The 72,089-nt window shown below is 34.0% G+C and overlaps 4 protein-coding genes across 13 annotated transcripts; 2 read left to right on the plus strand and 2 right to left on the minus strand.

Moving 5' to 3' along the window:
* Nucleotides 1-583: 583 nt before the first annotated feature.
* LOC123320522 (cleavage and polyadenylation specificity factor subunit 5) lies at nucleotides 584-7,274 on the plus strand. The gene is made up of 5 exons (XM_044907873.1): nucleotides 584-881; nucleotides 937-1,201; nucleotides 1,264-1,429; nucleotides 5,184-5,298; nucleotides 7,066-7,274. Exons 1-5 carry the CDS (start codon nucleotides 703-705, stop codon nucleotides 7,085-7,087), a joined length of 747 nt encoding a protein of 248 aa, XP_044763808.1. The 5' UTR covers nucleotides 584-702; the 3' UTR covers nucleotides 7,088-7,274.
* A 5,468-nt stretch (nucleotides 7,275-12,742) lies between these two features.
* Nucleotides 12,743-54,680, plus strand: LOC123322932 (calcium/calmodulin-dependent protein kinase type II alpha chain). Of its 9 annotated transcripts, none has more exons than XM_044911145.1 (16): nucleotides 12,743-12,945; nucleotides 27,603-27,697; nucleotides 31,661-31,720; nucleotides 33,020-33,074; nucleotides 33,501-33,639; nucleotides 35,868-36,149; nucleotides 37,307-37,429; nucleotides 37,483-37,566; nucleotides 37,725-37,767; nucleotides 38,741-38,830; nucleotides 42,085-42,141; nucleotides 45,226-45,357; nucleotides 46,618-46,693; nucleotides 47,489-47,583; nucleotides 51,223-51,337; nucleotides 51,840-54,680. In XM_044911145.1, the coding sequence occupies exons 1-16, from the start codon at nucleotides 12,881-12,883 to the stop codon at nucleotides 51,967-51,969; spliced, it is 1,641 nt and encodes a 546-aa protein (XP_044767080.1). In that variant the 5' UTR covers nucleotides 12,743-12,880; the 3' UTR covers nucleotides 51,970-54,680. The 9 variants fall into 9 exon arrangements, with proteins under 9 accessions (XP_044767080.1, XP_044744105.1, XP_044744256.1 ...); XM_044888170.1 differs by lacking the exon at nucleotides 45,226-45,357 and adding an exon at nucleotides 46,150-46,212 and having other exon boundaries at nucleotides 12,744-12,945; XM_044911055.1 differs by having other exon boundaries at nucleotides 12,748-12,945; nucleotides 47,489-47,586.
* On the minus strand, nucleotides 47,878-50,362 carry LOC123306499 (facilitated trehalose transporter Tret1-like). Its single transcript, XM_044888573.1, has 2 exons — nucleotides 50,182-50,362; nucleotides 47,878-49,526 (listed from the first exon to the last, which is right to left on the minus strand). Exons 1-2 carry the CDS (start codon nucleotides 50,216-50,218, stop codon nucleotides 48,199-48,201), a joined length of 1,365 nt encoding a protein of 454 aa, XP_044744508.1. The 5' UTR covers nucleotides 50,219-50,362; the 3' UTR covers nucleotides 47,878-48,198.
* Nucleotides 54,681-55,795: 1,115 nt separating the features above from the next.
* Nucleotides 55,796-56,858, minus strand: LOC123313926 (HIG1 domain family member 1A, mitochondrial-like). 2 transcript variants are annotated; one of them, XM_044899036.1, is made up of 3 exons: nucleotides 56,721-56,858; nucleotides 56,489-56,581; nucleotides 55,796-56,194 (listed from the first exon to the last, which is right to left on the minus strand). In XM_044899036.1, the coding sequence occupies exons 1-3, from the start codon at nucleotides 56,731-56,733 to the stop codon at nucleotides 56,013-56,015; spliced, it is 288 nt and encodes a 95-aa protein (XP_044754971.1). In that variant the 5' UTR covers nucleotides 56,734-56,858; the 3' UTR covers nucleotides 55,796-56,012. The 2 variants fall into 2 exon arrangements, with proteins under 2 accessions (XP_044754971.1, XP_044754974.1); XM_044899039.1 differs by having other exon boundaries at nucleotides 56,668-56,810.
* Between the last annotated feature and the right edge of the window lie 15,231 nt (nucleotides 56,859-72,089).

Genomic DNA, 72,089 nt, shown 5'->3' on the forward strand with positions numbered 1-72,089 from the left:
TTTTGCCAACAAACCTCAGAAATGTTCATTTCTGAACCCTTTATGTTTATTGTACCCTCCATAGTTTATTGGTTAGATATTTTTATTCAGAAGAGTCTACTTCTCCAGAGGGATGACAATTTCAATTTCGTAATGAATCCATCACCTTTTTCGATATTTTCATCGCAAAAGTGTTTTTGATACACAAATTGATTAGGAGTCGATTCTTGTTGTAAGGTTCTTTCCAATTTTCTCTCAAAAATGTACTCTGAAATTTCATCTTACCTCTTTTTTCCGATGTCAAACCACTGTTACACTCAATCATGCTTTAACATTTCATCATGGTTTTTTCATCAAAAATTGAAAAATAACTGAATATTCTAATCGTCTGTCACCACCAGGAAGACAGTTTCCTAGTTTGAATCAAAGTCTCGTTCTCCTTTGATCGCCAGCGCATCCATTGGCTAAAACATGAACTACCTATTGGCATTGGTACATGATCTGTGGTTGTCTATGATCTGCAGCAAAGAGTAACAAGTTGTTACTCTTTGTCTGTAGTCTGCAAGCTGTCAGTCATAGAGAAATGTCTGCTGTCAGTTATTATTCTATGAATCGGTTGGCGTTAGTACAGTTGTCGGTTTGTTATATTTCATATTTCCAATATTTTCAAATTTCAGTAGGATTGGAATCTGCTGAAAATTACATATTTAATCAAATTCCGAAATGGCAATGACTTCGTCTCAAGTGAAAGCACAAAAAACTGTGGGCGGTCTCACTGCTGGATCAGGTTGGCCTCGGAGAGGAGGTCCTGTTGGTACAGCGACAGCCGTAGCTGCTGCGGCCCCAACATTCGAAACTAAATATCCCATTCCACAGGCTACGATATATAGGACCATCAATTTGTAAGAATAACTCTCGTCATTGTCGATCTAGAATTCTGATACTGAATTTTTAAAGGTATCCCTTGACAAACTATACTTTTGGAACCAAGGAAGCTTTATTTGAAAAAGATCCGAGTGTTCCTGCAAGATTCCAAAGGATGAGAGATGAATTTGAAAAGATTGGGATGAGACGAAGCGTAGAAGGTGTTCTGCTAGTTCACGAGCATGGGTTACCCCACGTTCTATTATTACAATTAGGGACAACATTTTTCAAATTACCTGGGGGTGAATTGAACCCCGGTGAGGATGAGGTTGAAGGTTTGAAACGATTATTGACAGAGGTAAGTTTGTGTATTTTTCTCATTCTTTCAAGTAATAAATAATTCAATTATTGCCATTGCAGACCTTGGGAAGACAAGATGGAGTAAAGCAAGACTGGGTAGTCGAGGATATTATTGGAAATTGGTGGAGACCTAACTTCGAGCCTCCGCAATATCCTTACACTCCCCCTCATATCACTAAACCTAAGGAGCATAAACGATTATTCCTTGTGCAACTCCAAGAGAAGGGTATTGTATGACATTATGAAGAATGTATAGCTTAGAATTAGCAATTAATTGTTAATTGTCATGAGAACTCAAGATCTGTATTTTCAGTACTGTGATTTGTGGCGTTTTTTGGCAGTATTTTGTTGCATTCAGAGTACATCGTGAAAAATGTGCTACATTTGTTGAAAGAATTATTTTATCAAGAGGTCAATGAGCATATTATCGCTTTGTGATAAAAGTTGGAAGAAATGGTACTTCTTTCAACTATAAGAAAAATTATAATTATTTAATCGTTTGATATGATTGAGAATATTGCTGGGTTGCGTTCATAAACTCACTCGGAGGAAGAAAATGTATGTTTGTGATCGTTTCGAGTAATTGGACCTTACTCAGAGTAAGTTTGTGAACGCAACCTTGTTGGTGTGCAAATAGGTATATACATTGAATTGAAATAATAATATATTTCCATTATTATTATTAGTGGATCTATCTCCATTTTAATATCAAATAAATGAATAATTTGTGATTTCTGGAACAATGGGAAAAACTGCTTATTTCTCAATATTTAACTTCAAAAGTTAATTAATTCAATGTTCTTATTGGTAAGTAACGATAAATTGTTGACTTAGGATGTAAGAAATGATGTGATAGTTTATGGTCACAATTTTTCAAGGACATTATTGAATTCCAAATCCCGCGGAATCTACAAGTGACCTTCAAGGCAAAGAATGAGTGGTAATTTCCGAGTTTTTTGTTGTCAGATTGTGCATTCACCATATTGGTGTAATTGATTGGAATAAAATCACTTTCGATGCATAGTTTATAGCCTTTTTTTTTCTACTGTAAATCTGAATGGAGGCATAGACATAGGTATTTTGTGAAAACTGATGGGTTACTTATCTGAAACTTTTTTATTACTCATCATTTCAAAATTTTCAATAAATTTTCAGTCTCATGTTTCTCTAAAGAATTTTTATCTTATACAGTATGGTCCAACGCAAACTTGGGCACTTTTCACTTCCGTGCTGTAATATAAGTTTTTCTGAAAACGTTCACTTACATTACTCTGAATTTCTGGGGTAATTTGTCGGCATTCATTAAAGATCCGAGCAAATCATCCAGTGACTCAGGCTGGGTATAGTAAATCTTGGATTTCTGGTGATCCCATAGAAAAGAGTCCAGTGGAGCCAGATCAGGTGATCTAAACCTTTTTCGAAGGTCGATTTTCGACATGCTTATCTCCCAGAAAAATCATCATATATCTAAATGTACATATTCCGAAAGAGCAACTCTTCTATTGATAAATCTGAGAATTTCATTCATCTCGGCGCAACCGTTCGGTCTTTACGAATTTTCAATTTCAACGATGAAAATCTAAACAAAGGGTGATAGGCTCACAAAATTGCTTGGATTGGATTCAGCGTATTCGAAAACCCTTATTTGCATACCAAACATTCAAATATCAAACACTTTTCATGAGAAAATCTCATTTTGTTTTTCCACTTTTCATTTTTGAATTCACTTTGAACGGCTCTCTGCAGTGCAATTGAAGCACGAACTGTTAGGTTTTCTGGAATCTATAAAACAACTTCCATGCACTCGATATCCTAGGACAGTAGTAGGACCTGATTTTTAGACAGAAGTGCAAATAGGTCATTTTAGAGGGGTCGAACCCTTGACCCAAAAAATCGAGAAATTCGAAATCGAGCTTTTGTGCTAGGGTGGAAGCCTCGGCAACGTTGATTATAGAACCGGAAATCCCAATTGGATCAGGAATATCACAGGAAATATCGCAGATTGAAATTCAGTTTTTGAAAAATGTCATTTCGAAGATGAAAATCCTAAAGGAAGGGTGATAGGCTCACATAATAGCTTGGAATAGATTCAGCGTATTCGGAAACCCTTATTTGCATACCAAACTTTCGGATATCTAACACTGTTCACCAAAAATCTATTTTTTTTCCACTTTTCATTTTCTGGAGTGCAATTCCGAGTGGCAGGAATTTTTTGTCACGATTGGCCGCCCTTATTAACTGGCCGCCCTAGGCTCGGGCCTACTTGGCCTCAAAGCAAATCTGTCACTGTCAAGGTCACTTGTAGATTCTGCATGTTTACCTGAACTTCTTACAGTGTTCGTTCATTGATCAGAAATAAACCAATATGACCAGTAATATCATCATACACAGAAATCTAGTTTCATGATGAAACAGCAATTCATACTTTGCGGATTCTTGTACAAATATCTTTTTGTGGGTATTAAATATGTAATCTTTTTTATGATTCGAGTTTTTAAGCTTGCCAGCCTCGCATTTCTCATTCTGATATGTATATGATACACATGTATATGCTGGTGATGGATATTAGATTTAAAAAATTATTAATAGTCCACTTTTGTACTATTTCTGTCGTATTTTCACCCAATATTTATTCAGTACTGTGTTAACTCATTGTAATTTTTTTTCATGAGAACATTCTGCACTGAACTATTCCCTGTTTATCCCAGTAGAGATATTCAGCAATTCGAAATTGAATGTCACAATGCAAATTCGATTGAAGTTGTTAATTTTATTTATTTCAGTTCACAGAAATTCTACCTTCAGGATTATAATTTTTTTGTTTTTTTTTTTCATTTATATTTCCGCAAATGCAAATAGGACATATCTTTCGTTTTGTGAAACCTCTGACAATTTCCACAACGTTTGATCTGTCAGCATGTGGTTCGCCTATAAGCAATTATACCGCTTCAAGAATTATGGACTCCGAAGCAGGCCTCACTACTGACGCAGCTTATTAATTTATCTGGTTGCAAATCACATATTTCAATGATTTTTAGCGTAATTTTTGATATGGAACATCACTGAAAAAATCCAAAACGATGACTTTTCATCAATAAGAAATTTAATCAAAATTTCACACCCTCTGTGCATACCTCCTAATATTGGTTGTTACCAACATAACTTTAATTCTCACAGCTGCCTAAGATGTCAATAGTTCCTGGAGCAATTACACAGCGTCTTTAAAAATTATTGTATATATAATCGTATTTCGTTGTTCACAGTGCTAGCTATTTCAAACTACATATCATAGAATTTCAAAAAGATGATCCATGAAGAATCATTTTTTGCCAAGACACAAATTTCTTTGTGTCTTGGAAGAGCTAAAATATACATAGAAAACTTTCTTTATATTGAGTTGGTTTAATCTCTTGAGAATTGCAAAGAGTAATCAATAATTACATACATAGTCATGGCTAGATAGTAGTATTATATTTGGCAACATTCTTTCTCAATTCCTATAAATAATAAATAGGAATAGAATATTTTTTCATTATAAGGTAAATATTTGCAGGAAATGAAAAAGTTGCCAATATACTCAAATGAAAAATCGCATTTTTGGTATTTAAAAGTTGTCCCACTTTCATTGCTGTGGAAGTTCACTCTATGTCAATAATCTGAATCAAAGAATGTACTTGAATTCCTAAATAACTTTTGACAAGCAGAGGAATTTTTTCATAATCTGTTGTGAAACGAATTTTATGCAAAATATAAATGATTGTCCAACAGATTGTTTTTCTTTTGATAAATTAGCAGATATAGCAGAGAATATTTGGAAACTATCAATTGCATGTAATAAATCAATCATTACTCATAAAATACCAGTATAATGTCAAGTTAGTTCATAACTATTTACTCTATATTATTTTTTTGTATACAAAATGTATCTCATTTAATTTTCATCTAGCACTTGTCTATTAAATTCATATCTGTTTTTCCAGCCCTTCTAGCTGTTCCAAAAAATTATAAACTAGTTGCAGCTCCATTATTTGAGTTATATGATAATTCCCAAGGCTATGGACCCATCATATCGTCACTACCTCAAGCTTTATGCAGGTAATTGAATCTTGATTTATTTTTTCTTAACTTAAGCTTTCGATATTTTATTTTATCTTCATTTTGAAAAACACAATCGAACAATGGATACAATTGTACAGGATGTTTTTGAGGGTGGTCCATTTAGTTCTCAGAACTTGTCGGAATGAAGCGTTTCACCAAAGATTACCTGTACAAAACTTTCGATATCATTGATTCAATAGATCCTGATACTGATAATTTGTTCATTTCGATACGTACTACCGAAAAATACCTGAGACACTTGTGTGAAAAAAAGTGGAATATTAGTTCGTAAACTAGGCAATTAAATTCGTCTGAATTATTCACAAAATTGTTCAAAGTTATCCACACAATCATACCCGACGTAAAAATGCGGTAGTTATAGTATCACAAGAACTTTCAATACGTAGTATTTCTTTACTCCATTTGCTGTTATAAAAGCACTCGGTTGGCCATGAAATATTTCTCTTAAGTTTTTGTAAGGAGTAAAGTTGGCACTCATGAACTATCAACGTCATAACGACGTTGCCAGGGCTCTGGAGTATGAGTCTACAGTCGTAGACCGCTGGTCGAGCTCAGTGTAAAGATATGCTTTCGGTAGTGCGTCGGATACATAAAGTGGCTGCAGAATGTAACTGCTCATACGTAACTACCACTAGTGCTACAGAATGTGACTGCTGCTTGGAAGTTGCATATGAACAGACGATGCGACAGGTGCTGCAGTCATGGATGCAACAGTCCGACGGATTACCGAAACCATACCTTTAGTCATTTAGTCATTTAGGACAGGTTGGCGACAGCATTTCAGGTGGAAATTTTCACCATTAACCTATACGCCAACAATCTGCTTGACGTGGGTTGGTCGGGCGGGTCAATAAAAACCCTAAAGGATAGTCAAGCTGCCATAAAATCTTTCGCGGCTGACAAATGCAATTCTGCACAAGTACTCGAATGCAGATCTAACCTCTCCAAATTGGGAAGTCACAACAGACTGCAACTTATTTTGGTACCTGGAAGCTCAGGCTTCAGAGGTAACGAATTCTCGGATGCTATAGCCATAGAAGGTGCAACGACAGCGTTTATTGGCCCGGAACCTACTATAGGAAGTTCTAATTCCTCAATCGTGGAACGAACCAATAGCTGGATAAGGCAGAGGGTCCTGGAATATTGGCACAACCGTTCTGGACTGCGTTATTCAGTTCATAATACCAACTGATGGCTAGGATATGTAGAACCAATCTGAGATCTATAATGTCGGTCTTTACGTGACATTGCCGGCTCAGAGCTCAATTACACAAACTCGATATCGTCAATGGATCACTCTGTAGGCTCTACTTAGAGGAGGACGAAACGATTGAGCACATCCTCTACTACTGTCCGGTGACAGACAGGGTCAAACTTGGAGTCTGGCTCTCCCAAGCTGAATCTAGAGGAACTCAAGAATCACTCCCCCTCTGACATCATCTCCTTTCTAAGTATGATGAGACTAGAGGGAGAAGTGTAGCTATCTGCTTGTGTGCTACAAGAGACCCCTTTGGTTGTGGTGGCAGGTTTGGTGGGTCCGACCAACACGCCCAACAATCTGTTATTTGTAAGATTGAATCCATCTAGATATACATAATCTTGTGCTTAAATGATTCATTGTTCATTATTATTGGAATAAAAAAAAATCTCGTGTGTTGAATTTGTGAAAGAAAGTTTTTTTTCATTTCATTTTGAATTTCAACCTAAGGATATAGTTTATTGAAATAATTTACTTCTTTTCAGGTTTCAATTCATTTACATGTGATTTGAGAGAAGGGATAACGTGCGACATCTGTAAACAACCATTCCACTATGGGAATACTTCGTTTTTAATGATTGATTTGCACTTTTCTGTAAATATGTATTGCTGTTTGTATGTAAAATAGTACGCTTCGAACTAACTTCGATAAAATGTAGACTTAAGAATATCTCTGAGAACTATTTGTGTGAAATGTGTAAGAAAGTGAAACTTTTTTTTACCCAGTTTTAAGATGCAATTCTGATAACGCAGGTTTTTTGCTCGAAAATAAACCTACCAGTAAATCGTATCTTTTATTTGATTGTATGTATAAGCAAAGAAAGGCGTACATTGATTTGATTTTTACTTTGGAAAACCATCAGTATTCCCACATGTTACCCCATGCTGGACAGTTTTTGTCAATCAGTTCATTTGTGCAGTATATTTTGCCTATCGGCTTATTAGAATCATTAAATGGTTGCAATACATGTGATTAATTCATTTTTTTGTGGGATAGAGTCGTGAATTTCTCTAGCTTGGATCATTATATTATATTCGCTGATGAGTATTTGTCCCTCGATATTGTTCATAGATTACGACGCAGAGTGAGGCAAGATAATCAAAAAGCTGGCAAAAAATTGCAATCAGTTTCAAAAAGGAGAGTGCCTGAAGGTCCCCTTCTTTACTATTGAAACATTTTCTAATATTTCTTCATATTTTTAATAACCTAGGTACGGCCAATGCAATATGCCAGGGTCTCAAATTCTTCTACATCTTTCATGTCTAGATCTGAGGAATAAAGCATGTATCAGAGGTGGAGATACGAATTGTATAGTTTCTTTGGTGACAAGATGACTAAAAAAGTAACTTTATTTTTTCCGTCGAACATTGACGATTACGAATTGTTGGTCTATTTATATTTATTCCGCGAACTTACTCACCTATTCTACCTATAGAGTAGGCTGATGGTGAATAGGTGAATATCGATCTACCTTCATTCATTCTTTGCTGTATCCCGTTACCGGGAATAAATCTACAAAAAGAAGAAAAAAAAAATTGCAAACAGACTTGTAATTTCTTAGGGCTAGTTACGACTGTGTGCCCTCCTGTGACTGAAGAGACCCAACCGTGACCTGCAGATCCTTCCACAATCAGGGCATGGATAGTCACCAACCAGATCTAGCCGCCGCTGTATCCTTCTCGATTCTCCATTATAACTGTGTACCAAAGACCTCCACTGTGATCTGTCTGACGCTAGTTGTTCCCAGTTATGATTGGCATTAACTAATTTTAGGGATTGATCTACCTAACTGATTGACCTCAAACTCAAAAATACCTGTAGTGATACCACCGATACTGACATAATAACGGAATAACTAATGCGTGAATCACCAAAATTTAGTTTCTGCTATGACGGTAAAAATGTCGTATTCCTCATATATATGAACGGTGTAATAAGTTTAATGGTTGGCAGTAATTATATAATTTTTATAATGGATGATAAAAATATCGAGTTATGTTCTCCTCATTGAAAATAATGTGTACGTATGGAATTCTGTTTAGTGAGCATAATTTTACAAGAAACAAATTTTGTTTGGGATTCTCACAGTAGAAGTAGGAAATGTCTCGAAAATGTCACTGAAAGTTGTTACAACGCTTGAAGGTGCGCTCGAGGCAGAATGAAATTGACCCTCCCAAACAAATGTGTTCTCGGTGACACTCTCTCCCTCGTAGGCTCGTTCCCCCACTATCTCCAATAAACTACTCGCCTCTAGCGCTTGGAAAAACTTTCATTGACAGTTTCACTTCCCAGATGAGAAAACTCGATATAAATGAACAAATTGTAGATATGGATCTCTACTTCCAGATGCCGTTTACAGAATTGGAATACAAGGATTTCCCATACACGAATTCTTCAAGGCCATCTCTCAAAATGTTCTTTAACATGTGCAAAATTTACACAGCTGTTAAAACTATACATGCTTGGATGCTTTTGAGGGAGAGAATCGATTAATTTTCGACCAAGTTTTATTACTCCTAAAAATTCTCCTATCAGCTTCTTTCGAGTCAGGATTTCTTAGGGGTATTTGACTAGTGAAATCCTTCGGAGGATTTAAAACCTTGAAAACATTGACGTATTCCCACCGAAACTCAGGCCACTGACCCGGCTGTTCGAAGCAAGCCTGTAAAAGAACAGCGGTGGACACTTGAATAATAGCATTTTATTTCAAACTTCAATGCACGTAATAATAATTATCTATATGTTTTTCTTTTTAAACGGGAAAATTGAATCAGGTGGAGAAAAATTATATGGAGAATGAAATGTTTTAGAATTTTAGATGAATGATTCGTAATACAACTAACTGACTTTGTCAAGACACTTATTGTCAATGTCCTGTGTGTTATAACATCTTATTCAGATTCAAGGAATAGACAGGAAAATACTGGTTTTTACGCGGGAATTGAGTAAAATATTTCCTCATTCCACTTCGGATCTGATCAACACTGGTCGACAGTTCAATGAGAATGTGGATCCTAGAATGTAAAACGTGAAAACCATTACGTCATTAGCATTTCTCTCAAGTCAGTCAATAGGAGAATGATCGATAAGTCAAGAAGACCTGATATGAACTAATGAGAGGTTTCAACCTATATGCGACTATATTATTCATATACCAGAGCGGGGGAATTTTTGAGTGGTTCTTTTGAAAAACTTTACGAACGTGTTTTTGGTTTCAATTTCAGCTGAATCAACCCTTGAATTCCATCCAGAAGAGAGCAGTGTAAGACTAATTGGCTGCCATACTTTGACAGCCAGTCTACAGCCGATGGAAGCTGGTGAAAGCCTCAAAATTGTACCTGTTTTCAGATGATTGGTCCCATTCTGTAACGTCAGATCGAATATAGAGACGGTACCTATGCTTGGAATAGAAATGTACCAGACATATTGTTCCATTTGTCTGCTACATTTATATTCGACGACTTATTCTGGAGTTACAGAATTGCCGATCACAGTGGATGCTCAGCTCAGCTACAGGAAATGATGCCGGAAGCTGCCATCAGATTCTCTCTAGTATAATCTCCAGCAAATAAAAGCACTTACCAATGAATTCCTGGAGCTATTGAGGAAACAGCATAAATGTATGTGCAGTGCTATCCAAGGGTTTCAAAGAATGTTTGGGCGCTGAACTCCAAACATGGGAAGAGTAAACAAGTACCTTGCTAAGTAGAAGAAACTGAGAATATTTCCCGAAAATACCGTCACATTTACAGTCACCCAGTGAAGATGCATTGACTATCCTTTGGCTGAATCATCTTCTGATCCTGATCACCAAGTCTGAAGCCAGGAATTGGGTTCTATGAGAAGCGAAGTTGTTGTTTGGGTCTTCCGAACATTGAATTGCACCAGATTTTTTGGCCCCATTGTCCCCAGCCCCCTTTAGGTTATCCTCTTGAGATATTCTTTGAAGGAATCGATTTGCTGGTATCTATACAACGTGTCCCAAAATTCAACGATAAGCCGGCGCCGTAGGGTGTACATGGTCGTGACTACTTCAGAAAAAATAAGAAAAAAAATCCAGCTCACTTTGTTATTTAATTACAAAATAACTTAGAAATTCTTCGAAAATTAACAACCTTCATGACATTTTAAGTTACTACGGCCACAATTTTTCAAAAATTTTTGTAAATTTTTTTGTGTCGGCAACTTGAGTAGTACTGCTGCCCACCACGATTCCTAAATCTCCTAGAATACTTATAGTTTTTACACAAAAAATAATCAAGATATGTTTTTCCCATAAAATTTTGAAAGATTTTTCCGTTCAGCCCACTTTCCCTAATTGTTTTGTTAAAAAAAGTATGGAAACTATGGCGGCAAGTTTTTCTAAAAATTTACACAACTAACCAAGATTCCAAAATAGTATAATAATCCAAGAAAAATAGTCGCAAAAAAAATATGCGTACCATTTCTTAGAAGGACTAAATTACTTAATTGTTCTCCTTCATAGTGACAATTTTTATTATGTGCCGAAATGAGATTGTGTAAAGTCATTTCTTGGAATTTCAATGGGGTACGTGTGTTGTTGATGAAATTTAGAAATTAAAGAGAAAAATATAGCGAGAGATACACCTTAGAGAAGGATAGTAGATGTTCTTTGTTTAATAACAATAGCACTGATAAAGAAGTTCCTATTCTCGGCAAAGTCAGTACCAATCTCAGAACATAGATACATGAAATGGACATTCTATGCTACGGATGAATTTTTTGTAGTTCACACATTCGATGTTCCTCTGTCTAGCACGACACTAAGGCAGTGGCGTTATATTGAAAAATTTACATACTTCCTATCTATTCGTACTGAAAATTGACGTTAATGATGTCCGAGTCAACTGTCTCAATTTTGATTGGCAACACTAAGCAACTATCTCACTCCAGTCTTTGGAATGTTTTTTTTCCATTCCATGTATCTATGTTCTGAGATTGGTACTGACTTTGCCGAGAATAGGAACTTCTTTATCAGTGCTATTGTTATTAAACAAAGAACATCTACTATCCTTCTCTAAGGTGTATCTCTCGCTATATTTTTCTCTTTAATTTCTAAATTTCATCAACAACACACGTACCCCATTGAAATTCCAAGAAATGACTTTACACAATCTCATTTCGGCACATAATAAAAATTGTCACTATGAACGAGAACAATTAAGTAATTTAGTCCTTCTAAGAAATGGTACGCATATTTTTTTTGCGACTATTTTTCTTGGATTATTATACTATTTTGGAATCTTGGTTAGTTGTGTAAATTTTTAGAAAAACTTGCCGCCATAGTTTCCATACTTTTTTCAACAAAACAATGAGGGAAAGTGGGCTGAACGGAAAAATCTTTCAAAATTTTGTGGGAAAAACATAACTTGATTATTTTTTGTGTAAAAACTATAAGTATTCTAGGAGATTTAGGAATCGTGGTGGGCAGCAGTACTACTCAAGTTGCCGACACAAAAAAATTTACAAAAATTTTTGAAAAATTGTGGCCGTAGTAACTTAAAATGTCATGAAGGTTGTTAATTTTCGAAGAATTTCTAAGTTATTTTGTAATTAAATAACAAAGTGAGCTGGATTTTTTTTCTTATTTTTTCTGAAGTAGTCACGACCATGTACACCCTACGGCGCCGGCTTATCGTTGAATTTTGGGACACGTTGTATATGGAGGCGAGAAGCAATGGTGCTTCAAAGAATTATTTGAAATACAACAGAAGCACACTTATTTCCTATACATGTCATCCACCTGAAAACAATTCAGGGATGGATGTCCCTTTTGTCTAAATACTGTACAGTATTTAGGGGCTTCAGACTTGGCGATCAGGATCAGATGAGGTGCTTCAGCCAAAGGAGTCAATTCATCTCTACTGCGTGACTCGGAAATAATAAGCTACTAAATATTCTCGACAGACTAGTTTCTTTTATATACTTTAAAAGGTCCAGATTAGAATTTTCACGGAAATCGTACGTGTGCGCAAGGGATATAACAGTGGAAATCTGCATATCTGCAACTAATTTGCGTGCATCATCCGCGGTGACAATTTCCGTGAAAAAGTCGAGTGGCATTTTGAATATTATCGCAGCAGGAATCTCCTGCTGGCGTCCCTAGTTCGAATCGCACTAAAGTTGGCAACATTGGCTAGCCAGTGCGGCAGTGTTCTGAGTTTCGGCTCGCTTGTGAAAGGATCTGCGCGGATCCAGCATTTATTAGTTCAAAGTACATGTTGTGTTGTGTAGACACTGACTCTAGACAGTAGGGTTTAGGTTGCCAGTGGTACAGTATGTCGGTGCCCGTAGCTTCTACGCGTTTCAGCGATAACTACGATCTGAAAGAAGAATTGGGGAAGTAAGTAGGCAAATTTTTAGATTTCGCATGTGAATCTAGTCCTGGAGTTAGCGGCACCCGCGAGCGTGCTCAGAGGCGGGTGTTGACATTGTTGCTCGCCGCAATCGAAAATATTTAAAATAATCCCAAATACCAAAATAAACTCGCATGCAACGCAACTATATTCGAGGCTGTTGTCTACTATATTCTCGTCATTCGACGATTTCAGAATGACCCGGTTACTGGGTTAAGATTTTCAGGCGCTGTTTGGATATCTGCATTGCCCCTGTTGGAAAATCAATATATTTGGAGGCTCTACCCTGTACGATATGACAGGTGGTTGTCTTTTCGCCGATTGGAATTGAATTTTTTATGTGAAACGTGCTGAAATATTCAAGCTGATATGCTGTGTCTTCGATTTTGGAGTCAGGTGTTTCTTGAATACCTAATTTATATATATACCTATCGACTATCAGATAAACTTTACACTGGATAATTTTTAACATTGATTATCCCCCTTCAACTTCCTCAATATTACCCGTCTCTCTTCGAATTGATCAGTGAACATAAATTTCACTCCATTATCATTTTATGTGACCCCATTAATCCCTTTGAAGCCCCAAAAATTTCAACACAAAATGGTGGATGCGCGGATAACTTGAAGATGTATCCTATATCATATCTGAGACGATGGAACGGATGGCAACTTGATTCTCAACTAGAATCGAGTGAGGTGAAGTTTCAACAATAATTTCTTCTCAAGAAAAACGTTAACCAAACAATCAAATTGGATATCTCTTAAGTTTTTTCTTGAAAATTTGAGAATTTCACGAAATCATCAATTGAAAACGCTTGACAAAATGTTCTACCTCCTTCCCCTTTTTCATCTCTTTTTGCCCTGTTTCACCAGTCTTCCTGTAATAAATTGAATTTCAAGTAAGCCAGCGGCAATGCAGGATAGAAAGTCAATATCAACGCGCTCCTAAAGCCCCTGCTATCCTTGGAGTTCGAGAGTGCTTTACTCTCACCATGTGCTTTGTCGGTGAACTGAAAATTGATGAATTTGGAGGAAATTTGGCTTGTTTTGCACTTCTGTAGTGGCTGCGTTCAAAATGCTTCGTTTGGTTTAGTGGAGGGATGGAAAACAATGGGAAAAATATTTTGTTTGGTAATTCCATAAAGAATCAAGTGGGTAAAGGTGGGTCAGACTATACCCCGTTCCTTTTATGGAATTTCATCATTTTTTAACCAGTCCTGTGAACAGGTAGCGTAGCCTACCTTTACAGGTAAATATATTTTGCAATTGTATGCTCTTGTAAATATAATTATCTGGTTTCAATAAATAAATGAATAAATGTATATGAAGACCTTAAATAAGGTTATATTTATTACATCTGAATAGTCCAAATTCTACTCGCACAAGGTTCTTATTACATCAAATTTGAAAAAAAAAAGAAAAAAAATTTTTCATAAAAGTATTCGGAAGCGTGACTGTCATACCTACTTTTGTACATAGTACTTTACTTAAAATACTCCCATTAAACAGCAAATTTCACACAATGGTTGTTTTATTGCTTATTGATGGTCTTTTCTGTATAATAGAAGGAAAATTAAAATCTCCTAGGCTTTAGAACTATTAATTATACAAAGTGAATACTGAATCATAACTATTGTGTTTAAACAGGATACAATGCAATACAAAAGAAAAATGCATATATCCCTAGATTTTCAACAACACTTCCACCCACTGCTGGAATATTAACATTTGAATTTAAAGACTATTTAGGTGGTAATAAGTATGACTGTATTTTAGGGCTTTAAATACATTTTCGAAAAAATTTCATAAATGGAATTTCATACGCGGTTTAGTACATTGAGCGTCTTCATTTGATTCAACCTACCTAAATTCTCCAATCGATTCCTTCACAGCAAGTACTGACATTGCTGTTTTTAGGGTTGCTAACACTACTCATCAAATGGAGGCATATATTTTTTTCGGGCGAAAATCTTTTATTTTGTGCTGAGCTTTTGATGAATACTTTGTACTTCTTTGATTTGAATAAAATATTCGCGCCCTCTTTAAAAGCTTAATATGCTTTGTGAGTACTAGAGGTTGACGAGGATGGTTTAAAAAGTTTTACGTGAAGGATGAAGAGAAGTGGAAGACAGAACGAGTACGGAGGCATCGGGACTGGAAATATTATTTGAGGAAAATCCATGCCACATGAGAAGTGAGCAATTTCATTTCATTATGAATCGTTGCTAGTGATTGAAAAACAAGGAAGTATGGGGTTCCATATAAATTGAACGAACGAGTCCTTTGAAATGCTGATGTTTTGCAAGGTACAAAAAAGAGTTTTTTTGCATCGCATAGTCACTTACTGGTAGGTAATGAAGAGAAAATTATGAGGACCGCCTGGTCACTCTATGAGAAAATGAAATTATTGGTCTATTCTATGATAGCGACAGCCAAACAGGATATTCATGGTAAAAAAGGTCGACCGAAACAAATAATATGGAGTATACTTCGTATACTGGAATTTACCAAGAACCAAATATAAATATATTTCGAACAATATAGTAAGATAATACGAAATTATGAGTAGTTATTACTAGTTATAAATAGCATCAAATATTGACATTGAAATGTTGCCAACCATGACCTACGAAGTGACAATTTCACCTATAACTAACCATTTGTTGTAAATCAAATACGTGTTCAGCATTACAGAGCCCTACTGAGAGCTCATTTGAACAGTCCTGAACATAGAAAGAGCACAATGAAAAGTGGAAAACCTGTTCAAATACTCTCCATTGGGGAGTGAAATAGAACGTAAATAGTAAAATTGAACATCTATGAATAGAGACGTACTGAATAAAAATGTTGATGGACTGTGAAGCACGTATAGCTATCGATTAATTACTATAAGAAGGAAAAATCTATGCTATGTATATTGTGATGAATTGAGGGGTATGAACTAAATTAGTATCATTATAATTATGTAGACCCCCTAAATCGGGTAGTGTTATCTTCGCTTTAGGAGTATGAAAAAAAAACGTGTGTTCTGTTACGCGTTATGTGTTAACATGTGTTTACTTGTCATATGGCCGGATTTGTATGAGATGTAGGAAATATTAATACAAATGATTATGTTGAGATCTCGCCAAACGCTAGTTCGGCTCTTCGTAGTGTTTATTTGTTCTAGAAATGGAAATAACATGATGAAAACCACTTTCAATCTTTAGTGTCTATGCATCATGAATATGAAAAGGAATTTCATATGAAATATGCATTTTTCATGAAGGCATCGGAGTAGGAATTGCGCCCCCATGTCAAATTTTTGTCTGTGTAAGTTAATTATCTGAAATGAATGACATCTTTCTAGAATAATATTTTTTGACTGACATCTAATAACGATTTTCTAGCATGAAACTTTGAAATTCGATATTGGCTAATTCTAATGCAACTATTGCAGGAAAAACTTATATTTTCATCACTCTTTATAGTTTCTTATCAAACTGATGAAAAAATAATGAAATTTATTTATTTTTGAATAAAGAATAGATATAGTGGTAATAATCTAATTCAGTTTCTTCAGTTTAATTATCGCTTTTCATCAAGACTTGCACTGTACGATGTAGATATAGTATCGTGCACAATTCATCTGAAATTTTGACGGCTTTGATCTCGTCAATCCTCCGTTCGGGATAAAGATTTTTTGGTGGCCGCAGAAAACTAACGAGCTTATAACTTCTGCTCAGTGGGGAGATAAAGTGAAGAGATCTCCGTAACTCTGATAAGTTTTCTTTCCAACTCGACAATCTGGATCCGCCATCAGATATCCAGCAAGCTCAACACAAACTTCGAGATTACTCAGATTGCCAAAGTATTTTTTCTGCGGATAATTAAGAAAAATTCCTCTCACCACACAGTTCGAATAGGTGAGCTTCGCCGATTTTTTTCCACTTCGTTTTCTACAGGTTTATTTGATTCTTTCGCCTCATCGACTCGTCCCAGAAGAACATTGAAAAATAGGCTGGCCTACTGCCATTGTAACGTGGCCAGATGCCATGCATCTATTATTTTGGCTGTTACTTCATTGAAAAGAATATTCGAAGACAAAACATTATTGGTGGACAAGGAATTACGAGATTATAGATTGACAACACTGATCATAAATTTTCAATGAAGCCCTAGAATATCATCTAGGTTTATTCATCTATAAATGGAAAAATTGTAAATAACATCAGAGGACCTGATCTTAGCAAGTTCGGAGGAACAACAAAATCTTTCGAACAGAATGTTATTGGAATAAATACGGCCTTGCATTGAACATCAACAAGACCAAATATATGATTATAAATAAAAGTGGGAGATTCCTTAAGTAATTTTAAGAAAAAATGTCCCATAAACATCCATTACAATATTTATGCCAAATTTCAGTTGAATATCTTGTGAAGTGTGCGAGAAAAGAACTAGAAAAAAATTCTACATTTAACACCCTGTAACTCGAAAACGAATCGCTTGCGATCCCATGATTATGAGACTTTTTAACTTAAAATTACTCAAAGCATCTCTTCTTTTAGTTTGTACCTACCTTCAGTTTAGGAACACACTGTTTTTTCACAAATTCAATGAGTGAAGGACATCTTACTTTTCTCCTAAGAATCGAATGAAAGAATCCGGCTGTGAATTTCAATTCTTCATCAACGGGTTTTCGGTCCAGAGTGGAGTAATAGGTTTATCTCAGATCTGGGTTTTTTTTGCACCAGACCTCTCTCAAGAGGTCGTCAATGTTTTTCAGAATTGTGAGGTAATTCTCATTAGATTTCTTCAGAAAAATTGAAAGGAAAGGATTACTTGCCTGTTCTCTAGGAATCGTGATTTCATATCTTACCATCCTTGAATCTTGTTTACATTCAACTATTCCTACAAATTTTCTCATATGCGCGACATAGATTATTTCAACTATATAAACATTTTGAGATAACATATCTTCTCGATGAATCACCTCATGAAGATTTTATCACAATTATAATAATTAAATATCATGATGAACTAATAACGTATTCGACCATAATCGAGTCTTAGGACCTATCATAGAAATATTATCCTATCATCCTCTTAAAAAAACAGCCCTGTATTTCTGTATAAATTCATTCATTCATTCATTGCTGTATCCCGTTGCCGGGAATGAATCTACAAAAAGACGAAAAAGGGAAAAAACGAAAAGAAAAGAAAAAGAAAGGAAAGAAAAAAAAATATGGATTTGCGAATTGACTTTTTTCGTTCTCCAAATATGGCTTGCATTTTTATAGCATATTATCTGGTTTTTCAGAATTGTCATTTAGGTACAGAGATAATAAGCTTTATTTTTGAATGAACAGAGAAATAAAAAACTGCGCTATCATGTAAATGATAACTATAAATTGATATCTTCAGAATGAATCGCATTTTATAGACAACTTGGACCTCAAGTACTTTTCTAGATTAACTTTCACCTCATTCGCCCTTTTAGTGAGGTAATAATTGAATATTCGAAACTGATAAATTCTCTTTCGAATTTTTCATTGATTCCGTTATTTTCATTATTGGATCTATGAAGATCTATGGTCTTATTTTCAGAATGCCTCAGTAATACTACTATTACTAATAGAGAATACGCAGATAGGTGGATTGGAAGGATAGGACCCAAAGATTTTCCTGCTGTATCGCCTGATCTGACACCCCTCTATTTGTATCTTTGGGGTTATTTGAAGACCAATGAAATAGACATCCTGATAAAGGAACAATTATTATTAGATCCAATAAATGTTGTTTGAGACGAAAGTCGTAGAAATCCTCACGTAATGAAACGATCAGTTATGAGCCTCATAAAGAGGGCCAAAAAGTGTATAAAAAGTGGAGGAAATCATTTTGAACATCTACTTCAGACAACTAGTTATCTACAGAAAGACTATTTATTCAGAAGATCAAGTTTCAAGATAGCGTAGTTTCTCCTTCCCTATTTGTGTATTATCAATTACTAAACATTTTAAGATTGTGAATGACCGAATATGGTATAATTGTTGAATACATTCAACAGAATTGGGGAAAAATTGCCATTCAGAATTTCTAAATCCATTTTCATGAAGTGCTCTGTTCCTTAGGGGTGTATGATCTTGAAACAATTATTTTTAAAACATGGGGCATACCAATGATTCATTTACTTTGAGACAATTATACATGCTGATAATGAAAATTTTAAAATTATGTTGAAAAACTAGAAATAAGTATGTTTTTCATGGGTTCGGAGTTAAATAAAGCTCTACTGAGTCCGGTCCTAATTTTTGTCAAATTTTATGTTCTGTTTCATTGAAACTAACAACTTCAACCTAAATATAAATTTCTAGTCGAATCAATCGAGAATTTCAGGAGTTATAGCCAAACAAAAATTTGAGAAATTTCAGAAAACCCCCTTTATAACGGAAACTGAGTACTTGTATTCACGGTTTTCATTCATCCTTTCACTCTTGAAACAGCCTGTATACAGGATTCCATTTTCGATACCCCATAAATAAGAAAGGGTGAATATTTGCCCCCGCATATTTTTTCACCTCATTTTCGTGGCATCTTCAGTTTCAGTACACACCCTTTATGACGTGAAGATACAACTCACAGAATTGAGAGTTTTGAAAATCCTATGATATATGCAATGTCAATTTTTAGATTTTTTCTTGAAAAAAACAATTCGTGCGAAATCCTGTTGCCCCCAGCTGTTCACTTGAAAATGTATAATTCTGGGGTAGAAAATCGAGGAGTGAATGATAAAAAATCATATTACCGGAAAAGTATAGAATTGGCCTACTAGCTTTTTGATCTCTTTCTTCGTCCCCATTCATTGGGGTACATAAAGCAACAGCAGAAATCTGGTATCAGATATTCCCCCCATCTCGACCGGATCCCAATAGCTGGCACATTTATTTAAACGCCCAGACATGGCACAGTATCATAATAATATGCATATCTTCCGGAAGGAAGTCATGCCCGGAATCTCAATGTGATATTCAAATTATCCTGAAACGCAAGGGACCGGGGCTTTGTTGAAAGTTTGAATCCTGAAATATTGAAAGTAGCTTCTTTGTATTCTGAGTAGATTTAAGTCGTTCGTTACGGGGTCGATGATATTTCTATAGGGGAATACAGAAATTGTATGTCTTTATCGAGTAGACGTCAACAGGTACTTCAACTAGCAAGTCAGATTTGGAAGGATCATAATAAGATCATTCAAGAAGAGCATTCCTACGTGAGGGGAATACTCATTTTTCTGATGTTCATTCATTTTAACATTTCTCCAGATATGCTCATTTTTCGGAGGTTTGAAGGTTTTATATTTTTAACCAATGTGACAATTTTTTTGGAATCATCAGACTAAATTTAGTAGGAAAGTGATAAAATCGATCATTAGTTATACTAAGGACAGTATTTATCCAAAATTATATGTTGTTTAACATTAATGCAGCCTTTTTTGGCGTTAGATACATTATAACATATTGTATAGGTGGCGGCTTTGGAATTTGAAGACCCGAGCAAAAGCCTCTTTCTCGAATTTTTTTATGAACGCTGAATGAATTCTGGGGCGGGGAAAACTATTTTGCCAAATGTATGTAGGTTGAATAAGATAATATAAGACCATATAGTTAAAATAAAGGGATTTCAGGATTTCTTTCGAAATTCAATGGATTTTATGAAAATAACAATTTTTTCTGTACCCTCTACATGCGTTGTCCCTGACGGAAAGAAATTGTACATAAATGTGCCTAAAACTATATAACAAACTACCATCCAAAATACGTCAAATTGATAACTTCAAATGTTTTCGAAAAGAGGTCTACAGCCTATTGTTACGACTAGAGCCATACACTATTAGTGAATTCCTGGAGAGTAACATTGAATGTTGATCTTCTCTGTTTTTGTTTATTTTTTTCCTGTATGACGTTTCCCATCTTCATTGTTTTGTTAACGATTATTATTGGTGAATAAAGATATTCTATTCTATTCTATTCTATTCTAAATATGTTCCAACGTTTACCCTGTACAGTTGGGTACATGGTTGGCGAAATTCGCTGACATTACATAGCACCTCTGTAACTGTCAGAGCTAGAGAAAAACACCACCCGTCATCCTTATTCAAAATCAAGGAGTTATGCTCACCCCCGTTAGTGGGTTGCAGATTTGCCACATTTTCATTTTAAAGCCGGATGGACCATACTGTATTGCAACACTCAATGAATCGTGGTCAATATACAGATCGTGCTAAATGCGACGTGTGAATCCGGAGAGGCTCATCGAAGCCAGATGCAACTATTTGTATTAATTCCATTCAGTTCTGCTTTAATCATATATGTAACAAGTATTTACTCATCATACGCTCCGATTGAGATTTTCATAGCAATGAAATAACTACGAGATTGCATTCCATAATTTCGAGCAATAAATGTTGGTATTCGGCCGAAAATTATAATTTGATAGGCTGGATGCTGTTCGAAAGGCAACGAACAATGACATACTGTAAGGAAGACGTAAATTCCTCGTATGAAAGCGAAGGTTACTGAATTGATTATTCCTTTTGATTTCGATGACTCAATCTTGGGTATTGTTTATATGTTAGTATAGAAGAATTGTGGTAGGACGTCGAAAGATGGATTGGCGTAGGAAACTCCGATACACAAAAAAAATCGAGCAAGAAAATACGATCATGGTCTATTTATAGATGTAGATGGTGGGTGCAGATATAACCTTTAACGAGCTTTGTACGAAACTCCACCAATTCGGAACTTTATTTTGCTCTTTCGTATCCGGAACTTGACATCATTGCACCAATTTTTTGTCGATTGTCTATTTCAACATTTAGCAATAAGGAATCAATAACTTTACTCCTTTGTTCGTATGAACGAGAGATAGATAGATAGATAGATATTCTGTCGAATATGACAATGGTTCTTCATTTGGTTCCATTTTCATCGAGGTGGGAGTTGTGTTGTTCTGAGAGGTCAGATAAGATCGAAACCATGGTCAGCATCTACTCTTACACGATGGAATGGTCTTTGTGTTGATAATCCTTGTGATGGTGGTGGTACTCAGAGAGCGACATGAGGTTCTTTATTGACTACCGTCAAAAGCCATCAGCCAACATCTTTCAGCCTACGATTTACAACGTTTATTGAATTTTATATCCAAAGATTTTGTATATCTGAATTAATTTTGATTATTATGTATGTACCTGCCATAATATACCTGTTACCTTCGCTTTAAGTTTAAGAACCTCGTTAAGAACGTGAATTGAGTTGGACCTCGATACCTCTTGGTCGGATAGCAGCCGATTTTGTATCAAATTTTTTGAGAAGGGCTTGAAAGTTCATTTTCAGTAATCTACACATGCCTCCAAAAGCGTAGAAATTTCAAGTAAGCTTTCCTCGTTTTATGTTTGCGTTTTTTATTGAAAAATAAACAGCAAAACCCCAGAACGTTTTACCAGTGAAGACTGGCACTCTACGTGATGGAAAAATTCAATAAAATATTTCATCTTCACTTATATCGAGAACATCAATTCTTGGAAGTATTTCCAGTAATAAATTTTCCTCCTATATTTCCACGAGACATCCTTTCGAGTGTTCAATTCAACGCTGAATACGTCCACGGGCACTCTCTCGTTGGAAATTTCAATGTCAAGTGTTTTGAATATTTTATAAGTTCCCCATCTGCATCATTATGATTTGGATCCATGTTTTATTTTGCAAACAGCCCGTAAATAAAATTATATTATTATGTGCTCACAATTTTTATGGTATCATAAATATTTTATTCGACATTTCAATGACATTTCCGTAGAAATAAAGATTTAGTGGGTTTGCCATCAATTAAAAGAATGTTTGAAATGAGACAACAGTGAAGTAAACTATTATTTAAAAAAGTCCAGCCTGCTGATTGAAAGCCGAGGCTAGAACAAGCAGGCCAGACAATATAGACAGTTTTTTGATGAGGTGTATATTACCTACATTTTTTCGTCGACCTCACATACATTCATGAGAGTAAGTTCTCACTTGTGGGCTGTAAATCCAACCTGGTCGTAGTTGACAATTCCCACATCTCTGAAGCAGTGTTTTTCATATGCATATCGTCATCATTCTGAATTCTTGATTATAATGAACACTAATAATATTCAAACCACGTTTGTAACTCACTCGTAAAATCTAGCAGATTTCGTAAAGAATTAATTTGACAAATGACAGTTATTGTCACAGGCACTTATGTTTTTATCAAATCCTGGCTCTCGAAATTGATTAATCGTATTTGTTTCTTAGCAACAAACGCAGCGGACGAAAAGTGTTCACGGACGAAAAGTATATATCTGATTTGGATGGAAAATACTCGCCATCAAAAATAGTCGACTTTTTGTTCTCGAATTAGTACGTAAATTGTTATTTTGAATTACTGTTTTTTTATGATGAGCTTTTTTAGAAGGTTAAAATTGATACAGATTGATTATCCGTAAAAATACTATTGGCTTCTCTGGTAAGGTTGATAGTTCAGCTGAATCAGGCTCTGAAGTAGGTATATCTACGATCCATCATAATTGCTAGCAGAATAAGGGGGATACCTCAACTTCCAGTGGGAAGAACAGCATATTCTAATTGCATTTCTGGCTAACAGTATATGAGATTTGATACCATAATTTCAAGACTACCCTTCCTCGTATTGCATCATTAAAATCGTTGTTTCCAATAAAATTGAGATTTCGAAGGATGCTGTCTATTCTCTTGGACGAAAGTGGGTTTAAATCCCCGTCTAATGAAATTTTTGAGTGGTCCGATCATTTCCACGACAATCCTATTATCTCATGCACGTTATGTATTTTCGATATTCAATTGGTATCATTTTATGGAGAATTGAATCGAGTAACAATAGGAATTCGAACCTATTGAATTTCATTTGAACTTGACATTTAAATTGCTCAGAATCATCTGAAATTTTTCCTGCACCCTATATCAGCAATAAATCTTATGTGATTCCAAGAAAAAAGGAGAGAAGCAAAATAATAACTATTATCGCCCAATGACGAGATTCTCGTCCAAACTTCCAATACTCACTTATGAAAATGTCATTCAATTGAAATTGATATTCAGATTTTCTTGAATTCCAAAAAAAGTGGTACTTGCCAGCATCTATATTTGACGCTTGTGAAAACTTGAGTGTCAGGTTTCCTGGGTTGAGAAAGCTCATTGTGGAAACATAGGGAGAAAAGTGTTTCTTTTGGCCTCAAGAATCTACTAATAAAATATATGTACAGTTCAGAGATGCACCCTATATACGAATAAAGACTCGCACCATAAATTATACGAGTTGTTTATGAAAATGGGATGTTATCAAGTTGTCATGTGTGCCTACATAATTGTCCGTTCTCAACAAAAAGAAGATGCTGCAGCATACGAGAGGGAATGTCCTTCCTGATGCTTACATGAATAGTTGGGAACTTTTCTTTGGTGGAACTAATCAGTATTCATCTTCATTCCTTGCATCTTCCCCATTTCTCGTCGGAGGACACAATGGATCCCTATATCATGTCCTCCGAGACTCGAATCTGAAAATGGGGCAGTCTCGGTATCGATTAGGCGGTCAGATTAATTTTGAATAAGGAAATGGCTCTCGCCGGTCGTTACTGATTTCCAAGTTCCAATTACCGTCATCGTTTCAACCGAGATTGATTTTATGCTACGTTTGAAAATCTACTGTACGTTACTAATTCATAGTTAATTGGCCGCCTGTCTCTCCGGTAACATTTCCAACGAACAAAGAAGAAATCCAATACCTGTTTCGTGTTTTACAGTGATCAAATACTCAAATTATTCGATTCGTCTCTCCGGCATCAGCCTCATTTTCTTCGCCCTCTCTCAGTATTTAGATATAATGAGTGCCTGCCGATTATGCCATCACGTTTTGTCACAAAAAACGAGTAATTTTACAGACTGACGTTTCCTTTGATGATGATGATGAAACAAAGCTTGCGATGAAAATGGGATATGGCTGTTTTTGAAATATTAAACCCTTGGTCCTTCTCCGCTTACCTACATTGACAAAATTCCAAGTTTCAACTGAAACACATCGAAAATCTTTATTTTTATTTGGACAGTGGCGGATTTGCGCTCAGGCCAAGTAGGCCCAGGCCTACTACGAATGTCAAAAACTCCCAAAAAATAGGATGAGTTAAAAATTCGTCAAGACCGATCTGCTACACTGAGCTCGATGAGATTTCTAGATTTATTACAAGAAGAGTTGCTCTTCCAGAATATCTATTGCATTCAGATCTACTATGATTAAAAGATGCAGGTTTCTGTTGACCCCAAAAATGTTCTGTTAAAATATTTCTAAGGTGAGTCTTTGACTCACCTTGTATACTGAGGGTGATACGAAGTAGAAAGTAGAAATACACAAATTAAAAATAATACGTTTTACAACGTTTTTCTCGTTATTTAATAGCCAGACCTACTTTGCATGTGTGTATTATTTCATCTTGATCAATCGATATCGAAATTTATAATGGTGATTCCGGTTTTCCCTCAACAATTAATGCTTTGGGTTTTGGGTGCGCCTCGAATAATCCCATGACAAATTGTTTAGGGAATCGATAAATCCATAGTTTTATTAGACATCAATTCCGCTATTTGTAACGCTTGTCCAGGTTGTTCAGTGTCGCGGTTTGTAATTTCCTGGATGACTATGATTTATCTTTAATCGAACACAATTGAAACCTCGAAATAACACTCATTTATGGTTGATATCCATCAGTTCCTCAAATGGATACCATAATCAGAATGCTGGTACGATAAATTTGTATACATAATATGCGGAGGTTACATAAATTAAAAATCTTCAATCTTTGCTTGCAAATGGATACAAACTAAACAAGTGTATTTTGCTGAAAATATTTTAGGGAGAAAGTTGATTGTGGAAAACCCCTACATGCAAATTTCCAATACATAATGTGATTAGTGTTCCATAAATGTCTTATAGGCCAACGCAGAGAATCGTCCTGTATATGTGGAGGTTCTTAAGGTCGTTTATAATGACGATTTTAGACCATTTTTCAGTTTATTTGACCCCTGAGGCGTTTTGTTTTTGTCTTGTGTTTGTAAAATTAAATTTTTAGTGTCTTTCAAATATGCATTGTCCAATTTTAGGGGCTAATTCACGTTGGTACATGCTAATTCACGTTGGTACATTCAGGAACGATGACTTTCAACATTCGGAAGAGATTCAGTTCAACTGTCTCTTATGTCTCTTATCAAATCAGAGATAACGTTGAACATACAATTATATCGATTCGTTTTACCCGCAACTGTTGAAATTTTCACCGTTTCGAGTTCCTAAAATATATTTTTCATTCAGTTTTATCACTACATAAAATATCAACTAAGTATTTAGTGTTACTGCTCAATTTGAGACAGTGAACTATGAAATTGTTGATTTGTTCATATTTGTGATTCCTCAGAGCATGCACGATCTGACATTAACGATTATTCTGAATGGGAATTTTCAGTATTCAGTAAAAAAACAAAATTTCTTGGACAGATTAATTTTATATTTGAGATAAGATCCTACTTTCTACTTCATTGGCAAAAGAATAAAAAATATGTGTTCTTATACTTTCTCAACGAGTATTTTTTACTTCTTTGCGTTTGATGTTGCAAGTTTGAAAACAATATCTATTAATAATAATAATCAATCTATGACTAGAAAATACTAACAAGTTGTAGGTACATCTTTATTCGAATGCAAAAATAGTTGATGAAGTTCAAAGCCTTCTGGGACATATACATCCGCAAACAAAAAAATCAGTGACCCTTGTATAATTGTTCAAGTAAAACACATCCCATACCCATTTGACCAGTCAATATGTGACAACACTTATTTCTTATATTCTACAATAAACAAATATAAGATGAGATCAATCCAGGATGCTCACACTATTATCATCACCTCAAGACTTCATAGACGTTCCATTTACTGTATTTAGAAGCTTACCTGCCATAAAATAATAATTCTTTCATCAGAAATTCTTCTGTTTATTTATTGAGAATTCAACATATCTAGATCGTGATGAGATTCTCAGCTAATGAATCACGAAACAGGTCTTCCTACTCTCATTCAATCAATTGGCTTCCTAATGCCTTCTGCCAGAGTTGAAAGTTATAAGCAGAACGGTATTTACCTAGGTCATGCTCTGCTCCTTGAATTTAATACATAGTTGAGTAAGAGTATCAATTGCAAACGTATTCGGATTTCGGCTATAATATAATATCTATTCCCCTTGCAAAGATTTTTAAATTTCCAAAAAGTGAACAATCTGGTGAGCAAAATATCACTGAAAATTGTTATGATCTGACGTATAGTTTCTGAGTTACAGAATTCTTTTTTGAGATTTCTTTATTTTCTAGTAATACGATACCTTGCACAAGTCTTGCTTAGTATCGGTGGTTTCAACTAAGTACTCACCTAGTTTCGGATTAACGGATTGGGCTCTAATACCTAAGAATATAATTTGTATAATTGGTTACGAAACAAATCAAAAAGCGAGCATCAACTTGAATATGATGAAACACTTCTATCGATATTCAACATTTTCTTTTTTTTTTTTCAGGGGTGCTTTCTCTGTAGTACGAAGATGTGTTCAGAAATCAACAGGTTTAGAGTTTGCAGCGAAAATAATAAACACCAAAAAATTATCAGCAAGAGGTGAGTTTCACTATCGTTCAACTCCATTTCCTTCATTCTAAATTGCCTGATTATTTTTTCAGTATTCCTAATGCATTCGTATTCAGACACTAAAGCGGCCATAGGAATCTGAATTCGGTATTCAAGCTGTGTTTAGTAATTTCCTCGCGAAGATTTCTTATCAATGAATTTCGTTTAGTATTCACATGCACTACACCATTGTTGTGGAAATGTACCCCTTGTTTCTTCATAAATCTAGGGGTACATTTTTTCAGTCGTTTTTCTATGCCGCTAGTGAGTTAGGAAATAAAATAACAATTTAAATGCAGATTAAAGTAGGCCAATCAATAGAGTTTTTTTCTTCTTAAATAAAGAAGCAAATAGCTTAGTCGGTTAGTTAAGGTAGGCTGATGAAAACCCTTGTTTGTGTCGACACCAGGAAATCCACTGAAATTTTTTCAACGAGAATATTGTGAAAAATGACAATGATTTTAAGTTTGAAATCTCTCAGTGCCGTACCATTTCTTTCTCCTGAAAAATTTAGATCAATACCTATGCTTGCTAACGATCAACATAAAATTTTCAATTGCTCGTCAAAAAAATCCACCAAATGTTATTTGCATATATCGACCAGTTTTAGACCAATAAATAGATAAATAAGGTCCGGTACTTTCACCTTCGAATAAATTTTATTAAATCTGAATAAGTATCTGTCAAATAATTTCCTATCTGAAGGACACATTATTTCTGTGCTTCCACATGAAGTTATTTGATGGATAAACAATTCTATAAAAACACGGTATACCACTTTTCACTGATTAATGTACAATAAGACACAGCATTGTAGAAATTGTCACATTTCCAACTAGAAAGCGAATATTTCGTGAAAATCAAACTTAGAATAACCATTCATCAAGAATCTAAAAAATTCAATCAATAATGACGTACCGATTTTCGATCTATGTTCATATTTGACAAAGAAACCCTTATTTTTTAGTTTCAATGACTGATTTATTCGATGAATAACACTATTTCAAAGTAAAAAGACAGCATCTTTACTTATCCTAGGAATAAGACTTATCTATAGAATAAATTTAGTTATTCGCAGGTGAAAGTACTGGGCCTTAATCCAGAAAAACTTGCGGACAAAAGTTACATAGCAAACTGTCATTATTCTTTCATGTAAAATCAAGCGAAGTTTGTTGCACTTATTCACTAACACCCAGTATTTCGTGATAATTTCAATATTTGCCTGGTTTTCATAAAAGTACATGAAAGTTCTCATGAACATTTGTGCAGATGGAATAAAATGAAAAATCCTGAATGATTTAAATCTGGAGCAACTTGAGAGCTGACAAATGAAATAAATTGTGGAAAGCAGTCGACAAGAGTTTCAGACGTTATTTCTTGCTATTTTCAATTTTCTTTCCCGACAAGCGTATTACTGTAGACATGCATTTCAGGGATTATAATTCAAGAAGACTTCTTTTCAATGTGAAATTTTTAGATGTAAAATGTCGACCTAACGAACATTCTTCCGCAGGACATAATTCTAATCTAATTTGCTAACCTTTCATAACACCAAGGGGATAAAGTGGAGATGTTTTTATTTCACGGAAGGCAGGAAATTTCATAAATAGGTCGAGGCGGTTGTTGAAAGTTTCTAATGGAAAGAAAATGCGTTCGAATATTGGTACGGACAAAACTGTTATCTGAAAGATAACCTCAAAATTGTTTAATGCATTCAAAAATGGTATGATGATCCAGTCGTATCTGGGAACCTGAATTGGTCTCATTTGGCGCTCCAAAAAATACGCGCTTAACAGTTAAGCCGTTTTGGACGAGACTTTTGCTACTTTCATTTGCTTGTCCCTTTTTTGAGCTTCAATTAACCAAAGCGCCATATGAAGTACCCAAACGAAACAACAAAAATGCTGACAATTCAATTGAAAATAATTTGTTAAAAATATTCTTCAATTTTCACTCATTCATACGCAGAATCGATCCTAGTCGGGTTCAAAAAAAATAAATTCGTTTTCGGTTCAATTTACGTCTGTGTTCCTCATTTGCGTAATATTATTCCATCTCCCCCTACTTCAATTGTGGTTCAGAGTGGTCTCAGTCTGTAGGAAATGACACGAACGTCAGGATCTGTTCAATGAGGAATATTCTATTCTTCCACAAAGTGAATAAGGTTAAGTGCTGGATCGATAATTTGATTAGCATCTCTGCGACATCAGATAACGTGTAGGGTCCTGGTTTCCGCATTTGGCGTAGGATGGACCAAAAATGGAACAGTGCAGACATTTTCGAGATATTCGTGAAGAATATCAATGGACTCTTGGTGGAAAAATTTGCTTTGTTGGTGGAATAATGCATTTCCGTTTTTTCCGCATTGTTTTCCTGTTTCAAAACAACCACTTGAAAACACAAAAGATTGAGGGTGTACAAAATGTGAATATTTATGAAAAGGGTCTCAGCAAGAGTTGAAAGGAGAATAATTTAAAACATCACAGTTCAGATCTCTTTAGGTAGAACTTTTCATTATGAATTTGAGAACTCTAGTTCATTATATTGTTACGGTTATAATGCATTTATAATTCCGGACACAAATTTTCAGTTTTCAGTTCTTCAGTTGGATAATTCAATAGATGAAGTCTTTTATGGACCAATGGCTGAAAAATTCACTAATTCTTCAATTAAAATGATTCATTGACGCCAAGCATGAAACTCGAAGAGATTCATTTCTATGTGTGTCCAATAAATTCTGCTCTTCGTTATGAATACCGACGAATAAACTGATGTTCCAGATTTTTCTGCCTACTTTATAATGAATTTATAATATAAATGTTTCGAATTTCGAAACAAAAAGAATTTCTGAGAATTCTCTTCGTTAGTCCTAGGATATTTGAGGAAATTCAATATCTCAATGAAAGAATTTTTTCTCTTCCTCACATAACTATGCCTACGTGGTTCAACATCGTTCATAAGGATATTTCCAGGCTAGAAAACACCATTACCTGGACCCTCCGCGTGATTTGATGTTATGTTCTATTGTGGTTGCTAAATGGCGAATGCGCGAGGTAAAATAAAAACTAAATGTTTATTTGTATGAAGCGTTGAAGTCGTGAAGTAGGCTATGCGATTTTGACAGTTGATCTTTTATGTCTGAATGTCATACTTAACTTGCACTACAAGGTTCAATTGGATAATAACGTGTGTTCTCAACTCATATACTACCAAAGATACTATTTCAAATGTTCTCAGTCGAAAACATATACAGTACGAGTCTCTAACTTTGAAGAAATGCAGTAATTGAAGGACAGCTTATTTTCTGAAAATATGCTCACACACGTCGATTAGTATTTGAAATGGCGCTATTTTTGATGTAAGAAAATAAGATATAATATGAAAAGATTTAAGAAACATCAACTGTTTCGATAATGGGAAAATCTGATTCATCTCAATGAAAAAATTCAGGCAGTTGACTCATAAAAAAAGGATTGCCATTTGAAAAAATTATCGATTAGCCATATTTTAAATTCGATAAAAAACATTCTCTTGCATTAAAAAGAGTGCGTTTTAAAATTCTAATCAACATGTCTGAGCATATTTACAACAATTGATGTAAACCGATAATAATTATTTTCTTATAACAATTTTTGGCAGAATCGAAAATAGTTCCTTTGGAGGTCCATGCAGTTTAAAACTCGGAAAAATTGTAAACGAGAAAAAGTCATCGAACCACCATATACTACTTATTCTCAACCAAGTAAAACTGACATCTGTTGGAAGCTAATCGGATGTAAAAGTTGGATTAAGGTATTCAGCTAAGCTCATATCAAACAGAGCCTTTATCAATAAATGAAAGTGTTTTCAACGGTTTCTTATTTCAGTTGTATATTTCATGGTGGTCTACTGTAATTGATTTATGGATTATGCGTCTATTTCCTACCTATCGATTTTTCATCTTTCTTGTTGCAGATTTTCAAAAATTGGAACGAGAAGCAAGAATTTGCAGAAAGTTACAACATCCAAATATAGGTGAGTTTTAAATTTAGTTTTAAATATTTCTTTATAATTGTAAATCTATCTAAGTGTAACTTTGGCCAGCTCAATTCACAGTTCTCACCCAAAATTGATTCCAATGATTAATCTAAGTCCTAGTCATCATCTGTGGAAAATGATCAGTCTTATAATGAAGGCTAGAAATATTCAAATGAAAAATAGAACATTGCAAATGGTAATTTTTTGCACTTGATAAAAGCAGAATTTAGATTCCTGATTTTGAAACGTTCGATTCAACTGTGAAAATATTTTGTATTTCGTATTTTGAATACGTGCAAGATAATATTTTTATTAAAGCGAAAGTCATTACAATGATATGGTCGACGTCCACAAAGTAGTTCGGAAAAGCAAGAGAGCAGTCGATAAACTTCAGTCTACCTTCACTGTCCCCACCCCCTCGTAAAAACTGAATTTCCCAGTCGACATTCTGAACCAGATCGGCAAATTGCTGTAGGTCTGGTCATAAGAAACCAAATAAAAGTCTCGTACTCCAATAGTTCAGAGTAACTTGTGTAGAAAGCAGGAATTATTGAAGAAGTTCTTTCATCGAAGTTGAATGTTTGCCTTCGAAAGACACAAAATGAGCGTTTGACCGAACTGCAAGGATTCAGACGAATCGATAGGGCGAGTAAAAGAAGACATTTTTATGTGAAATCTATACTTGTGGATATTTTGCTACCAAAAAAGGAAACTAAAATTTCGTTCAATCCAGCACTAATGTTTTCCCAATGTAGTATATAATCAACTGACTTAAAATTCAGCTTACCTTCACCCACCTGAAGATGCTATAGTGATAGCGAAACACGTATCGTGGTTTAATAATTCTGTTTTTAGTTGAAACTAAAAACATTTCTCTGTCAGGTTTAATTCTACATTGATTACCAATTTTAGTTAGACTAGAATGGGAGTTCCACGTCTATTTTCATCGAGTTCTTTGTGAAAGTAAACAATGCGGATTTCAAAACTTGATCGCTTTATATTATAGAATAAATTGGCTATTCCGGAACGGCTTTCATGGAAATAATACAGCGGGTATTTTTTCAAATATTTACTTTATCTTTGTCGGTGAAATAACGAATGGCAGAAATTTCCTTTCATCTCAGGCTCCTACCTTTGGATTATATTTTCTAATCTAAAAAAAAACCTGGTGTATTGATTTTGGGAAATAGGATGCATATGAACTTGTGTCTATGGTCTTCTTCTTCTCTCTGCTATTCAAAATTATTCACTCAGATAACAGATTACATTAACCTAATAAGTTTCCTTTCTTTTCAGTGAGATTACATGACAGTATACAAGAAGAAAATTTCCATTATTTGGTATTCGATCTGTAAGTATCGTTAGGAGTCAATATTGATTACTCCTTAACTATATAATTCCATCCAAATCACCTGCTACGAGAGCCTTATTTTGTTTTTAAGTGGATATTTGACGAATTACAATACAAGAAAAATTGAAATGATATGTGTATGTGATATTTCAATACAAAACGATAACTGACGTAGTTCCTACTCGAAGATCTTCTTGAATTCTCATCACATATTGAACAGTTTCTTTAGGAAGTTTTGAAATTATGTTCGGTGTACCAAATTAACCTGAAGCCTCATGGAATGTTCATAATCGATTGCTTTTAAGTTGCTAATAACAGAAATTTACCTACTTATCATAAGGAAATTCACGTCAATCTACGCTAAATAAATATGAACCTTCATTTTTTTATCATGTGTGAGTGGTCCAATTATTCCTCACTTTTCAGAGTCACAGGTGGAGAATTATTCGAAGATATTGTCGCAAGGGAGTTTTATTCCGAAGCAGATGCATCACACTGTATTCAACAAATATTGGAATCTGTTAATCACTGTCATCAAAATGGCGTAGTACATAGGGATCTTAAGGTGAGTTATTGAATTATTTATGTTCATCATGGATACATTTACGAATGTTGAATTCCTCAGTTCAAAGAAATGATGAACATTAGAGTTCTCAGCCAATTTGGAAAAGCCCTTAAAGAGATTGAAAAAGCGATCGAACTCGCTTACTTTAATGTCACTCCGTTTATGGTGGGTTTATGATGCAGTGTTCCTAAGGAACCAATATAATTCGTAGATGGTGATCGCTATTTGTCAATTAGATTGGTTCCTGCCTTATGCTGCTTAAACCCATCTTCAATAAAACATCGCCTACGGATTCAAACTTTATCAGCAGATTCTCTCCTCAAAAATTATTTTTTTCTAAAAAGTACTAAAGAGTATTTCCATCTGATTGTCCCAGAAAAGTTTGTGAGGGGCCTATACCTATATATTCCGCTATTTTTGCGTAATTTTTCAGGTTATTTATATACTGAACACATAAGAGAAGCAAGGAATCAAGAAGGTGAAGATAACTTTTCTAGAATTTAAAAGTGAAAAAAGCTATGGTTACAATTAATCTTATGAAATCTTTAATCGGATCATAACAACTCAATGAAAAAACTTTATAAGGAACAACAAATTTTTCAACGCAGAAACTTTTCAATCCAGTAGCTAACTTTATGTCGATACTGGACTGGAGCTTTCCCAGCATGAATTATTTTTCTAATCCAACTCATTCAAAAACAGCTTTATTTCCTCGGAGACTGTACTGTCTGTTATTGTGAAAATCTTTACTGTGCGAAAATAACAGTCTTTATATAGATCTATTCTGTGAGGGACGACACAGTTCTTCATTAAAGAAGGAACTCGGCAATAAATTCTAGCTAAATACGATTAACTGCTCGTTTTCGTAGAAAACAATGTTTTTCCAGTTTCATTCCTGATCTACTTACATAACATCTACTTTGTTTCCAACGCTGAAAATAGAAAACGTAAACATCAACAGACAATATGCTGGCGTTTAGGGTTGAAATATGACTTCATTGCGGATACCAATTGTATATTATTAAATAGACAATTGGTACATTTACTGATACATTTTTGTTCTATTCACTATATATGTATAATATATGATATTGAACATTCATATATAATAAAACGAGATGAATTTAATTCAGGTACACTGATAATGAACTAATATGCAATGTCAATTAACTTTGGCAAATTCAGTATGATTCTCGGATTAGTGAACTATTTTGAACGAAAAATAACTTTGTCAATGTTAAACAACTTTTTTGAATAAACTTTTCAATTTGCTAAGGTGATCCCTATATCTACATTCACATTGTAAATGCAATGGAAATCAAATTCCTTGCAAATGGAAGCTTTTGATACTTCAGTTTATCCTGGGTGTTCCAGATTTAGTTTAACTAACTGATCGCTAATTTATCGTAAATTATTTGACACAGTTGAAATTCTCGAAGATTATTCCTCAAAAATGGTACACTTGGTCGGTAGCTCTAAGCCTCATTGTTCTCGAGGACATCACCTTCAAATATTTAGAAGTGTGATACTCCAGAAAGAGAGGATTTTGTTGAAAATCAAGGAAGCTGAAATAGAAAGCAAATTAAAGTGGAAGTAGAAATTTTTATCAATTTCAACACTTTACATCTTGTAAGTGCAAAATTAGGACCCATATTCTTATTTTCATTAGTAGGTACATATCAGTTTGCCATATGTTTCAACTCTTCTGAGATATTCTGTATATTTAGCAATGAGCGCCTTGCTCAGTTTTCACACTAAAATTTTACCTACCTACTTCATTGAGCCACGATTTTCAGAGTCAGAGGTATTAGGTTAGGTGAGTGCAAAAAGAAAAAAACGGTTTTCATATTGAAATTTATTAGGTATTTGTCTCACAGACATTGGTTGTTTTCGCAGAATTTTTATATAGGACTGTATGATTGTTGTAAATAAAAGTTCACGACTAAACAACTCACGACAATGGTACTTCTAGACAGAACACGTACACTTTGTGATATATTCTATATTTTCACTTTAAGAGCTATTTTTGTCATGAGATCCTAATTACAAACTACTTGCGAATCAGACAAAGAATTTGAAAGTATAATGACGTGTGTCCCCTTTGAGCACTCAGGTGGATAAGTTTTCTCTCGATTTTTGATTGATGCGTTTTTCTAGATGGAGGTACGCCCAGAGTGCTATAAATCATAATGCTTCATCGAATAAACAGAATGAATCGATTGTTTCAGCCTGAAAATCTCCTCCTAGCAAGTAAAGCCAAAGGAGCAGCCGTCAAATTGGCTGACTTCGGATTAGCAATAGAAGTGCAAGGAGAACAACAGGCTTGGTTCGGTTTCGCGGGTACTCCTGGATATCTCTCTCCGGAAGTGTTGAAAAAGGAACCGTACGGAAAGCCCGTGGACATCTGGGCCTGCGGAGTCATCCTCTACATCCTTCTAGTCGGTTATCCGCCATTCTGGGATGAGGATCAGCATCGACTCTACGCGCAGATCAAAGCAGGAGCATATGACGTAGGTAAAATTTGTGTTGTAGGAATGGTGAAACGACATTCGTTTCAGAATTAATCATTATGGTTGCTTGTACAATGCAGGGCTTTGATTAGGGATTGTAACATCGCAGTTGGCGATGTGTCCTCTCTGCTGCTTATCATTAAAGGGTTTTGAACCGTATGCCATATAATTTCGGAATTGACGTGAACTACGATGTTAAAATCATCTATAAAAACCCTCTATACAGGGTGAGTCTTCGACTCGTACAAAATTTAGCATTGAGATCTTGAGATCAAAAGAAACATTTTTTTCCTTAACCATTTTTTCCGATTCGGCCCTGATAAAAAGATATAGCCATTTTGAGTTTTCCTAATGAGCTATGCCACCCCAGGAAAAACCTAAATCTGTGATATTACGCATCTGTGGATCTTTTGAAATCAAATTACTCGAAAACGATTCTTTTGGCCTCAAGAATATACTGTTAAAATATTTGGACGAGTCAAAGACAGAAATTTGTTGCCTGAATTTGGAATTCTATAACCTCAGTATTAGCGGAGATATAAATTAATTTCGATATCGCCACTTTTCCAATTTTTGCTTATAACTCGAAAACAAAAGAAAGTGGCCAAAAATGACTACTACTAGTATTGTTAGTTTCTCAGAAAAAGAGAACGAGAATGGGGTATCAGATTTTGTGTATCTCCTCTGGTTTAAAAGCTGTAGTGCTAACACATCGAAATTTGCCCACCCTGTACATATTCCAATTTTTTTATTCCAAATATTATAAGGTTGCTCGTGACTAAACATTACCCCTAATTAATTGAAGTATTCGTGCTGTTTCAAGCTTAATGTCGAATGATATGATGAAAATGTTATACATTATGTCGCTTAAAGGCACCTTCAGAAATGGCTTTCTGTAATGAAATTAACATCCCTAATGGCACTCTAACTTTATTTAATCTGGTTGTCATTTGATCTTGTGTCGAAGCATTTTCAATAATTATCATTGGGTTGTCACCAAAGGCGATAATTTTGAGTAGGTACCTACGAATGGTTTTCATTGTAATTACAAAAGATAAGACAATAATAAATCAATATGTCACTCCATTATTTTGTTTTCAGTTCTTATTATTTTTTGTTCGTCAGATATTTTAGGTTACACTGATTGTCATTTTCAGTACCCGAGTCCGGAATGGGACACTGTCACGCCGGAAGCCAAAAACCTCATCAACCAAATGTTAACAGTAAACGCAGCCAAGAGGATAACTGCCTCAGAAGCCCTCAAACACCCATGGATCTGCGTATGTCCACTTCTGATTTCATTGAACATATTCAAATTTTTTTTAATTTTCAGCAACGCGAACGTGTGGCATCAGTGGTTCACAGACAAGAGACTGTCGACTGCCTCAAGAAATTCAATGCTAGGCGTAAACTCAAAGTGAGTACTATTCCTTTTATACATTCCTACACTCCAAACTGTATTGTATATACTGGTGAGATTATATTTTATATTTATGTCGGTACCTTGAAAATTAGATATATTGAAATAGATAGACTTCTAACCAGTCTATATCAACATATATTTTGTTTTTCTAGGGCGCTATACTCACCACTATGTTGGCGACAAGGAATTTCTCAAGTAAGCAAAATGAAAATTAACATGTTGTCTGCCTCCTGAGTTCCATTCTTTATGATTTAAATTTTCGAAAGGCATTTAACGATTTATTATGAGTATTGTAGGAAACGATGCCTTTATATGAAAGCGCCATTTATACTTCTCCTTCATTTAGGTACAAAAGGACGGATCTTTTTCATCGATCTTTTCTCCAATTTTCCCTGGGAACTTCATCTCTGCATAAATTTCCGTTAAGAATTTTTTTACCAGGTTTATTCGTGTTCATAATTGGTATATATCGAAATATTCGAAAGCGTTATTCTATTTTATCAGGTATAGATAAAACAATACCGAAAATATAAAATTATGAGCCAGTTGCATGTAAATGAATACTCAATTTCAATATTGATACTTATTTGTGCGGAAATATTCACTATTCTTTCATGTTAACTTCCCCTTGGTCCTTCGATATATCGATTAACATTTATACTCGTTTAATCAACGAAAAGGATGGCTTTTATCATTTAATTCTCCCCACTTTGCATTAATTGAAGAAGAAACGTGTAATTTCAGGTAGAAATTAAGTTCCAATTATAATATTAAATAGCAGCATAAATGAACTACCTTTTAAAATGTGAGCAAGTGCCTCATGTTTACTTCTGGATATCCTCATATGTTTTCTGAGATATAGAGCAAATCATGTTTTGAATTAATTGCATAGTTCAACTGTGCAGTCAAGCAGAGTTTGATAGGATCAGAAACTGCAGCTATTTTATCCTTTTAGGTTATATCTGTCTTCTCTATCGAAACCTTATCGAAGAAGATAATGAGTTATTACAAACGAAGAGGGGAGATTTTTTTTTCGCTCGTAAAACACACTGACATTTTATTTCAGTTTTCTGCATGGTTAGTTTTGACTGTTTTAGTTATGTTTGTCTCAATGTAAGCCGAAAGAGTTCATTTACCATTTTCCTCAAAACTTTTTCACTCGTTCTAGGCAGAAGTATAGTTGTGAAGAAAGGCGATGGGTCCCAAGTAAAGGAATCAACAGATAGTTCCACAACTATAGAAGACGATGATGTCAAAGGTGAATATGTAGTTTTAATGATTTTTATATGTCGAAATGGCACTTGAAAGTACCACCAGAAATCGTTATTTACGGGTAGATGAAAACAGAAGGGAGGCTCGGACCTCTGGTTATAAGATTAATTGTGATTTTTACACACGAAATGGTTTTTTGCGGAGCAAGTTGCAACTAATAATTCAAAAAAAGTATAATAATTGTTTCAACACTTTTAGACTCCATGTTTTTGCCTCATGAATGGCAAAATTTTCATCATCATCGAAAACTGAACATAAAACAATGACATTAAGTTTGCATTTTCTTTCAACAATTATTTTATTTTCATCAGTGAAATTCAATTTGTCTGTTGCTTTAAATGTTTTAGAATTCAATACAATACCTGTATAGCAATTCCAATCATCAATACATCATCAAAGTAGGTGTCCGGAGAGAGCTGAGGTATTGACCAATTTCCACTTTTTCATTTCTGACGTACAACAATAAGACATTAAATCTAGGTGTAGCTGATAAGAGCTAGTCCAGTAAATCCTTCTAATCTTTCTAGAAGACTTCTTCTTTCTTAAAATTTGGTAATTGAGTTGTAGACAACTAAAAATATATGATCTCAATGAAAATCATATTCATATATTTTACACAAATACCTAAAATCACACACATAACATTCATACAAATAACACATTAAAGTTTTGTTTTATGACATTATGCGAAAAATTACAGCAAAGTGTGTGCTTACATTATTGAGGTGCTCGAAAAATGAATAGGTTTTAGTTAACTTTCAATAAAAGGCAACAATGTATGAATATATTGTGTAATCTGAATATCGTCGTTATTACCCTCATTAAAAATTGTAAAGATAGGCAAACGAATTAGAAACTTTTCAGTTATTATATGTCAGCACATATACACTAGTAAATTAATTTTTCATTTATTTTACCTTCAGAAAACATAACATTAGATTATCTTATATATATATTTATAGGTACCTTTATCTAGGATTAGAATCATCTTGCTCTGCGAAAAAAACATTGTTTTCACTTTAGCAATGAGCTGCATGTCAAAAAGTAGGTCGCATTCACCACTGGTTTATCGTCTTTATTATTTTTCGTTCTTGATTTTATGTCAATCACATTGTTGTGGAAGTCAAAAAAATTGGGATTTATTTTTCTTTGGAAAATGAGCGATTCGATTTATGAATCCCGCCCAAGTATCTAATGTGCTTTTCATATTTTTTCTTTGTCCCAAACACAGGTAGACGTAACTTTCTTCGAATGCGTTCTAGAAATATTAGATTTCACTCAAAAATTAAAGGAACGATTTTATTTCAATTTGTTCGAATTGGGTGTGATACTGATGATCTGATAATATTTTATTATTGAAATAGAAGATGCACTTTTTCCAAAAATATTCTTAATTCATGATATTTTCTATATCCAAATAGGATGCGGAGTAATAATTAGTTACTACTACGTATCGCTTCAGTCAGTCAGTAGCAAAAAAAATCCAACATGAATTCATCAACAAACAAACCACTAACACGAAAAAAATCTAACTTTCTCTTTCTTCTTTAGTGTGGTGCTTCCCAAATATTCGTATTCCAGAAATTTGTTGCTTGGTTTTTCAGAAAAACCTTGTTGCTGAACAGGACATCTATGATAAAAGTATATTTGTATTGTATTATTTGCTATAATTATTTTCCTCAGTTGATTCGTAAATGCCAAATTTTAGCGAGAAAAATTTTAAGGTAGCATTCAAGTTGTAATCCTTATTGTATAAAAGACAAAATTATAAATAACAGAAGAATTTTTAATCAGCAGACCGACATTGTCTTTTTTGATGTTGAAACACCAAGCAATATTTTTAGGGGTATTTTAGGTGAATGCTTCAATTTAAAATATTTGAAATATGCTTCTTATGAAATCATCATTAGGTGTTATTTTTCTCATTTTTCTTTTATTGTTATGCATGACGACTTTAGCGTAGACTATAGTTTCTGTTATTGATTCATATTATTCAACTCTTTGTTGGTTTTGATCTATTGATTTTATTCTTATGCGGCTAATGAACTGTATAATTAATTCTTACCTTTTGAAACATGATTTCTGTTGTTACTGTTAACTGCTTTATAACGAAATCATAAAATGATATAATGAAAAAATTCGTTGTCATATATAAGCTGTGTAAATTCGACGAATGATTTTGTGTTTGAACGTAGTGCTTTTTCAGGAACTCATAAATATGGGAAGTATGTGAATATTATGATCAAGCCATATCTTTAATATCGATAAAAATTCATTCTGCTATAAGAAAGGGCCTTTTTTCAACCCAATGTATCTGCTATCACTTGAATGAATCTAGAGAAAATTCATCTGAATCACATTACTCCATTCTTTTTTATTATCTCTTGATAATTCGAAAAAAAATTGAGATGTTGTTGATGAATCGAAGTTTGAATGAAAAGATTTTCAATTCTAATTTGAATTAAAAATAACGGAGTAACTGCAATTTTTTTCTCTGTTCCTAACGTATTTAATTTTTCCCTGATTTTCAGGAGTCTGAATTGAGGTATTTGTAGGAACCTATTGGTGGAAACATTATATAAGTTTTAAATTTTGTGGGACGTGTCAAGAGAGTCCATTAACTTGAAACAAAATTTGAAGAGAGTTTCGTGAAATTTCGTACATGACCTTGAGCAACTGTAATTTTTTCAGTTGGTTGTTATTTTCTGAGGGCCACCTGTTCCACAGAATCTCTAACGAATGGAAAAAACATGATACATAATGGGAGAAAAGATTTTAATCAACCATGAATTTCCTTAAACACTCTCAAATCAATTTTTGGCCACTTGCTCTCAAAGGTCTTTCCATTTCTGAAATATTGAAGCTTCTTTCACGCCCGAGAGAACCATGTTTCACGAAATCCTTGTTGGAAAATTGCCCTTTCTTGGTCAATCTAAAATAAAGCCACAAAATGATCAGATACTTATAAGTACTACTTTCAACCACAATTCCAATTCATATCTGCAAAGCACGTTTGACGACGAATGTCAAAAAAATGTCTAGCCTTGCTGAACCTTGCTTACTTCAATTCCTAGCCTTGTGAAACTCTTCAGACTTTTTCTATAACCTTCAACTTTGCTGTATATATGTTCTATCACACACAATACTCGCCATAACATTCATTACACTGTATATATAACTTAGTTGTTAAGATATTTAATCTTTATGAATAACTGATTTATTTTCTGGGCCTACGCTCAGAGGAAAAGAAAGGCGCAGTCGATCGCAGTTCTACGGTAATAGCCAAAGAGCCGGAAGGTAAATCTACTAATAATAATCATTTTATTCACGAAGGCATTGCACCATTGACATACTAACGATGAGATGGACAATATTATCGACAAAAACGTAATCGCAGAAAGAAGTTGCGAAACCCAATTCAATTAAGCTAGAAGCTGCAAATTCCATAAACGGCTTCAGCTGAGATTTATCTATTCAAGTTCATAGCGAGCTGTTTCTCTGAGAAACATAATCTCGTATTCAGCCCACATGAATTATTAATTTCTCCACCTAGAGGACGACATCCTCCTCGAATATTGAATAAGGGGATACGGGAAAATTACAGCTTGATTAAATCATGAATAGAGTAATATGATTCTGATTAAGGCTCATAATTTGCTTGGTAGCATTTAACTGTGGTACCAACTATGGGATTATCATCCAAAATTTTGATCGCTGAATCCGTTTTAGAATGGTGAGAGCTTTTCTCGAAACCTCATTTCTATATATCCTCATAGTTTCAGTGAAATATTAATGTTCGTGATATGAATATTTTCACTGAAAATAGTGACAGGATATAAAAATTTGAATTAACAGTTTCTGCACCCTCCAATTTGATTGGTTCTACATTGAATACAGCAAAGTTTTATTGAAAATCATGATTTCTAGTTCGTTTTGCAAATAGAACCCGGAGAAGTTTATTAATCACTAATAACTATTAGTTTTTTGGAATAAATTAGACTTATGTCCATAAGTTGAAGAAATAATGTAATATGTCCAAATCAAAGTTTTAGATCATCAATGCTGCAATTTGCCGAAGATACTGAATTTTCCACTCCATTTTCTTTGGTCAACTCATTTTTTTCATTTAATATCCATCGATCAACAGAATGCCCATACTGTCTTGCGCTTCAAATGATTGCTTGATGTTTTCATAATTGTTTCAAATTTCTCTGCAAGAAATATGTTATGAATTTTTTTATCATCTCTAGCTAACGGGAGTGGTTTTCGCCATGGACGAAATGATTTGATGATATAACGTTCTTCGAAATCCTATTTATTCCATAAATAAGCATTCAAACGAAAGCTAGTGATGTAGGACTGATTTCACACGTCCTGCATCAGACACGAAATATCCACGACATTCTATCTATTTTATGGATGTTCGATGGACGTATTGAACAAAATAATTCAAAGTAACATCTGTCAAATGAACATTATGCAGGATGACCCTTTTTGAAAGACCCTTTCAGTGAATCTTTTCAAATGGATCACCCTGTAAAGATATACGTTAAGCTCTCTGCCTGATAAATTTAATGAACCATATAAGTACCTAATATGAATTTGGATGGTATAAAAATTATCAGAACTACATTAAAAAAAATAATAAACAAAGTAAGCAAATTTCTATATTCATTCTATATTCGAAATAAATATAATTATAGGAGGTGTAGGAAAGGGTCTGACTATGCAAAAGTTTGACGAAGAGGTACAAAACAATTGATATGAACTTCCTGTGGAAGACGAAGAAGTACGATATTCATATTGAATTTGCGATATTTTTTAATCACAAATATTTGTTCGAATGAAAGCATAACAGCAGGGATTGTAGGCATCAAATTAATCCTTAAGTAACGATTAGTGTTAGATTATTGATACCAAACCATAAAGAAAATGTGTTCTTCTTACAGATTATAAGAGGTTATAGAATGGGTGTGTAAATATTCGAAATGTCATTGAAGTGTTGCCAAATTCATTATTTAATATTTAGCTCTCGGTAGGTGAAAAAATTTTATCTCACCCTGTATACTCAGAAGATATCGCCGTCGCTATATGTATACGTTTATACCTGTGGACAAAATTGAGATTAGTCTCAAGCTCTTTGGCAAATATCCAAAAGTTAAATATAACGCGTAGGTATATGAAGATTCACAACTATGTACAACTACAAGGAACTTAATAACTTAATATAACTTCAAGTGGAAACTTCGAAATTTGAAGCTATTCTGTAGGTATAATGCCGACGCTCCAAAGGGAATGCAGTGGTAAACTAAAAATTTTTTGTCTTCGGTGTCCCTAGCAAAAATTAATCCTAGCAATACTAGTTGCAGGGCAGCAGATAAATCATTGATACTTTTTTTTATCTGTTTAGGAAAGTAAACAACTCATTCTGACTTCTAAATCGGTTGAATAATCAAAACTTATTTTTGAATTTTGATTAGAATAGATTTTTCGAATTTTTGTGTATGAATTACATCTTTTTCTCGACAAAAAGTCATCATGCTGATTTGATAAAATTTCCATCTCCATTCTAACTCTCATCAATGTGGTTAATTACTGTGTTCACTTTGTTTCTTCTCATCCTAAAACATCTTCCATCTAGGAACTTAACACCATAGGGAATGAATGTTGTTTTTATCCCACTAACGATCAGCATTTTGAGAGTTTCATGAAATATTTTGTCGTAGGATATTCCAATTGCTGCATATGCCATTAACATCGGATACTTGAATGGATTTTGTGCATCGTTATGATAATTTTTGTTTGTTACAAGCTGAGTGAATTAAAGGATATTTATTGATAGTTTCTTTTGAACAATCACCAGTCATAAGACCAGTAAATCTACCGAAAGTAGAAATATTCAGCATAACTGTGCGACATGTATATAATATCAGATTCTGTTTCATACGTGGTGGGTATTGATAATAATTGATTTAAATCCTGTTAGGATAAAAACCCTAGGTACCTATATAAAACTCGTGCTTCTGTTTTGAGGCAAGATCTAAAATTATCAGATATATACTATGAATGACATAAAGCTAAAGGTATTTACAAACTTTCAGCAATTACCTAATTGGTAATGATGATAACTAAATTCAACTTGTGTGATCTAATGCTAGGAAACTATTTTTTCTAAAATACTCCGAATGAAATATATTCAGATACCTACCACTTTTTGCACACCAGTTGAAACTATCTTTGAAGACAAGCACGTCGAATTGTATTAATGATGAATGCACTTCCCTCAATGTGTGTATTCATCTCTCAAATTGTGAAAACCATGAAAAGGTCTCTAATATAAGAGAACGGTAAATAAGTTATTTAGTAAGTATATCACGGTAGGCTCTGGTACACCACCCCAATCGCCAAGAGTAGCACCATCAACTTCAAGCTCCCCCTCAAGTTCTGTAACAACCTCAGTGATGAGACCAAATGCGCTTAACTTAGGACAAGCTATGCTTCAAAGTATTCAAGGTAGTTGTCGTTTGTGGGGTTTGCTGCTGATTAACAAGGTTTTCTTCCTATTAACAAGGGTTGTTTTCGTTCAACCAATAAGTACTCTTCTAATTCAGTGTTGCCAATGTAGGTCGTTTCTGCGTGTTGTAAACACTACCACTGATTGAACATGCGTCTCAAGTATTTTCGGATACTCTTGTAGAATTCGGAGGATATTTCCTTGCTTTTACAGTTACAGTCAATTGCATATACACTGCTCAACAATTGATGAGGATTATGAATTTATTTTACATAAAATAAATGAAATTAATGTTTCCGCGAAGCAAATAATAATAATTCTCTCATTATTTTGTGAGGACTAAACGCATTCTCTGGTATCAGAAAAATAAGCATTTTTAAGCAACTATTCCGGAAATAAATTGATAGAAAGGTCAGTGATCCCTATCATTTGATGAGAATAAGTGTATTTATCGGACAATCGAGAACTTTTTGACGCTTCAAAATTTTCAATTAACGTTTCTAATTAACGGGACCTATTTTCAGTTCGAAACTTCGAATATCAGAATGATCCATCTTATTAAATTATCTTCAGGTTCATGAAACACCGATTAGGCTGGAAATAATAAATTTCTTATTCGTTTTCACAACTTATTTCATCCTCTTATTTTTCATTTGACTCCTCAAAGAATAGTATAAATAGAATGATCGTAAAAATGTTCAGCTCTTGAATGAGCTGAATAATAGGATAAACTAATTTTTTGCATGCCTCGCTCATCGCATTACTAACGGAGCTTATTTATGCAATTATAGAAATACGGATTGTGTGCCCCAATAAGCCGTGCACACAGCTATCCACAAATTCTCAAACTTCAGGTATGCATAGTCCTGGGGAATGTTATGTGAATCTGAAGTATAGAGCTATTAATACTCACCTTCCTGCTTCCTATTGTATTGATTTGAATCTATACTACTCACTTTTTTCGTTTCTGATGCTGCAGTTTGAAATACGAGATCCTGAAGAATATTTGAGGTTGTATCAGAAATTTGATATGCCAAATATCCCGTTCAACATAAACCTCGAATATTCTGTAGTGGCATATCTACCTGAGTTAATTATTGTTGATACTGAATATTATATTTTGTTGTTTTTCGTACCTGAGCATGTGCACTTTGATAAAATGAACGTATAAACCAGTGGTATTTAGTGGTTTTGGTAGTTCGAAGATGAGAATATGACCAAGTGTTTATTGTGCGTTAATCTTTTTGATATTTCCATAGCTCGAAGACAGGAGATCATTAAAATCACCGAACAACTTATTGAAGCAATCAACTCGGGTGACTTTGTAGCTTATACGTAAGTGAGATTTTCATTTATTGGCCTAGTTATAAGAGTGTCTTTCTAAATACTTTTGAAGTGCTTAAGTTTGTGTACATACCTAGATGTGGCTTTTGGACGAGGTTTTGTTCTACTTTTGTTTTTTTTTCCTCCTTTTATTTTTATTATTTTTATATTTAAATGTTTTCATTTTTTGACAGACCATAAGAGTAATTTCAGTAAAAAAAAAGTACTACTGACTTTCATTATTCATCCCTCGTAACTGCTGTTAGGGATGCTTAGCAAGCTTGCATTACATTTCGTCAAGTTATTATTAATTAATAATAATTAATATAATTTCAATTAACGAAATACCTAAGTAACACCTCCAGATGGACGACCATCAAAAAATGAAAATTAAGAAAAAATTAAATGTAAAATTAAGAACAGTCCAGTGGCCAAATCTGCATTGCGGTGAGATAACATGCCACCTTTGTTTGTTTTAGTGTTAGCAAGTTAGCTTTCTAAAATGCGTTGCTTAATTCTTATTGTTTTCTTGGAAATTTCTATCCCAATATCTGTAAACCTTGGGACATAGATACATGGAATGGAAAATAAACATTTGTTCATTTAAATTTATCTATGTAACGCCCAACTTTCTTACTAATTTTATACCTTATGTTTTCAATTGGGAGAGAAAGTCCATAATAATTTTCAAGAAAAATTCCAGAACCTCTCAAAATATGTATCCTTTTTCTCGTTTTCGTGTATGTACAATTATTCTTTCAATCAATATTAAAAATTATTGAATTCGTCCTTTTTTTTCTTTTTCAGAAAAATTTGTGATCCTCATCTCACAGCATTCGAGCCTGAAGCCATGGGGAATTTAGTGGAAGGCATGGATTTCCATAAATTTTATTTCGATAACGGTAGTGAGTATTTCTCAAAAGAATCATGGCGATGTATGATGAAATAAAAACTATGTTTGCCAGGTGGAAAACGCTGAAAATTGCACACAACTATAAATTCATTCCGAAATCTCCTAAAAACATTTCTTTTATTTTTATACACTCCAAATAAAATTCAAATCACATAAAATTAACCATTTCATCCCTATAATAAGGAAATATTGATAAAAAACGTAATTTTTTTGTCATTGGCAAGTCCACACCATAGCGAATTTGCTTAGATAAAATAAACGAATAAAGAAGAATAATTCTACATTTATCAGTCAACTAAGCATTTATTCATCACTGAGGATTTGAATTTTGACATATATAAGCTGTTGTATCTAAGTATAAGCTGTATATCACATTGGTGATCTTAATTTCAACATTTTCAAAGGTATGGTATTAACTCAGAATATTGTAAATATATTCGTCATCCTTAGGATGAAAACATAATAAACTCGTTAATATAACAAAACTAAACTTCAAATATAAAGTTTATCAGCATATCACAAGATTGGGTAGTGCTCCAATGATTAAAATCTCACTCTCCCAATTCCATTTCAGGTAATAGAAGATACATATTCAATATTTAGTTCATTTATCCAACATTTTCAAAATTTCTTGAAAATCTTTCCCCTTCGTTTCCGGAATGTAGAGAAGGGAAAACAAAAGGGCTATAAGGGCATTGCCAGAAAATATCCAGAAAGAATAGTGAAATCCAATGAGATCTTTCATCGTAGGAAAAATAAGAGTCGTAGCGAAAGCGAAAGAAACACAAACGGTTGTTGTAATCGTGGCAGCCTTAGATTTCGACTGACTCGAGAACAATTCCCCTACAAGAGTCCATGGTAGGGAGCTCAATCCCAATTTGAAACTGATAGTGAAAAAGATCATAGTTGATAGCGGTAAAAACCAAAACGTCGACATGTCCATCCCTTTTTCCATCAAGTAAAAATGTAATCCTAATACGAAGATGGAAAGAGAACACCCACCACATGATAATGCTAGCAACAGTCTTCTTCCCCATTTGTCTACCACCGTGGTAGTAAATATAACAACAATTGTTTGGATTGCCCCGACGATAATTGCAGATTTAGATGATGAAAACTTACTTCCGGAAGCTATAAAAATGTTCTCCATATAAGAAAATACTACTGTAACACCTATACATTGCTGCAGAAGCATGAGAGTCGCTGATATTGTCAGTCCTTTTCTGAAACGTCTACTTTTGAATAGATCACATAAGGATAACCCACTGTCGGAAAATCCTTCCACTGTTTCCTTCATCAGTGCCAACTCTTTGAGGTTTGCACAAGGATCGTTCTTCCTCAGTTTATTCAAACTGATTTCAGCATCCCTCTCGTTTCCTTTGGTCAAGTAATAATAAGGACTTTCGGGTACGAAAAAACCGAATAGAAAGAGGAACAACCCTAAAGGTGCCATCAGAAGGAAGCTGAATGTTCTTAGACTTACGAGAGGACCCAAAGTATAGACGTAGAGCAGTCCGAGGGCTAGAAATACCCCCATAAGACCACTCAAAAACCCTCTTGTCTGGGTTTCCGCGATTTCCCCAACATACATTGGAACCACCGTAAATACACTTCCGGTACCCACCCCTAACATGAATCTTGCCACATAAAACTCAACAGGTCTAGTGGCAAATGCCAAGATCGAATGGGCAAAGAGCATGGGTATAGCAAACATCAACAGTGATCTTTTGCGACCGATTGCTTCTGAAAAGTATCCTGCTGCGATCGGTCCACAAATTGCACCAAGACTGACCAAAGAAGTTATGAGAGACTCTTCCGTAGTCGTTATAGGTCTTCCAATGGGATTCCTCGTAGTATCGTTGCTCTTCAAAGAGGTCAATACAGTTGAGGACCAAGAGTATGCGTTTCCATTAGCGAACGCCATCAAATTCACTGCAATAAGAAAAATTCATTATATTATCATTGAAGATTAGCTGTGGTCCATTCAAAATGCAATGTCAATTCTCAGGGCTTATACATCTATCTAATGATATTTTTTTCTTGCGAAGTAGGTAAATAAAATTCTGGAGCCCCAGATTACCTGAAATTTTTGTCAAGAAGAAATGAAAGCTGCGATTTTTTTCAAGGACTAGTTATATTTTCTATAAAAAATAGATTTGCTCAAAAACGCTCTATACTTGAGGAAGAAAAAACTTGTAAAATAAAAAATGTTATCTAAAAACTGGAATTACATGATTTTAACTACGACAGAGTAGCATCTTTAGGTGGGTGGGGCTAAATTGTGAAATTGTAATAGGGAAACACGTACATGTCGTAGTTAAATAACTTCAATGATGGATTTTCATCAAGTAATAATCAATAAAATATAGAAAAAAAAATTATACGCGTACTGAAGGCCATTACTCGTCCTTGGAAATATTCGTGAAATCAAACATTGAATTCAATTATTCGGTAATTTCTAATAACAACTGTTAGATAAGGTGCTGGCAGAAAACTTAACTTATATGTTCATAAATTTTCGGTAACCATTTTTGCAAATATGTTAAAGTAGTTGAAGAAAACGAGTAATCATTATGCCTCCACTTACCAGTGCATGCCGAAGCAATAAGTTTTACGTTCGGCATTGTTGAAAGTGGACTGGACCTCAACTTCCTCGACAGCTACACGATTACATGGTTATCTCAAAAAAATTTGGTCAACGTCATTGAAATTCAAATACCGACGATAGTTTCAATATTTTATACGTCTTATATTATTAGGTATACAAACGCATACTTTGTTATTTAATCCTTGATATTTGCACAAGTCAATCCCAGCAAATAATATATGTAAGATTGAATAAATTCCTGATTTGATATCATAATGGTCCAGCGCAAATAAAGAGCGTTTCGGAAGTTCAGCATCTATCAGTTCTCATTATGAAGAGAAATCTAATTCAGTACATTTGGATATCACTGAAATACCGCAAGGGAAATTAAAGGCAACTGTGGACCTTCCCAAAGAAGAAAAGGCAAATGCTTTAGAAAATTGGAACAATGCAATCTTGGTGCAATGAGATTATACAGCGTTCATGAACTTTGACCGCGTAATTTTAGCTGTAAAAATGTATTTCTGGTAGGAATCAACTTGATTTGGATCTGCCAAATTACGCTTGATATGATTGTCATCTTGGTAAACTGATCCTGCAAAAAAAATGAGTGGACTGACTTTATTTTTATAGAGATTAAGTATTGTATCAAACTCAGTTTTGCCTGTTTGGTGTGTTCTACCTAAAACTGGAACACCCCAGACTTGCTCGCTTCATTTTCCAATTCAAAATTCAATTTATTAGTACCTAATAATAATAATATCCGCTAGGGGTACTAGCTTAGAACTCAAGCAGAATCATGACTGCAACGAAAATTGAGGAAATTACGTTTCTAATTATAGAACTCAATCAAATTATTGATGAAAAAAATAAAATAATAGAATCGAGATGAATATAATATTCCTGAACCAATATGTGAAATCTTCAGCGTTTTACTTAAAATTGACTTTGAGAATATCACAATAAAATGTAACATCAAGTACTTACTACATTGAATTGTCTTATTACATTTGTTTCATTTTGCATTTCTGTATTTTACAGTTCTCAGTAAGAACTGTAAGGCAGTCAACACCACCATTTTAAACCCACATGTTCATCTTTTGGGAGAAGATGCAGCATGTATAGCCTATGTCAGGCTCACTCAGTACTTAGACAAGTAAGTATTTTTATTATTTCCAGATATCATTTCAAAACGATAGCTTACTGTACAGATAGAAATACAAATTTTCCTGTATTTTAAAATATGTTTTTGGCAGAACCTTAAATGCTTTGAACAAACTCGAGTAATTATTGTCCATGCATTTTCGCCAATGACTACTTCTACTCAATAGAGGTACATAGAATGTCTGATCATTTTCTATCTGTCAGTTTTAGGGGGCTGTATTTTTAAGCAGGGGCAGCTCAAAAAAAAATAATTATGTATGACTGTTTTTGGATAAGGAATCACTCTTTAAGTCTTTTCGCAACAATTCATTTACACCCTGTATATCAAAACTATACACATTTTTATCCAAAAAATTGGAAATTTCAGATAGGACGGAAGTTTTAGCTTTGATAATCTATATCTTAAAGAAATCTTTCACATTTGCAAGTTGATTGTTTTCGGCGAGTCCTCTCCATATACCACACATGTCTCAATTTGAACTTTCCATTTCCAGACAAGGCCAGGCCCACACCCATCAATCAGAGGAGAGTCGAGTTTGGCACAAAAAAGACAACAAATGGCAAAACGTGCATTTTCACAGGAGTGGTAGCACCGGCGGAAGTGCATTTGGATTCAGTAAATAGTTCACTTGAAACTTTCTCTGCTTCTTGTGTGAAAAGTGACAGTTTGATCAAGACCGCGGAAAAAAATTAACGAAGATTGTTTTAGATTGATTGATTGAATCTATTCACATATAAACACTTCGCATTTTCCTGGTCAACTTTTCATCTAATTTTCACCGTTCAATAATGAATTGTAAATTTACGAATTACCTCTTCATATTCGCTTACATGATTTATTTATAAAATCCCCTATCTTGATGTAATAAATGAAATAACGAGATTTCGCCGGGTTTTTTCAGACAAATATACTGAAAAACTGCTTGAGAAAATCGCATAAGGCAACTTGTTTTTATATGCAGGTGGATCTACCAAAACTTCCGAAAAATCACAACATATCCATGATCCTCTTAAAGAGAATCCAATGAATTGATTCACACTCAAGAAGGAAAATGTACTTTTTTTTCCTGTTGCCCACTATGCATTTTCGAGATAATAAAGAACTTTTCAATTTTAAAGATCTTCCTCTAGATTTCAAAGCGGAGAAACTAAACTGAAGGAAGAGATTTATTTACTCCTCTGTAATATAAAGTATCCTCAAAAACATTGTTTTGTTCATATATCGAAAGGTAGTGATTTCAGTAGAAGATCATCAGTTGTGCAAAAATACACTTGTTTTTGTTCTGAAAGGGCTAGAACATTTGAGATAAACTTTAGAAATTGAAGTTCTATTTATTACATATTATGTACTATATATATTATATTACCCTGGAACTACCAAAGAAATGCTCGTCGTAAATAGGGAATAAGTTATTTTCAAAATTGAAAATTTTTAGTGAATGTCATCAAAGAAATTCGATAGCGATGGGAATATATGCGACCAAGTGAAAGAATAAACATACCTATACTATCTACTCTTCGACCGTAGAAACAAATATAGGGGCATTTCTGACAGATAATTTTTATAGAATAATCGAATTTTTATTCTAGAATATCTTATTCCGAATTTTAAATTGAGTGAGTTTTTCCTCAATTAACAAATACGTACCTGTAGGTATATGCAGGAGGCACTTGTGAATTGGTGTGAATATTCCTTTCTGCTTCCAAGATATTGTGCCAACATGAAGTTGTTGCTGGAATTCACTATGACGATTATTTCATTAAATAAAATAACTCAAAGTTAGTTAAGTTAAGAACAGAAGAATCGATTTCAAAAAGTTTCATTACTTCACAAGTGCCCGTATACCTATACAATCTACAAAACTGAATAAGTATGCCGATTACAATTGGGTACTCTTTAATATAATAATAATAATAATATTATAATACTTTGAAATAAAATATCCCCTTCTATATAATATGTCAGATTCAGTGTACTATACATGAAAGCTTGAGGCAAGTTCAGTTACTCAAGGTTTATTCTGAATTTGGGGCCTTCCAACTGCCTTCAATCCTAGAGGTACTGTAGCTCCATCATCTCATAATATAGGTTTCACTGTAGGGTGATTTTTTACGCAAGTTTTGACCTTTAAAGCAGGAATATTCTCTTAGAATGATTAATCGGATTGAAACAAATTCAAACTGATACGTTTCAATCGGTAAACTTCAGCTTAATTATCATCATAAAAACTCAAGTTGAAGCTTGGAGATAATTCCCATAAAATATAAACAGATAAGTGATTAGATTTTCTGTTCTTGAGAATTAATAAGGAAGTACAAATTGTTCAAAATCAGACTTTTAGGGAAAATGAAGAGATAAAGCAGCTTTGTTTAAATTTGGAAGATTTATTCAAACTTTCACAGTTTCACCACATGTTAGATAGAAATAAAATGTGGATTTAGATATTCAATTTCATTCATTATGAATATAGGAATGTATAAAGTTATTGGAAGTTTGAGAATATTGTATTTCTACATTGATTCGGATATAGTTTATACTCGAAATTGTTCTTGTGTGGTTGATGACAACATATAGATGTAATTATATTAATTAACTCGGAAAAACTTTGTTCTTCAGATAATGAATTTGCCTAATTAATATGATGGCTTCTCTGATATAAATTCTTCATTGCTGAATTGAACTTGAAATTCATTCACTGTCGAATATTCAATTGAATAATATAAGAAATATATTTAATGTTCAACTTTTTGCATTTAACGAATTTCAGAGTTTCTGCTTTCAAGTGATATTTGGTGAATATAGGTATTCAACGACAAAAGTAACGAATGAATTTGAAACATCTGCAAAAAGGGACTCATAAGTATTTAATACCTACATAAAACATAACTACCTACCTAATAATAGATAGCCGATAGATTCGTCGTTGAATTTTTTCAATTGAACCACGAATTCTACAAATTTTATATGGGGAATCCTTTCTACCTATACCATTTCTCAATGTGCAATATTGTATTCCTTAAGCATATGTAATTTTCAAATGAATCATTTGGAATGATGCACAATTGATTCTTATGATTATTGAAATTCTGCAGAGTTTCAATATTGCGCAAGGACATCCAAAAATTGAATCTCAACAATTGATTGAGGATTCGCTACTTTTAACTTTCAGAAAATTCCACTCATCGTCTGTTCAAACAATATTGACTCTCTGTAGAAGGCCTCTCTATTAATAATTAAGTGGAGTGCGTTTTTCCATTAATACATAAATTGTGAAAAGTGAGAGTGAATAATATTATATCACAAGTGAATCAGAATTACATGTTTTTTTGAAGAATAAGTGTGTTTATTGTTTGTAGAACACCAGATGTGATTTCAACCTCTACTACTTAGCCATTTTTGACAGAATCATAATGCTATCATCCATATATTTTTGCACAAAAAGAAACTGAAGAAATGGTTATCTCCAACATAAATTTCATATTTTTTTTCCAAAAATATAGGTGCACCTTTTCGGTAAACCAGAAATACCTATATTTATTGATGAGATGAGCACTGATATATGTGCTCATCATATTTGGCCACAGACCCATTCATAACAAATAGTAACAACTGTTTGTTATACTGCTCCTTGCAGTTTTTACTGATCATCGCCATTGTGAAGGGTTTCCAAGAAGAGAGTTGCTCTTTCAGAATATGTATCGTATTATAAGATCTGCGATGATTTTTCTGGGAGATACGAGTGTCGAAAAACGACCTTCCAAAAATTCTCAAAAAGATGGGGAAGGTAAAACTTCGTCAAGACGAGGTCGATGAAATTTCGAGATTCAGTACGAGAAGGTTATGGTATACCCTCCATAGAGAAGGTATAAAACTCGACTGAAATGCCACCTACTGGCACGATTTTGAATTAACATAAACATAACATCACCCAAACTCACAAAGAGATTTTCATTGAAACCGTCCCAGCTGAGCAGATTTCAAGCATTTCAACATTTAGGGAATCTGCTATATTATTACAATTTTCGTTGTAGAATGCACTATGCAGTGATTATGTAATTTTCTTAAAAGAAGGGAATTGAGGCCCAAGTAACTTTCTTGAGACAAGTTTATGTTCAAACAATATGCTCTAGTCAAATTTCTAAATCCTTATGGGAATCCCACAGCAATCGAAATGGAATTCTAACTGTAATATAATTACAAGCAATTGAAAATTAAGTTGAAAACTGAAATTTTTCAAGGATTTTCAGTTTGAATAAATTATCTGCAAGTATTAAGTTTCCAGATCAGTAACATTGAATAAATTGATACCATTTATGATCATAGATGATCAAATTATTGCCATGATAGGTCCCAACTCCTGTCCTGTGTTTTATTATGGCCCCTAAATGAAAACAGTAATAAGTACTTTATATTTGTTCTCCATAATCAATAAAATTTTAACACACGAAATGAGAGATACTTATATATTATTATTCATTTTTAGTTATATTGGTAAAACTTACATTAAATCACATTGCTCACATAGTTATGTTCATTGGAAAAAAGAATTGGCTCATATAACAGATAAGAAAATATAATTTAATGATAAATACTGTACAACTAAGTTCGAAATATTTCTAGCAATATGGACCAGCCACATTGAATGCACTAGAGAAAACTATTTTTTTCACTCTTCTTTGAATATGTATTGCTTAACCATTGTGTATGCCAGCCCGCAGGTAAGGGCACCTACAGCTGCTCCTTGCGCTCCTACTCTGAGGTGCATCAAATATACACTTGTGCTCATTTTTCCTTTATTTTTGAACATGTAAGCACCATATGCTACAGCCATTGATAGAACCCCGATAGCTGTTGAAAGAAAATAGATCTAGTATTCAAGTGGAACCAGAACACTAAATGACTAATGTTTATGAAAAAAGTTGGAATGAAATACCCCATAAAGTTTCTACGGATAATGAAAAGAGAAAATCACATTTAACCAAATACTCTGACTTTATGTATCCATAATAATGGTAAAAGAATATTAATATTGAGAAAGAATATTGAATATTAACTGTGTATATTAGTGGTTTGTAGGAGAAAAGCAGCAGTTATCAATCTACGAACTAGAATACACCTAAAACTTCATCCGAACTAGCTTACCTATAGGAAACATCGGAGCCTCTTGGGACTTTTTAAGGAGTTTGTTGCTATTGTCATCATATCTATAGGAGGTTTTGTCGCTCATGGTGGATGCTACGAAAAAAAAAACAACTCATTGATCCCCATTATTGATTTTTTTTTCAAAAAGTACAGATAGAAATATTAGTTAGTGAACTTACTGATCGCTCTAGATGTTAGTAATTTATTATCGATATATTTTAGATGATATTACCATGTGAAGACATATTACACAATTTCCTGAACAATTCGTAATCACTTCAAGAAGAGACAGACTGCTTCAAGGTTCGATAAATTAACCTTTCCTCTGTTTCTTTGGTTTTTAGACGTCAAAATTTGACAGATACAACCATAGAAGTAGTAATTAAATAAATGACAAGTTAAATCAACGGTTCTATGTAAGATACTTGTGCTTCGCATAAAACTTAAGCAGTGGCGGCTCGTCTGCAAGGTAAGCGGAAACTAACCTCGAAAGTATTCTCATCCGCCATTTTGGATCCAAATTTGAACAGTTCAAGTAGTTAGATAAATGTAAAGGTTTCTTCTTAATGCGAAAAAATATCGTATATTTATGTTTCAAGAAAGATAGATAGAAGTTAGTAGAATTTATTTATTTTTATTTATTTATTTATTTAAATAAATAAATAATAAAAAATAGAATTTTCATTAAAATGGAGAAAATGGTAGAAAAATGGTCAGAAAAAGAAGATCGAAAGTTGAAAACCAAATTTAATAACGCAGTACGTAGCTTCGATTACACAAAATCTCATTCATATGTGGAAAGTTATTATGTAGACTATGTTAGCGGTATAATGCAATAAAAATGAGTTCCTACCTACTCCTAAATGAAATAGCAATTTCCCTAGCGAACAGATTTTTCCTTTCTGCCTTCAGCAAAAAATTTCCTGGGGCTTCTTGTTCCTTTTCCGTCAACGAAATCTGAAACGTATGAACAAATTATCATTTTACTTTATTACTCTCTATGTTTACGTCAAAAGAATATAGAGATGCTAGAAAAATTCGAACGGAGATCTATATTACATTTTCAATTCTTATAGTAAAAAAACCATCGAAATGGTTAATGAGAACGTTTGCGTCGAATATTCCATTCAATATTTTCTGACCTTCATCATCCACGAATTTCAATACATATTCTGAAAATGGATGGTGCAGCCTAAGCTCTAGTTTCATATCCAGAACTGTCGAAATTCCGTTGCCTCCTTGATTATGAATTTTGATCTAGCTTCTCATGTCCGTTTACATCGACTTATTTATTAAGGTAGGCTCTATAACAGTTACCATAGCAATCACAGAAATAAGTATGACGTCAAGTTGAGTCTGTCCCAAATGAGTCGGTGCAAACGGGCTAATATTTCAGGGTATATAACCGAACACATGAAAACAATAAACTTTAAAATAAAAAGTAGCAACAAAGATCAGAATTTCTAAGAAAGTTCACAGAAACCAATATCATAGTCACAATCACAACACAACTGGAATATGCAACAACAATAAGTTACGTATCCTAGAGGGTTTATAATAAAAAACACATTATCGGAACGGATGATGAAAATGAACTACTTATCCAAAAAATGCGCATAAATTTGGCATTTCGATATCGAATATATCCAGAAAGAAGCTTTTCAGTCAACTATATTATTTTTTCAGCGAGCACAATCGCTCCAAGCGAAAAGGTTTATAATTCAGTTCAATCAAATTGTCCGCATAAGGGTGAATTGGAGCATGCTCAGCTTTTGGCTGTTGATTGTTATTTCTGAGGGGCAAATTGCATTGCAAATAGAGAATGGTATTAACGCCGCGTGTTTGTATAAGAAAGGCATGGGGTGATTCCCCCCATGGCGGAGAACGACTTCGCTCCGACATTGTTTATTCAGAGGCCATGGAATTAACAATCCAGCTATCTTCTCATTCCGCTCACCACTAAAGCCTCTTAATATTATTCAATTCGGTCTCCCTCGATTAACCACTCCATTTGCCAGATCTTCTTTTTTTTGCATATTCATTGCTCGTCCTGGAAAATGTTTCACGATTTTCCATCTAATTTGAATGACTGTTTTCGTCAGTCTACAATAGATATTTTCCAATATCTTTTTGATTTGTCAGTCGATATTTACTTCATTACAGCGTTGTGTCAATTTTCAGTTCATTAATTTCAACAACAAATTACTAGAAAACATTCTGTCAGATAGTAGAAGGTTTCGTGTTTTTGTTGATGATAATAGTATGTTGTATGATCAAACAAGGATCAGTTTCAGCCCACTTCTTTTCAATTTATATCTGTGTGATATCCCTACTACTTCTTTCCTTCTGAGAAGTTTATATACACTGATGATATTGTCATTTAGAGGTATAGAAAATGATCTACACAGATTTAGAAATTTTGAGGAATTATCTCTATCAACTACTTAAATGTTTTCTGTCAATTTGTCCAATGAGGAGTACATATTATTTTGTGCTATTTATGAATCAATGGAATCGTTTTTCTTGATGAATCTAATTTCAACTTTCAACGAATGTACCGAAAGTGGGCTTAAAATATGATTGACACTGATCGGCCGCCTGTGTTTTGCTATCTTGAACTTATGGAAAGGATAAATTGAGAAACCTCAAGCTGTGAAAACAAACCATGATGAATCCGCTTCACATATTTCGTTCCTTTCACGACCAAATACGCAGGATGTGTGGTTTTTGAGGAGATTTCGGAACGACGTGGTCGAAATTTAAAGTCGGGAATTTTCTTGGTGTTTTTCGTTCGAAAATGGAACTGGAGAAATAAAATACTGGTCATTGCAATTTGTTATTTATCATAATATGAAAAAAATTGTAGTATCTACGCGACGAACATAACAAATCGACTGAAAAAAAACGATATTTTGCTAATTCTAAAATCTGAGCGACGGATCATGACTAGGTACTTGAACCTATTATAACTGCCATTATTTTTAAGAATAAACCATGAAGATTTGGAAAAATACATGAGAAAATATCGGCCACATCAGCCGAATCAGCACACTAAAATTAATTTCATTTTTATTACAATTAGTTACACTAGGTCTGAAATTTATTGCATATGCCACTTTGTCCGTTTGTTCTATCTGAAGTTACAACACCTACTTGTATCTTTTGCAGAAATTGTGATATCGAAATGGTATTTGGAATAGAATTTGTTACAATTTAATTACAACTGGCTCATCGATTTAGATTCCAATTTTGACTTTTCTATGTATGTTACTCTCTCGATATGAAATATTCGGAATACTCAGATAAAATCTGAGATCATATTCTAAAAGTTACCATTATCAAAGTATTCATAGTGTACTAGATCATCGGATCAATCTTGGGAGTTCAAAAAAAGGTCTCAATCGGTTTTACTCTTTATTGGTGCCTAAACTTTAGCTTCCGTCGTGTACATTTCAGGTTACAATATTTGGGACATCCATCATCTCATCTACAACATCCACCATTTCGAAGAATTTTTTCATCTGGAAGTTAAGATATCATGGTAGATTTTAATTCAAGAATTTTTACAAGCTCTAAACTCCATATTCTCACATTGAGTAAGTTACTTACTCACATGTAACATAATTACCAGTTCTTCTTTTTATAGTCCTTTGAAGAAGCTTCACAACGGATGCTAAAGCTCAGGCCCAATGCCTAATAAAGAGTAAAACCGATTAAAACCTTTTTTTGGACTGCCAAAAAAACCGATAATCTAGTACGCTTCATAGATGAGTCGATAAATCTGGTAGAACTTGGTACTATTGTCATAGTTGAATATTTTATTATAGTACACCAGACCCCCTGATGATGTTGAAGGCAAAGATTATAGAGTTATGTTGGGTAACTCTATAATGTTTGGTTGAAGGGTTACAACATCCTGTATTATGTAATATTTGTGATGATGACCATCCATTTGGTAGAATTACTTCAACAGTTACAAGTATGGATGGGTAGGTTTACCTGAAACAAACAGGCATAATTCTGAATTGGCAAGTGTAATAAAATTCAGACCTTGCGTAGTACCTAATTGTAATGAATTATATTATGCATCCGGTTTTAACCGGCTTAATTGGCTGTTGTAGCTGTCACTCTTGAAAAGCTGTGATACCAATGGAAGTTAAAAATTCAGAGGAATATTTTTTGAGAGAGATTTCTGAAGATCATAAATCCAGATAAAAAAATTTGGAGTGCTTTTCTTCTATTTTCGAAATTTTCATGTTTCAAAACTTTTTATATTTACTGCTCGAATTGGAAGGTGTGTTATCAGAAAAAAATTACTGAGAATAGATGAAGAACCCAAGCAGAGGACTCTTCCACGTGAGATCATAATCTGCCAAGTCGGGTTTCAGTGCTCTAATTTATTCGTATTCAAATATTGATAGAACCAATTGAGCTGACCATATGCCCGGAGGTCTCGATATGCAGATATTTGTTGTTGCGATTTCAACGCCCAACGCCCTTATCTCTGAATTTTACGCATCCCCTTGTTCGGCCACGCGACGGATGATGGGGTAGATATTTTGAAAGGCATTCGTCGATTCAATTCGATTTTTTCACTTCAGTATTCAGCAATCATGAATATGTATTTCCATCTCAGCTCATACGATATCTGCTCATCATTTTCTGATACACATATCACAATTCACCAGAAGAATAAAACGATGGATATGGTATGCCAACTTTCAGTATTCAATACTCAATGATGTATATAGGTAGGTACTAATAAGGTAATAAGGTAGGTTCTATCTAAAGATGCACCACCCACTTATGAATTTTGAAGCAATTGTGATAGTGAAATGGGATTTGGACTAGAATTCATTACAGATTTATTACAACTGCCCTTATCAGTAAAAATCTGAAGTTTTATCTTTCTAAGGATGATCCACCTTCGATTTAAAATATTCTGAGGTCGTGTATTCCAAGAGCTACTATCTACTATTACCATAGTAGATACCCAGGTGACCACAGAGCAGCCTTATAGCAGAAATATATACGTTGCATTCAGAGATCAAGTATAGAACAGTTATATAGCAGCCATGTTCCTATGTCCACCCCAAACAACTCAATGATATCTAATTGAACTCGAATTTTGTGTTTTCAAATAGTGTGTTTTTATCAGTCATTGTTGGGAAGAAATAACAAAACATCTTACATCAGTTCTGTGAAGTTTGTGAACGAATGGACTGATGTTCAAAAACTGTAAATTTCAGGTTACAAAATTGTCGCAAGATTAATGCCCAGGCCACAGATATCGATTGAAATTCAATCTGGGAGGACTCTACATCTTCTGGAACTCTTCAAGGTTTTCACTCGCAGTCTCTGAAACGAAATGAATTAAACAATTGAAATAATTGATCTGCTCCTGCTTAAATTCTTGCACTAATTTGTTAGAAGCAAATAATTTTTCGTTCAACAATTTTTTCTATATGATTTGCTCCTGACAAATTAGTGCAAGAATTTAAGCAGGAGCAAATCAATTATTTCAATTTTCTAATTTATTTTGTTTCAGTGAAAACCCTTAAGAGTTTCAGAAGATTAGTGCTATAAAGAATTGTATATTATATCATACCAACTGCTAGGTTGATAGCCGTTCCCCAAAGAGAAGCAGAAGATAAATCGAAAGTTCACTTAACTTTTGGCATAGATAAAAAAGTTTCAGTGAAAATTGTGAATGTTATGCGTTGCGAGAGTAAGAAGAAAATTCTAAATATATGATTTATTCATTTATTTTTTCAAATTACATGCAGCATGTGAAGAAATAGCCTATAACATAATCTGAACCAAACCGCTTATTATACATATATTCGAATATAATTTGCTGGTTACAAGAAATGATTTATTGACCCCCAGTTAGAAATCCATAGAAATTCATTTCAGTAATTCACCATTTCACTGCAAAATCACTGCGATACACAAATAATTAATTAAACGTTCAATATATATCTGCATTTCACTTTCAATAATCCACTATGCAACTGACAAAAACAGGTCAATTTTTGTTTCACTTTTACCAAATTTGTATGCATTTTTGATGGATTTTTGCTGCACCCTGTGCCATCCCCATCAACCCTCCAAATTGGTGGTACTTTTTTGGCAAGGTCTTTGTATCTTCTTAACAGGCGTGCAGAAATTTTCAAGAATTTTTTTTTTTTAAATTAGTGCAAAGTGGTTTTCAGTTTGTTATGGCTCATTTACTTTGAGGCGATGGTACCTGATGAAAATTGTCACCGAATGAAAGTCGACCATTACAGTTTTTTTCATGCACAACTTTCAACCCTTTTCAACCCCCTCAAATATTGGTTTGTGGTTGGAGCCTCTTGGAGAAAATATGAATAAAAAGGGAGGGGCAACAAAATGTAGTACCTATCACTTGCCTGTTATTTTTTTCTCACAGATGTGCTATTTTGAAAATATTACGAAAAGTAGGTGGGTGAGTATAACAAAATATATAAAGAGAACAAACTGGTAGTGCTAATGATCAGAGAAATCGAAGCACAATAAACTTTAATAAAAAAAATATAAAGAATATTATGTTCAAAAGGTAAGCTGAATGTAGTGAAAAAAACCTTTTGAGAAATATTGGTAACATTTTTTGTATTAACCCCTATACTATAAGGTATCTAAAGGCTCTTTGAGGGACTCAATGTTGAAATTCTATGATATCTAGTTCAAAACCTCAGTGATTTTCAACCTATTGCAACTATTCATTTACGCCCTGCATATATACTTTCGAAATTTGTTATTTTTCCCACTACCAATTCAACCCTAGTTTGCAGATATGCAAAAAAATAGAATTTTATGTCATAATTCGAAATCTGAAAGGAAAAAGTTCTTTTTGGTAAGCCACCGGATTCTAGTCAATAAATTACTGTATAGTGTTTTGTTTCCTTACCTTTTTCACTAGCTTTAGAGACAAAAATATGAGGAAAAATAAAGGATCGCGGAAAGCTACAGTTACAGTTCTCGGTTTTGTTTCAGCTCTTCCATTTTCCGAGGTTCTTTCATGAAACATTGAATTTGGGCCTTTATTGGACAATTTAACGGCTCAATTTGCTGTTAGCTTCCTCATTAGAAAGCTTTCTCTGTCTGGCAACTATAATAGACTAACAGAATGAAGACTCAAAGAATTTTCATTAAAAATATTTTCAATTGAAATCATACTTTTAAGTTTTGTCAATAATAATTGTGAAGATTCCATTTCATACTACTATTCACGTCTACATAAATATTTTTCATTTCCATTTACATATGTATGTTTGTATATAGGTATGTATCTAACTAACGAAATTTCCCATTAGGTACCTTCCGAGGAAAATCGAACCTTTTTTTCCATATTATGTGTACCAACCTATTCATTATGGTATAAAAAAAACGTCATCAGGTACAAAAATTGTTAGTACATTGATGATATCGTGTGTTATTGTTGTATCCTGAATAGTGAAGTCGGAAAAAGTGCACGTCAATTATTAATGGAAAGTAATAAAAGAGGATGAAAAGGCATCATCAAACTGCTTATTCCCAAATGAATTACTCCGAAGTAAAACCGATATTTGAACAGATACAACCCACGAACTCAAATATAATCAATATTCACACGAACTGAAAACGTTCCCATTAAAGGAGGGTAAAAATTATCACCTAGCGGTTTAGGGGTGTTACCCTGCAAAAAGTTTCAATATTATATTTTTCTATTTTTCCCCTCATGTACACGCCTTCCATATCTAGGGCGTGGCTTGAATGAATGGGGTCGCATCCCCTATGGATCGATAAATTTATTCCTCGTGGGTGCCCAAGCCAAGCGTGCGGCTGAAACCGCCCTAAAGCTACCAACTTCGCTTAGTTTTCGATTACGAGAATATAATATAGCTCTATATAATATCCCCATTCGCCAGCATAACCCTAATTATTCGAATCTGAAAAGCACTTCAACGGTTTAAAATCGGAATAAGCAAAAATTTACCCAGATTAGTTTTTGACGTTCCCGAAATCTAAAAAACTCCAGATTTTTGATATTTCACTACTTACTGAATTTTGAATTTGATTTATTTCGGTTAATTTGGACATATCTTGCAAGACAGCAATTTTACTCTCACATTTCCACCCAAATAAAAATGACAGTTCGAAGATAAAATGAAAATAAAAGTCATATAACAAAGGTTATAGAGTAAAAAGATAGGAAACGGCCTCATATCTCTAGTACTAAAAACCGACTACATTTTGGCCTGTTTGCCACATTTGACAATGAGATGGCGCTTAAAACGTACTGTCAATACAGAGAAACTGTTCAATAACAGTTTCCTGTTTTATAATCAAGGGGTGCGAAATTCGAATTCTATTCCTTGTATTGAATTTCAATATCGACTTTGTTGAGATCAGAAAACAAACATCCTGATCGACAAAACAATGTTTGGAATCAATTGATATCAATGAAATACTTTGTCGGATGTGCTATATTTTTATTTGCAATTCATAAACATTTACAAAAAATTTATGGACAACATAGAGCCTTGACTAGGACAACTCTTGTGATTTGCTATACGTCAAAGGTGTCATTTCTGCGCCATACGCTCTTAATATTATAAACTCAGTGGAATTTGTACATTTTATGAATTGTAAAATGTTCATTGCACATGGTGTAGTCAGTAGTGTTTGCAGGCCTATATGCCCTGAAGATTTTATCCACTTCGTAGCACTGAAAATAGAAACCAATGAATGACCGAGTCACTTGTTACCAGTTTTAATACTTATTACATTCCAATTTTTCTTTTTATTTGATCCACAGTTCTTCACCATACAATAATTTTCGAACGATATCAAAATATCGTTTTCACCAAGATATTTTGAGGTTTTCACCAAAAAATCATATAAAATTTCAATAATCACCAACTAGAAAGAGTTTGATTAACAGAAGGCGACAATCAAAACATTCAAAACCTCTTTGATCAAAATGGTCATCTGAAATCTCACAAAATTTCATGTGTTTCCGCAAATGTCCCACGAATTAATATTTTAACCAGTCTCAGGGCCTCAAAAACACTTTTGAAGCACAGATGGCGCTCACATCAATTTAGTCGCTTCATTTCCTTTCTTTCTTCTCTATAATCTTCCATATAATTTTCTATCGAGGGTCAGTATTCGTCACCAAGTAGACTATGAAATTTTTAAAGATCGACATTTCAAAGTTGTGGTGAGTATGAAGTATACCTTTTCTGTTCGGTAATTTTTTGATACAACTCGGGCTGCTGCAGTAAAAATTGATTCCTTTCATTCATTCCAAGTGAAATCATGATTGAAAATAAATGAAATTGTCGAACAAAAATATATAGGACTCAAAACTTTGAACTAAGAATATATTTTATATGGAGAAAGGATAGGCAAGCAATTTACGAACAAACAGTGAAAATTTACTAACATCATTAAGTATTCAACCCCAATACTCAATGCAACATTAAATACTTTCAAACATTTTAAAATTTCTTTACAAGTTAGAGAAATCATTCTGAAATCAGTGATTTGAAAAAAATATTTGGAAAATTACGCTGTGGTTGAGGCATTTGATATTTTGTTTAGGTATATTCTTAATTTTGTGATCATTTAATTTAAGCAGTTTCGAACGCCGAAACACGTTTGCTAAAATTCCATAGCCTATAATAGTAAGCGAATACTAACACTTATCAGGTCTATGTAACCAATATTTTCCTAAGTGACAGATTGGTATATTCAATTTTATGGAAGCAGTCGGTTGGCCTTGTAAATTTGACATATTCAACACTGTATAGTACGAAAATGTGAGGTTATGAGGCTTGTCGGAACATTTCTCGATTTTGAATCATCGCTATATTGTCCATTCTACTTAAAGGTACATTTACATTCTCACAATGTAAACGGACATAATTAACGTTTGAATTAATTGATTAAACGGATTCCTTATCTAGTTATTTGCATGGAAAGTAGGGATCAGTATGAGTATATTTATTTTTGCTATGAATCTATGAAAAAAATTAATTATTGACAAATCGAAGACCCAAAAAAATCCAATTATCAATCACAATTATAAATATCAGTTCGCACCTACATACAATGGATGGATAGTTCACTTCCAATAAACTTTCCGACAATACTTATTGTCAAAGCTGTCATCGACCGTTTAAATTTCTCGCTGAAAAAGACACCCACTGAGTAAATACCCAAATTACACTTGCCGTTTTCACGGGATTAACAGTCATGAATGGAATCCCCCGTTACAATTCCTTAAAATATGGGAAAGTCATTTTTTAATCCCGTGACCACAATGGACGTCTCAAATATTTTGCAGAAATTGTGATCGGGGAGACTTAGTGAATGGGGGCGCGATGACTGGAATTGTTGCACTGAGTGACAGACAATGCGATGATTCAAAGCGTTTATCTAGGCGAATAGAAGGCTGGGTTTTTACGTTTTCTGGACTTGTGTCAATAATCTGTCAAGCAAATACGGCCGCACGTTCGACAAGCCGCAAGACTGTCAATAAGCGCTGAACATCTGCAGAATAGGAAATTCCATATCGCATTCTCTTGAAATCCGACACTTGAATGTGCGAGAAGTTAATGAGGCAGTTAACTGAGTTAACAACCTAATTCGACAAATTTTCAAATAATTGGTTATACCTACTTGTTTTTGATTTATTATTGGGGTGGTATTTGGATGCCTGAACATATTGGGTTGAATTGAAATTGTGAATTTCGATAGATATTCACTAAGTAGCATTCTGGCCTTTGGATAGACCTTTTTTTGCAGAGGATGATTTGGTTATTGATGGGAATTTTTATAATTTTTTTTATTATAGGGTTGAAATGGTTGTATTTATTGAATTAGAACTATTACTTTTGTATTTTGATGTCAATTACATGCATACTTACAGCTTAGGACTAACCTTAAAATAACATTTGGAAATGATTGCATTTGGAAAAACTGTGGATCAAATGAAGAGTTTTTCCGGAATTAACTAATTTTACTTCAGCAAAAAAACTTCGTTTTAGACATGGAGTGACTATCCAATCGTTCATCGGTCAAATAAGTTTTATAAAACTTGCTGTTTGTCCTTTTTATCTTAAATCAGTTTATATATTGTGTCATTAAGAAAGACTAAATAATTAATGGAATCATACAAAACACTATATGATTTGCAGCAAAATATCTAACCATGTCTGGCACAAAAGTTAAGGTTGCCATAGAAATGAACTCATTTAGCATCTACCTCTCGTAGAGCTTGCATGACCGAATCCTCTGTTATACATAATAAGTTACGTACAGAATTCAAAATAAACCTTAACATGTTTGAGTATTTTTTTTTACAAAATAGTGAGAACCGAAGATATGAATCAATGAAAGAGCAAAAAACAATATAGGGTGATCCAACGGAAACTTAATAATTCGAATTTCTGAAGCTTGTCAAAATAAAACGTTTTAAATCAACGCTATGTTGCTCGTTCTACGTAAGAGTTTCTGTTATTACTTATTTTATCACAATTTCGAATGTCTTCGGAAAATATGTGACGAACATATTTGAATTTTATACAAACTGATTGAAGGCATACCAAATCCAGTTATTTGCATGGAAAATACAAGAGATCAGTATAATATCATAATATGCACTAGCTTGAGGAGAGTTAATTTTCGTTGTCTTCTTTGGCTAAAGTTTGAATACGTTACATCAGTTGTAGATTTCAAAAATATTAACCCGAAGATGAAATGCATATGATGCAGTGGTTGGAAATGGGTATCTCCCGAAGGAATTAACAGATAACTACAAGAATGTTAAATTCTTCAACAAAAGTTATCTTGCATCAATATAAGTAAAAGGAATTAAATGAAGTTTCAAGTCAAGGTGAACTTCACCTTTGAACAAAAATTTCACATGAATAAGCAATTAACAGGACAACTGAAACAAATGAAAAATAGAAAAATTTCGGGAACTTATTCTACAACGACATTCATCGAAAATTCTGCAGTAAACTTTTAGCATTAATTCACTCAAACATAAAATTCTCAAATGCCACCACTTTTTTGGGTCTCTCAATAGAAGGAAATTCTTTGTCATCCTCTTCATTCACAATCTTTCTGATTGTGGAAATATTCAGCTGAAATATACTATAATAAGTAAGTCGTTTAGATTCAGATGAAACATTATGTAAATTCTATTACATTGAACATGTTCGCTACTGTCTGACGTATTGTGGATTTTAGAATATCAGGGTATAACTATTTGAATGAGCGAACCTGAATTCTAAATAGCACTTCCTGAAACCCTGTCTCTTTTTTCAATCACTTTCACCATTTTCGTAATAAAAATTGGTACTTATTAGTTGTGGCAACGGCGTTATGATATTAAAGACATTTCATGAGTACCAATCTTACTCCGTTCTAGTTACAAAAACTTGAGAAAATTAATTCATGGCCAACCGACTGCTAAAATAAATGTGAATGGATGTATATGTAGTAGCAAATTTGACGCTACTGGTTCAGTCGGGAACAAAAAGATGGTAAGTGCATGAAAGAGACGAAGCGAGGAAAGTGGCTGTCTTAGGTCATGTATCAATGGATCCGACCTTTAGTACTAGGAAATTTTTCGATGTATCTGGTGTTTCACACAACAATCATGAGAATCCCTAAACAACATATATTCCACCCTTATATGATTGGTTCAGGAATTGAATGCGTCAATTCTCACATGAAAATGTTAATCACGCCTGGATTGGAAGAAGGATAGAAGGAATCATATTGTTTGGCCACCCAGATCACCCGATCTGGCTTCACTGCACTTTTTTCTATGGTGTCACCTGAAATCCAAGATTTACTCTATCCAGCCTGAGTCACAGGATGATTTGCGAACTCGGATAATTAATAAATGACGTCAAATTACACCAGAAATCTAGAGTAATGTACGTGAACGTTTTCAGCAAAACTTATATTACTGTATGGAAGTGAATGGTGCCAATTTCCAGCATCTAATAAACTAATCACAAAGATGAGTAATCTTCCACTATTTTACCTGTCATTTCGTTATCGATGGAGATTTTGAAGCGAAATCAGGATCAGATAGTACACGATAAGATTCTCAAAATTAGTAATCGCAACAACCCTCATCCCTATTCAAAATCAAGGGGTTGTGCCCATTGTGCTCAGCAAAATAAAAATCTGCAGAACCACCAATGAACTTTGCTATCCTAACCAAGAAGTAGGCACTCAATGAACTTCATTTTGAGCAAAAAAAATTTACTTACTGCCTTACTATATGTGTTATATATATGCGTGATATTATCACCCTCGCAAGTTACATGAACGTCCATAATGCGATAGCACAAATCCTCTCGTTTCACTCCCGAAATAAACCTACCAGCACATCCTCAAACGGAATAAATAGATCCGATGGTAAATAGAATACGCCACATTTTCAGTTGTCTAAATCTGATCAGGGTCTCTTATGCCGGAGTCAGCCTAGGCCACCCGTATTGTAAAACCGCACAGCGCTTTTCACCGAATGGATTGTTTGCCAACTTAAAACATCCATATGGTAGGGATTATCATGGTAGCGAATAATGGGTCTGGACGAATCGCACAGGTTGTATTGTTGGGGTAACGAAGGCATAAAATAACAATGAGTTGGATCGCAAGTTTTCACCATGTGAAAAAACATGGGAAGATCTTCTTCCAGGTCGATCATAGGGACTGACAGACAGTATTCTTTTGGGATTAATACAGTGAATAGATTTTTTTTTCGTTCGATGAGCTTTGGGGACCTGCTGTTGGATATAGAAAAGCAGTAGCGAAGGAATTACTGTTGAACGTTTTTTTATTGGCCATTTTTGGTGCATTAGTTCCAATTGTGGGTATAAGATAATAATGAAATGGGTGCAAAAGTTGTCAATGGTGTAACATCAACGCAAAAATGTTATTTCAGTATGCAATTTTGCACAACCTAAGCAGAGGATACATTTTTTCCAAGATGTAATTCGTTAAAGGAAGTCGTCATTTTTAAAACATATTTTATCATTTCCACCATTCTACTAAAATCGCTTTGAAACACTTGTAACGTTCTTAAAAATTCAAATCAAAACCATGGCCCGTCTACTTTTTTTTGGACAATAAATTAGCAACATAACTACTAAATACCAAAATACCTGATGATGATACCATTGAAATGTGTCGGATACGAATAATATTCTCGAGATAAATTCCACATTGCTTCTTGCACTATTTTAGCTGTCATTTAATTATCGATGGATATTTTGAAGCAAAATTTCAGTCAGATAGTAGTCGATACAATCTTCAAAATAAGTTATGGAAGCACCCCTCATACTCAATCAAAATCAAAGGGTGTTGCTCACCCTGTTAGGGGTTGAAGTTACGAGGATGAAAAAAACATAAAAGTTGTTTTCCCTCGAATCAGGAGTCCAAGTGATCTTCAACATTTTCATTTTGAAGTCGAAAATCGAGGTGCTGAGTTTTCGTTGGTCAGCCTGTATATGAAATATCAAATACCTAGTGAATTAAGATTTCTGAAGACATAATTCGTCAATCATTGATAAATATGTCAAATATAAATCGGTTATTGAAAATACATTAGAATCTAGATCATTTCAGGCTTTGCCTGAACTTACAACCAGCGCCAGCGGCTTAAACTGCACATGACATAATTAATGTTTCATAATAATAAAGAGCATCTTTATATATTATATGAATATCCATTGATATACCAAAATATTTTTTTTATAACTCATTGCAATAGTACCATTTTGTGTTATATTGCTATTTCACTCCTAAATTCATTCTCTGTTCCAAGGATGTAACTGATTACGTCGTAATTCAAGATTACTGATCCTATAAATGGAACTAAATGAATGAGGTGGAGTCCGAAGAAAAGAGAATGACCAGCATAAAAATTGATTGACGTTTTTCGTAGTAGGATAGTCTTCATTCTGTTGAACGGGTAACATCTACCATGGTAGTTTTTGAATGATGAAAGAAACGATTGTTATGAAGAATTTATTGTGTGCTATCACAAGTGTTAGTTATGTGAATAATTCAGGGTTACAATTTCCTTTATATTGAATATAAATTATGAGCTATATCTAAAGAGGGTTGTCATTGATTTTTAATGGATAAAATGTCCATTCTTCGTAATTACGACAGGAATAGACAAAGATCAGGGGTTTGATGTTGATGATATCATAACCAGAACGGTCACTCATCCATCTATGCTATTCGGCTTCCAAAAAAAAAAACCAAATTGTTTATGAACCTACAAATCTGATCAAGATGAAAACTAGTAATCTGAGCGGATAGTCTCTGTCTCTGATATATCATTTTTGTGATAGCATTGAGTATTAAACTCAATTTTGCCCCAGTCTTCACATTGATACCTTAACCTATTTTAATTCCTGAGTTGACATGCCATTGGATCATTTTAATAAGAATCGAGAAAAATCAGTCAACACATTTTTTCTGGTCTTCAAGGCCCGACGAATAGACCGAATTAATTTTTTTTCTAGTAATTAGGCACGATCTCGGATTGGCACTTTAC

Source organism: Coccinella septempunctata, chromosome 1 (genome assembly GCF_907165205.1).
Source record: "Coccinella septempunctata chromosome 1, icCocSept1.1, whole genome shotgun sequence".
NCBI lineage: Eukaryota > Metazoa > Arthropoda > Insecta > Coleoptera > Coccinellidae > Coccinella > Coccinella septempunctata.

What these genes read in the sequence shown, in the direction of transcription:
- LOC123320522 (XM_044907873.1), top strand. Translation starts at nt 703, where the DNA reads ATGGCAATGACTTCGTCTCAAGTGAAAGCACAAAAAACTGTGGGCGGT. An exon ending in TGAAACGATTATTGACAGAG is followed by an intron (nt 1,202 to 1,263) that starts GTAAGTTTGTGT and finishes TTGCCATTGCAG; the next exon opens with ACCTTGGGAAGACAAGATGG. An exon ending in TGTGCAACTCCAAGAGAAGG is followed by an intron (nt 1,430 to 5,183) that starts GTATTGTATGAC and finishes CTGTTTTTCCAG; the next exon opens with CCCTTCTAGCTGTTCCAAAA.
- LOC123322932 (XM_044911055.1), top strand. Translation starts at nt 12,881, where the DNA reads ATGTCGGTGCCCGTAGCTTCTACGCGTTTCAGCGATAACTACGATCTG. An exon ending in TAGTACATAGGGATCTTAAG is followed by an intron (nt 33,640 to 35,867) that starts GTGAGTTATTGA and finishes CGATTGTTTCAG; the next exon opens with CCTGAAAATCTCCTCCTAGC. An exon ending in AGAAGACGATGATGTCAAAG is followed by an intron (nt 38,831 to 42,084) that starts GTGAATATGTAG and finishes GCCTACGCTCAG; the next exon opens with AGGAAAAGAAAGGCGCAGTC.
- LOC123306499 (XM_044888573.1), bottom strand. Translation starts at nt 50,218, where the DNA reads ATGCCGAACGTAAAACTTATTGCTTCGGCATGCACTG. An exon ending in TATTGCTTCGGCATGCACTG is followed by an intron (nt 49,527 to 50,181) that starts GTAAGTGGAGGC and finishes TTCTTATTGCAG; the next exon opens with TGAATTTGATGGCGTTCGCT.
- LOC123313926 (XM_044899036.1), bottom strand. An exon ending in GGCTCCGATGTTTCCTATAG is followed by an intron (nt 56,195 to 56,488) that starts GTAAGCTAGTTC and finishes TTCTTTCAACAG; the next exon opens with CTATCGGGGTTCTATCAATG.